The sequence below is a fragment of the Lathyrus oleraceus genome, chromosome 6, assembly GCF_024323335.1.
Source record: "Lathyrus oleraceus cultivar Zhongwan6 chromosome 6, CAAS_Psat_ZW6_1.0, whole genome shotgun sequence".
NCBI classification, from domain to species: Eukaryota; Viridiplantae; Streptophyta; class Magnoliopsida; order Fabales; family Fabaceae; genus Lathyrus; species Lathyrus oleraceus.
In genome coordinates this window covers 326601476-326673564 of record NC_066584.1, presented here as the reverse complement: position 1 = coordinate 326673564, position 72089 = coordinate 326601476, and the positions used below count along the sequence as shown (strand labels likewise).

General features: G+C 37.4%; 4 protein-coding genes and 1 long non-coding RNA gene across 6 annotated transcripts in view; 1 reads left to right on the top strand and 4 right to left on the bottom strand.

Annotated features, from left to right (window-relative positions):
• The window catches only part of LOC127097551 (translationally-controlled tumor protein homolog), a 23296-nt gene extending 2896 nt beyond the window's left edge, over nucleotides 1-20400 (bottom strand). The window contains exons 1-3 of one of the 2 annotated variants that reach the window (XM_051036043.1): nucleotides 20209-20392; nucleotides 19588-19948; nucleotides 19246-19500 (exon numbers count right to left, since the gene is read on the bottom strand). In XM_051036043.1, coding sequence (XP_050892000.1) covers nucleotides 19383-19500; nucleotides 19588-19948; nucleotides 20209-20236 — 507 coding nt within the window. In that variant the 5' untranslated portion in view covers nucleotides 20237-20392 and the 3' untranslated portion in view covers nucleotides 19246-19382. Of the gene's footprint in view, nucleotides 1-19245; nucleotides 19501-19587; nucleotides 19949-20208 lie in introns of those variants that run through there. The other variant, XM_051036044.1, reaches the window with a different exon arrangement.
• LOC127097552 (translationally-controlled tumor protein homolog) lies at nucleotides 10633-11587 on the bottom strand. Its single transcript, XM_051036045.1, has 3 exons — nucleotides 11482-11587; nucleotides 10947-11307; nucleotides 10633-10862 (listed from the first exon to the last, which is right to left on the bottom strand). Exons 1-3 carry the CDS (start codon nucleotides 11507-11509, stop codon nucleotides 10745-10747), a joined length of 507 nt encoding a protein of 168 aa, XP_050892002.1. The 5' UTR covers nucleotides 11510-11587; the 3' UTR covers nucleotides 10633-10744.
• A 3174-nt stretch (nucleotides 20401-23574) lies between the features above and the next one.
• LOC127096931 (uncharacterized) lies at nucleotides 23575-25359 on the top strand. The gene is made up of 2 exons (XR_007792871.1): nucleotides 23575-24662; nucleotides 24780-25359. It is a non-coding gene; the product is annotated as an uncharacterized LOC127096931 (long non-coding RNA).
• A 29015-nt stretch (nucleotides 25360-54374) lies between these two features.
• On the bottom strand, nucleotides 54375-54878 carry LOC127095476 (uncharacterized). The gene has a single exon (XM_051034158.1). It carries the CDS (start codon nucleotides 54876-54878, stop codon nucleotides 54375-54377), a length of 504 nt encoding a protein of 167 aa, XP_050890115.1.
• Nucleotides 54879-55193: 315 nt separating this feature from the next.
• Nucleotides 55194-57782, bottom strand: LOC127095475 (uncharacterized). The gene is made up of 3 exons (XM_051034157.1): nucleotides 57654-57782; nucleotides 56440-57602; nucleotides 55194-55749 (listed from the first exon to the last, which is right to left on the bottom strand). The coding sequence occupies exons 1-3, from the start codon at nucleotides 57780-57782 to the stop codon at nucleotides 55194-55196; spliced, it is 1848 nt and encodes a 615-aa protein (XP_050890114.1).
• Nucleotides 57783-72089: the final 14307 nt, after the last annotated feature.

Sequence of the window (72089 nt, the reverse complement as noted above, 5' to 3'; positions counted from 1 at the left end):
TAGTTCTTTTCAGATCTTCAGAGAATTTCACCGCTCAAGGAATCGGTAGGATCAAGGGGTTGATTCCTACACACAAAGGCTTGGAGAAGAGTTGGTGTTATTTGAAGATTCAAGAAACGTAATTCGAGTAAAGATTACGTGGAAGAGTTTGGAAAGTGTGTTGTATACAAGTCAAGATCCAAATAGGATATCTATTTTCTCATATATATTATGAATTGGTGAATGTATGAACTCTTAGAAATATTTGTCAAATAACAAGGAATTATGCAGGTTCCAATGGGAAACCATTGAAGAATGCACGTAGGAAAAGCGAGGACGAACATCAGAGCACTATAAATCTCAGTGTCATCTCTCTCTCTCTCTCTCTCTCTCTCTCTCTCTCTCTCTCACACACACACACACACACACACACACACACACACACACACACACACACACACACATACACACACACACACTTGCATTTAAATTCATAGTGATTGCATGCTTATGTTTTTCAATTCTATCGTAGTATATCATTTGTTCATTGATAGCAATTTGTTACATAAGCATTATGTTTTGTTATAATTGGATAACTGGTTAAGGTAGATTGTGATTAATAATCTAAAAACAAATTGAATTTAGAACTCCATCAATTGAATCATTGTGTAAATAATTCTCATGCATTACACAATTGAATCAACAGATACCAAGCATTTCATCATTATAATCTTTGATATTTGTGAAACAAAATCCGTGTTGACTTGATAAATATTTAAACTGTATAATTTTCATTTTCGCATCAAACCTTCCGCTTACAACTTTATTTTGAAAACACTCTGATTTGGAAAATGACAGTTGAACTTTTTAATTTGGGTCTATTCATCCCCCCCCCCCCCCCCCCCCCTTCTACTTCCATATTCACACCCAAAAAAGAATTGATTTAGAGTATTTGACATTCTTAAAATTGAGTTTGAGGTATTTGATAATGTTAAGGGTTAAGTTTGGAGTATTTGACATTCTTAGAGTTGAGTTTGAGATATTTGATATTCTTAGAGTTGAGTTTCGAGTATTTGACATTCTTATAGTTGAGTTTGAGATATTTGATATTCTTATAGTCGAGTTGAATAAAGGGGATTGTGTTCTGAGTCACTTGATATGTTAAGAGTTATGAGTAAGTTATTGAGTTACATTGATATGTTTGGAGTGTTGTGTGTGTCAAGATGGTTGAGTTTTTGAGTTATCTAATATGTTTAAAGTCGAGTTGATGAGTAGTTAAATTAAGGTTAGAGTACGCCTTGTGACTCGTAATCCTTGAATAAAAAATGGAAGAGTTAGTTGTGAACTATGTTAAGTTAAGAGTTGACTGTGTTGAATGCTTAGGGTTGTGTAGTGTTATTTTTACCTTATTGGTGAGTATTATTGAGTAATTATTTAATTATAAATATTTTCGAGTTGTAATTATAAATTCATGATGAATGATATGTAGTTCATAGAGGAGCTATTGTGGTGGCCTTATATTGATGATATTTATGTTGAGGTGTGTAGTTCAGAGAGGAACTATTGTGGTTCAGTTTCAAAACACGAAGCAAGAATGTTGGATAGAGGATTCTTGTTAAAACATATCATATACTACACAGAGGTATTTGCACTTGTGGCTAGACTTGAAATAGTCAAACTGGTAGTGGCCCTAGCAAGAAGAAATGATTGATCTCTTTATCACCTAGATGTAAAGTCTACCTTCTTAAATGATCCTCTAGAAGAAACAATGTATGCAACCCAATGTCTAGGTTTTGTTATAAAAGGAAATGAGTGTATGGTATACAAACTACAAAAGACTTTTATGGTTTGAAGCAAGCTTTAAGAGCTTGGAACAAACTGATTGACCGGTTTCTAATCCAATTGGGATTCAAGAAATGTATAATTGAGTATGGTGTATATATGCAAGAACCAAAGAAAGAAGGCATCATGATGATTTGTCAATATGTGGATGATCTGCTCATCACATGGAACCATTATGTGCGTTAGAGAAGCTAAAAGTTCAAATGAAAGAAGACTTAGAAATGACGTACCTAGGTTGGTTATCATATTTTCTTGGTATATGATTTGTGAAGAGAAAATGGGAATGAACATGCTTCCGCATAATTATGTGAGAAATTATTTGAAAGGTTTGAGCGACTGGTTGTAAAGCAATCACAAATTCTTTTGAGACAAACATTATGCTAGATGAGTGTGCAAGTGAATAAGAGGTAGATGACACATTGTACAAATAAATTATTGGTTCATTAAGACACTTATGTTATGACAGGTCATATATATGCTGTTCAGTAAGCATAATGAGCAGATTCATGAGTATTAAGAAATCACACACACCTAGTTGTTGTAAAGAGAATTTTCAAGTATCTAAAAGTAACTTTGATGCGAGATTTGAAATTTCCAAGTGTTTGAATAAAATGAGAACAAGTTTGTTTGGTCATAGTGATGTTGATTGGTATGGTGAAAAAATGGATAATAGGAGTATATATGGTTGTGTATTCTTATACAATGAGACAACAATATCTTAACGTACAAAGAAGCAACCAGTCACTACTGCAATGTCCTCTTGTGAGTATAAGTCTAAAAAAGTTTTATATAACAAAGTTCCAATAGTTAGACCCCTAATTGACCCCTTTTTTAGACCATATGTTAAATGAATGTTTTTCTTAATCCTTAATTTTTAAGCTCCTTATATTTTTTTACGAGGCTAAGTAAGGGGTTTAAAATCTAATTTATTTGGAATAAAATATTTAATTTTTTTTATTATGTATTTTTAAAAACAATAAAAAATAAATATTTTTGAAAATTAACTTAAAAATAAAAAATAGACTTTTTTTTGAACATTTTTTTTATTTCTTTTTTGGGAAAAAAACAATTTTTTCCAAAAAAAATTGATTTTTTATTTTAAATAAAAAAATTCACAAATAAAAAAAAACGATTTTTTTTTCAAAAATAAAAAAGTGTGTTGGTTTGCTCTTAAATATTATATTTAGGCCTCCAATAATATTTTACCATCAATCTAAAAACTTTTTTCATGACTGCCTTTAACTTAACAACTTGAATAGCAATTAACTAGTTTTAGAAGGAGAGATTGACATTATTGCCACTCCCCTGAAAATTTTTTCTCAAAATGCCATTCGCTGGAAAAAAATTTCCAGGATGCCACCTTTTTTGTCCTGTAGTGGGATTAAAATATTATTTGACAGGGTCCTCCATCCTAGATGGCGGACGCCCCCAGAGGTGCAGTTGGGGTCCTCCATCTGGGATGGAGTGTGCATTAAAATATTTTTGTTTTGTTTTTTAATTTCAGAAAATATATTAAATGATTATAATAACTTTTTAATATTAAAAATTAAATAAAATATTATATTTAATAAAAAATAAAAAATATTTAAAAAAAAATTAACTATTTTGATATATAATATTTTTCATAATTATTTAATATTAATTAGTTATATTTACTTTTACATATAATTTGTAATAAATATATAATACTAATTAAGAATCATTATTAATAATTATTAATTAATTAAAAATTCGAAATTATATTTTTTTTCTGTAATATTTGTTATAAATATTTAATATTACATAATATTTCGAAATTAATTTTAAAAAAGAGAAGTTTCAATTTTTTTAATTGTGACGTAATACTTTTAATAAAAAAGAAAATTAATGATAGTTACAATAAATTTATTAAGAATAAATTTTTTAATCAATGATTAGATATTAATTTTAGTAAACTTTACAAATGAAATAAAAATTATAATTTCATATAATATTAAGTAAAAACGATAATTACAATGAAAAGTAGATTTAAAAACAATTAATTGCGACGTTGATTGGGATCTTCATCGACGAAATGACTACCAATTCCACATCTTGCACGTACTCGAACACGGTGACCACGATCTAATGGTTGTGTTGAGGTAGGTATAGTAGGGGCATTAGTTGATGAGGGAATCTCAGTGGTTTGAAGAATGGGTGGTTGCTCACGAAAAATTTCGAATGCCTCAAAATTTTCAAAATCCATACTAGGAGAAAAGTTATTTAATATTTGTGTGAATGAGGCTGGGTTTGGGTTTGAAGTTTCTATGGTTGCGATGTAATAGTCGTTCACATCGGTGGTTGTTGATTGTTGATGTGTAGTAGAGTAATCAAAGTTAGGTGGTGGGATGGGTGTGTAGTTATGTGGGGGGCGTATGTATGGTTGTTGTTGGGTTTGAGAAGTGTAGTGTACTGAGTTTTGTGGTGTTTGGTATGGGTAGTTATTAGGTGTTTGTTGGGTTATTGTGTGGAAGTTTGGTTGTTGGTATGAAGTGTGTTGTGTTTGGGTTTGGTAGTTTGGTTGATGGTATTGGGTGTTTTGTGTTTGTTGTTGGTAGGGTTGTGTATATTGACCTTGTGGTTCATGTTGGGTGGAAGTTGAAGTTTGTGTATAATATTGGTTGGGAGAGATTCTTGTTCGGGGGTTTCTTAATGGTGGTCGTGGTGCAGTCGACATTTGTGATGTGTTACAATGTTGGCGGGGGTCAATTAGTAGTTGCTCAATTGACGCGTATTGTAATGGAAGATGTCGTAGCCAATTAATATATTCTTCGATTGGCTTCATTTCTCCCTGAAACGTTACCCCAGTCAAACACAGTCGGTGTCTGTTTTCCCAAAGTTGTTGTTCGTTTCTATTCAACGTTGTGTAACTATAATTCCATGACTCTTGCATAGTCATGGTATGTTCTTCTTGTAGGCATTTAGGTGGATTGGGTATGTCTTGATAATACCCAAATTGCAATTTGACCCTATCTGATTGATGCATTTCAACGATCCAAAAGCACAAGATTGGTGTTGTTGCGCTCCAAATCAAATGATCATCATTCTCCAAGGGGGGGTATCCAAGATACGGCCTCCATATAAACTATGATTGTATTAAAAGAAATACGTAAGTTTACCATTTATTGTTTGAGTGTCATGTAATAAAAAAACTAGTCAAACCAAAATTACGTTTGTTGACGACATGTGATCGAGCATGACACGATACCCATCAAGGTAGTGACGAGGATTTCTAGAGCAATTTTTTTCTTGTTGGTCGAAGCCCATCTAAAAAGTAGAGCAACATTAAATTGAAAGATTAACATCTTATATGACACAGAGAACAGAAATGTAAAGAAATGGATTTTCATGGAAATATTAAGACTTACATTGATGCATATGGATGACTTGGATCTGCAGAAGTAATTGGTGCTATAAACGGTAATCGTGTAAATCCCCATGTTTGTAGTAGAATAACACACCCCCCATACCATCAACATCAACGTCAACTGCTTTGCACATTTCCCTATATAGATACGCTAACACAGCTGATCCCCAACTATATTCACCACACTGACCCAAATCCTGAACAAATGGTATCCACATACTATGTACATCTTTTGCCGATTTATCAGGGAATAGAGTTAGGGAGATGCACAATATAATATAAATTCTTGTGTATATAATGAGTTCGTCATGGGAGGTAGTTTCAGATATTAGAGTTTCTTCTAGTATTTGCTTTAACCAAGAGATACGAACACGTCTACCTTTAATGTGATTTTCTGGAGGTTGACGGCCCAAAAACGTGGTCCATGCACTTGCACTAATCTCGGATGGTCCTACGACGGCTCTCCCATTGACGCGTAGACCCAAAAGCATACTTACGTCTTCTAAGGTTATAGTGCACTCACCGGTTGGGAAGTGAAAAGTATGTGTTTCGGGTCTCCATCGTTCAAGTAGAGCATATATGAAACTTGTATCAATAAATATATCCTTCAATTTTACGATGTTTGCAAAACCAGAGGTATCCAAAAAAGGTTGAATATAATGTGGGGCATCAATTAACTTATGATTTCGGGTTCTAAAAGCTCTTTCAGGTTCCACCTGATACATGTAGAGAAAAACAATAAACAAAATAACACATACATAATATATTTTTATTTGTTAAAAAAATAACAAAGCAAATGTAAAACAATTATCAGAATGATAAGTATCACTTACTAATGCTTGAATGTTATCACTAGTTCCCCTATGTTTATCACCCATCCAAAAAAAAGGAGTTTGAGACATATTGAGATTTGTGGTAAAATTGATAGAAGCAAGAGTTATGGTAAAATTGAGATGATGATAGAGAAGTGAGTTGTGGTAAAAATGAAATCATGAAGGAGTATTTATAGATAACTTTTCATGACGTGTTCTAGTTTTCACTTTTACATAATGATACAATTTCATTTGCAGTTCTACGAAGACTTACATACAACTCTAATGGCCCTAAGTTAATGAAATGGCGGACGCCATTTGAGACGGAGGGCACCTGCACGCGCGCCATTTGAGACGGAGGGCACATGCATGCGCACGCCTTTTGAAATGGCGGACCCCAATGCTGCTAATGGCTTGTCACTTCGTCTGAAAAGGAGGATGCTAGCATACTTTTTATATGTAGTTTAGGTCCTCCATCTCAAATGGAGGACGCATACAACGTCCAATTTCCAAACGGCTCTTGTATATAATTGAAGTTTTAATTTTGAGATTAAACCATACACACAATGGCTCAAAAAAATATCACAGTTCAAATCCATTATAATGGAAGTATTTTTCCAGATGTTAATGTCGGAGTCATATTTCAAAACACCAACACTCAGCAAATCAATATACACCCCAGATCCAATTACATGCGTCTAAAAGAAAGACTCGAAAACAAGCTCCAATAACAGATAACCGATATTTATTATCGATATCCATGTTTTAATGACGGTGTTAGCATCGTGACTTATACAACAACGAAAATAGAAGACGACAATGACGTCGGGTTAATGTTCCAGTGCCATTCAACGTATAATTTGTCAAATGTGATTGAGTTATACGTATGCTTAGTAGACAACGATGAGGGTGATCAATTAACGTATCCGACCCAAACTTCTCAATCTCATCAATATCAAATGAGTCAAGAGACTATAATGTCGTTGACACCAGTTCCAGAGACTATACTATCGTTGACACCAGTTCCAGATGAGGATGTCGGGGATGATAGTGACTATGAAGAAGCGAGGTACGTAGAAACGCAGAATCTTTTCAGTGGAGAAAGTGACGGCTCAGACAACGATATCCCTGTGGTGCATCAAGATCAAGTGCAAGATCTGTACAATCCACCACTACACATGAGAAATCCCACATACTCACTTGACGAAGATGCATCAATTTTTGAAACCACGGAGCCACTACAGATAGAGGGGGGGTTGCTTGGCATGGAGTTTAATAGCAAAGCGGAATGTGTATTCGCCATTCGCCAATTTCACATCAGAAACTGTCTTGATTATTCCGTTTATAAGTCTGATTCTAAACGACTCATAATCAAGTGTGTTAACGAAGAATGCACCTTCAAATGCAGAGCATATGTGGGGAAGGGGAGTGGTAACTGGGTGATCACTAAGGTTAGCGGTCCGCACACATGCATGTCTTCCACAATGTCTCAAGATCATAGAAAACTTGACTCTAATCTAATATGTAACAGTATCAAGTCTCTAATCAACAGTGATGCCTCACTGAAAGTGAAACACATCATCGCTCATATTCGGGAGACATTCAACTACACAATCTCTTACAAAAAGGCATGGATTTCAAAGAATAAGGCTATCGCTGCTATTTATGGAAATTGAGAGACTTCATACAACGACCTGCCGCAATGGTTGTTGGTCATGAAAACATTTCTACCAGGTACTATAATAGAACTCGAGACCCTTCCTATATTTTCAAATGAAGGGACTCAAATCAGTGGTGCTAGAGTTTTTCACCGCCTTTTTTGGGCTTTCCAACCATGCATCAAGGGTTTTGCATTCTGCAAACCGGTGGTTCAAGTAGATGGCACATGGTTATACGGAAAGTACAGGGGAACTTTGTTAATGGCTGTGGCACAAGACGGAAATAGGAACATATTTCCAATAGCTTTTGCATTGGTAGAGGGTGAAACCGAAGAAGCGTGGAGTTTTTTCTTGAGAAATCTTATAATGCATGTGACACCACAACCCAATCTATGTTTGATATCAGATCGACATCAGTCAATAAAGAGTGCCTATAATAACCCGGATAATGGCTGGCAACACCCTCCCTCCTCACACGTCTATTGCATCAGACACATAGCTCAAAATTTCATGAGGGAATTCAGAGACAAGGAACTTCGGAAAAAAATTATTAACATGGGTACCTTCCAAAAAATATCTTTGTTACCATATCTTAAATTAACTTCTACATACTAATTTAGTTTTCCTTTTCATTTTCAGGGTACGCATTAAATGAGGCAACATATGAATACTACAGGGGAGAGATACGTAAGGTTAACATAGAAGCGTTACAATGGATAGACAATATTCCAAGAGAAAAATGGACGAGATCATTTGATGGAGGGAAACGTTGGGGTCATATGACTACCAACCTCGCAGAATCGATGAACTCAGTTTTAAAATCCACACGCAACCTACCTATTACCGCTTTGGTAAAATCAACATATTATCGAATTGGCACACTATTTGGGAAAAGAGGACATGATTGGACTAAAATGTTGGGTTCTGGCAAACTGTTCACTGAAAACTGCATGAAGGGAATTGAGGAGGAAGTAATCAAATCAAATAGCCACACAGTCATGCAATTTGATCGTGAGAAATTCTGCTTCCTGGTCCAAGAGACTGTTCATCATAATGACGGCAGACCGACTACCCATTACAACGTCGACCTTCAGAATCTTACGTGTGAGTGTGGAAGATTCCAAACGTTTCATGTCCCTTGCTCACATGTTATTGCAGCGTGTTCAAGCATAAGACAAGACTATTCTGTGCATATAGCTGACATGTTCAAAGTTGTAAATGTATTTAAGGTCTACGAGGAAAGTTTCATCGGGATCCCGACCGAAACAAGTTGGCCACAATATGAAGGTGACACGCTATTCCACAACGATCGCATGCGGAGAAACAAGAAAGGTCGCCCAAATAGTTGTCGGATTAGAACTGAAATGGACAACGTTGAAAAAGAAAAAAGGAGGTGTGGTATTTGTCGAGAAATAGGACATATGCGTAGAAAATGTCCAACCAGGCCTGGCCCTTCTACTTAGTTATGTCTGAAGTTTTAGTATATTCAATCTTCATTATATTTCGTGTATTTCCTTTTTCCAAAAACAAGTTCTATTAGAAGCGTAACATTATATTTCGTGTATTTCGTTCATTATATTCAATATTCACTATTTATTATTTATTTTAATTTTAGAACAATTTATTTTTAAAACAATTAATTAATTAATTGTTATAAATATTAATTTTTAATTATTATTATATATTTATTACAAATATTAATAAATTTACTTTTAATAAATTTATTGTAAGTATCATTAAAAATATTCATTGTTCAATTAAAAAAATTTAAACTTCTCTTTTTTTAAATTAATTTCGAAATCTTATGTAATATTAAATATTTATAACAAATATTACAAAAAAATATATATAATTTTGAATTTTTAATTAATTAATTATTATTAATAATAATTCTTAATTAGTATTATATATTTATTACAAATTATATGTAAAAGTAAATATAACTAATTAATATTAAATAATTATGAAAAATATTATATATCAAAGTAGTTAATTTTTTTTTAAAATATATTTATTTTTTATTAAATATAATATTTTATTTAGTTTTAATATTAAAAATTTATTATAATCATTTTATATATTTTCCGAAATTAAAAAACAAAAAAAAAAATTTTAATGCACACTCCATCCCAGATGGAGGACCCCAACTGCACGTCTGGGGGCGTCCGCCACTAGGATGGAGGACCCTGTCAAACAATATTTTAATCCCACTACAGGACAAAAAAGGTGGCATCCTGAAGAAAAAAAAATTCAAGGAATGGCATTTTGAAAAAAAAAATTCATGACAGTGACATGTAAGGCAATCTCTCTTTTAGAAGTTGGAACCAAATATTTTGGTCTTTATTAAAGTGTTGTTTTCATTTATATTTGTAAATTGCAGGTGATAGCAGCAAATAACCGTTTAGATTTCTTGGCCCCACCCTCATGCGCTCTGGTCGATTAACCGTTTAAATTCTAAATCTATATGCTTCCTTCTTTTTAATTCAGATCCATTCAAGGAAACTGTGTGTGTAACCCTACTATAGTTTGAGTGATTAAGAATTGAGTGTAACATTTAGACATTTAATTATATTTTGACCATATTGCTTTCATCATAGTTTTACTTTAAACGTGTTTATCAAACCATAGTATATATTTGTTGCCATTATGATTGTCATTTTTTCTGGCTCACTTCTGCCACAGCGCAAAACCAATATTAAATTTGCTTTATATATTTATCTGTTTATGTGACAATATCCATTATGCATCTATCGTACCAAATATAAGTCAACCACGAGGACTTCAATGGAGGTATAATTCACGTTCAAACAAAGAAGAAAGCAAGCCTGAATTATTATGCCACTCTTTCACAATTGGTTTAAATCATCGTTAGATTGTATTATCAAAAGCTGTTTGAAGGAATTTATAATTCTTTCCCTTAATAAGTGGAAAAGCAATTAGAAATTATTAACTTTATTAAGTTGACAAATCAAACACAAACACATGACTACAACCATATACTAAACTCATTAAAACTCAATAGTCTATTGAAAACAGAAAACCCAAAATTATATTGTCATGTTCTTAATCTAACACTTGATTTCCTTCAATCCATAGGCAAAGTAGAGAAAAGTTGGATCAGTGGCCCCATCTTTGTAATAAGCAAACACCAAACTTCCATCATCATGCATGCTTTCACCAACAAAACTGCATTCATTACTGAATTAGTAACTATAATTTATGCACAAAGAACAACCAAAAAAAGATGAAAGATAATTGAAAAGTACATACAATTGAAGGTCTTTGAGTTTTGGTAGCAGAAACTTAGTTGCTCCTTCAATGTGTTTCTTGAAAATCTCCTGCTTCTCTGCCTCTAACTTAGGTGTAAGTAATTTGATATATCTTTTCATAAAAGTAACAAACTGCTTCTTATCAAAAGCAGGTTGTTCCTGTAATCTGAAAGTGTCGACAATATCGACGACTTTAACAGCTTGATCATCAACAGCTTCATCGTCGGCAGCACCCTCAGCAGAAGGGTTAGCACCAATATTTACATCCAGAGCTCCTTGAACAACCCACTTTCCTTCCACTTCCCACAATAAGCCATTCTCAATTTCCTTATAGGGGAAAGAGTCAGATAGAAGTTCATCACCTACAAATTCATCAACAATAACATGAACCTTAAAACTTGTCTATTTTTTGGGACAAGAACACACACTATAATAGGGGAACAAGTTTTTAACATTCATTGCAATATCAAAATCCAAGGTAAAAAAGTCATTGAAGTAAAGTAAAAAAATAATAATAAATCTCAAAGATGGTTTACCGGTAAGAAGATCCTGGTAGACAAGCATATTGTTCTTGTTTGGGAAGAGAGAAAAAAAACAATTTTACTAAGAAAGAAGAAAAATAGTGAATTAGCGAATGTGAGTAATTTCGAATGAAGAGAGGTGGTTCATATTTATAGAAAAAAGTTGAAAAGATATAGAATTATTGTTATTTAGATCCCTAAATATTTGTTATCTTATGCTAATTATGCTCACTTTCTTTTTTCTTTGTTTCATTAAGATTTGTTTTATATTTTATTTTTTGAATATGGATAGTTAGTTTTTCAAATCTAAAAAAATTCACATCATATCTTTTTGCACCGTGATTGCACTTGTCAAATAAGAGACTACATTTCTTATAATCGTTTAAAGTACGATATGATTTTTTTTTATGAAATGATTTTTTGTGATATAATTATATTTATAAAAAATATCAAAATATTAATTATTGTAGTAGTTTTCAGTAATAAATGATATATTGAAATATTGAAATATTAAAGTTCTATAATTTAATCATTTAAATATTTTTTTGTTTTATTTATTTCAAAAAATGTATCCATAATATTTTAGAAAATAATGCTCATTCATGTAAAGCGTTAACTATCATTATAATATGCTTTTACATTATTATTTAAATAATTAACTTTTTCATAGAGATTTGATTCTATGTTTGTTTAAAATTAAATAAAAATATTTCCATGTCAAATATTTATTTTCGTGTGTTATATTATAAGTCTTAAACTAACTAAAAAAATACTGTTTGATTTGGAAAATTAATTTGTTTGTATATTATTTAGTTTTTCTTTTTAAACTTATTTGTTAAAAAATATTTTATTTCTATATTATTTAATTTTTCTTTGTATATTATATATTAATTTTATTTGAAGAAAAATCACAGTGATATGTGGTAGGTTAGGAATATTTTAAGGATATAATTAATCTAAAATGATTCATAGCATGATATGGGCAATAAGCTCATAGAGTCCAAATTCACAAATTGTAGCGGTGTTATTGAAATAGATCAGGAAGGGTGTTATTGAAATAGATCAGGAAGGGCGGGGAGAAGGCACACGCTTCGCACATAGTTCTCTCTAAATCGTCATTTATTAATTTGAGTGTCTCTCTTTCGGATAGGACACCCACTTTCAGTATATGTCGCCTGGATCCTTAGCCTCTTCATCCATAATACAAGATCGTGCGTAAAACATGTAGTGGATCAACAAACTTGTCTAGGGGGTCATGGGATTTAACTACGCTCCCTAAGTGTCAAGGAATCAACTACCCACTCTCGGAGTGGTGGATATATCCTAGGAAGATTTGGGTCCAGACCCAAGGGATTATAAATATATCAGAATCGCAATAGACAATTGAGCAACACACAAATATTATACAAGAGTTTCTTGCCACATGTGAGTTATCTCTCAATTCTACAACAAACCCTAAACCCTCTAACACCCCTTAATCACTAAGAGTTGTCATGTATTTGTACTTTTAGCAAGTACAATTGACGTCCACTATAGAGTCTCGATAAAACTAACATGGGTCACCATCACAACATTCACCCAGATTATTGCTCTCGTGATCATCTTCTTTATCCATCATGGTGAACAAAAATACAATGACTTCGGCCACTAAGAAATCCGACGGCGAGGAAAGTGACGTTGCTATGGAAAATCTTCGTCGCCATAAACAAACCTTAGAGGATAACTTCCTTCATACCCAGCGACTCTAGTAGGAGACAAACATGGTGGATGAATTGGAAGTATTGGATCCCCAACCTCTATCAGACGAGATATGAGAGGCGCTCGTCCTAGAGAACTTCAAGTCACCATCATATGTTAAGTTTAATAGTTGCACTGAACTGTACGAACATGTAGCATCCACTAACACTCAGAGGGTCAACATTGGGGCATCTGACTCCTTAAAGTATAAGCTCCTATTGGAACCTTCAGAGACGTGGTTGTGAGGTGGTTTTTGAGTTCCCCCGACTTTCTGTCACTAACTATCAAGACCTAGTAAAGAAGTTGGTTCATTAATTGAGAGAAGTCATTGTTTAGAGCATAAGATGTGCTTAAAATTGTGCAATAAATTTATGAAGATATTGAAAATGGAGGAACAAACAAAGTTCAATAGAATCTCATGAATTGATGGTGATTGATAGAGGCGCTGAAAGAGAAACTCAACAAGAATTGTTGGCTCAAGTGATATAAGAGGATGGAATTGAAATGAATTTCAAGAATAAAATAAAATGGGGTTTCAAATGTCTAAATTGGCATAACGTTGCAAAGAAAATAAATGAAGAAAAGGCTAAATATTCTATAAAAGGAGGAGGTTATGGACAAAATCAGAACAAGAACAAATACTTTGAAAAAATTAAGATACAATGCTACAACTACGAGAAGCATATCCACTTTGAAAATGAATGTTGGTACAAGAAAGAAGGGGAAATACAATTTAGAAAGGAGATGAATATGCCATCATAGCACATGATGATTGTGAATGTGATGCACTGCTACTAATGGCCGCGTAACTTATGAAGGAAATCTATTGGGTGAGAAATGGTATCTTGACTCATGATGATCAAACCACATGATAGAACGTAAAGAACGATTGACAAACTTTGATTCAAGCAAGAATACTAGTTTCAAACTTGCTAATAGCAGTTACTTAGTAAGACATGGTACTAGTGATATAATGATCAAAAGGAAGGTTGGAAGGAATACCTTGACTAAAAGGTACTCTCTGTATCAGGAATGAAGTGCAACTTTGGTGGAGAATGGCTTCTCAGTTACTATGAGTGGCGATGCACTCCAATTGTTTGATATAAGGAAGAAGTTGATTCTGAAGTCTCAATTGTCCAACAAGAAAACCTTCAAGTGTATGATTCAAAATGGAAACCAAGTATGTCTATCAAGCATTAATGAATCAAAATGGTTGCGGCGTACAAGGTATGGACATCGGAACTTCATTAGCTTAAGTGAGATCAGTTCTAAGAACTCGGTGCATGGAATGCGGCGTACAAGGTGAAAAATTAAGGTACTAGAAGAAGCTTGGTATCCAAGAAATAAAACTGTGAAGCATATGGATTAATATTCTACAAGCATGTACCTGATTAAAGGAGGACTAAGCTGGAATACAAGATTGAAAATATGGTATTCATAGGATATCATCCAACAGGTGCCTACGAACTAAATAATCCTATTGACAAAAAACTACTCATCAGTAGAGATGTGGTCTTTAATGAGTCTGAAGCTTGGAAATGACAGACACTGGATGCAACAGAAGGTGGGATTAGTCACATTTATGTAAACTATGATTAAAATTAAGAATTTAATGATAAAATAAGTGGTGAATACATTGAAATTAGTGAAGCTGCATAAGTTGAATCACATTTTCATGAGATGCAACAAAGGAGAATACAAGCACCTAGAAGAGTTGAGGATTGTGAAGTACTGCTAACAGTGCAGTTTGTTATGAAGGAGACTTATACACTTTTCTCTTCTATTTGATGTATAGTCCATCACCCATTTAGAAGCATTGGAGAGCAAAGTATGTAAGGAAGCCATGAGGAAAGAGATGAGGTCAATTCAGAAGAATCACACATGGGAATTAGTTTCTCTACCTGAAAAGAAAAGAATTGGTTTGAGATGGTTGTATAAGACCAAGTTGAATCCTGATGGCTCAATTTTAAAACACAAAGCAAGATTGGTGGCTAGAGGACTCTTGCAGAAACATAGCATAAACTACTATGAGGTATTTTCTCTTGTGGGTAAACTTGAAACAATCAGACTGATAGTGGTCATAGCTAGCAACGAGGGTTGGTCTCTTTATCACCTAGATGTAAAGACTACCTTCTTGATTGGTCCTCTAGAAGAAACAATGTATGTAACTAAACCTCCAGGTCTTGTTATAAAAGGAAATGAGGATGTGATATACAAGTTACACAAGGATTTTATGGTTTGAAGCTAGCTTCAAGAGCTTTGAACAAAAAGGATTGACCAATTTCTAATCCAATTAGGATTCAATAAATGCATAGTTAAGTATGGTGTATATGTGTAAGAATCAAAAAATGCATCATGATGATTTTGTCTATGTGTGGATGACCTGTTTATCACATGCAGCCACTCATGTGCCTTAGAGAAGCTAAAAGTTCAAATAAAAGAAGAGTTTGAAATGTCATACCTAGGCAGATTATCATATTTTCTTGGCATGGAATTTGTGAAGAAAAAAAGGGAATGATCATGCCTCAGCAGAAGTGTGTGAAGGAATAGTTGGAAAGGTTTAAGATGACTCATTGTATAGCAGTCATAAATCCTTATGAGACAAATATTATGTTAGATGAGTGTGTAAGTGAATAAGAGGTAGATGAGACATTGTACAAACAAATTGTTGGTTCACTAAGATACTTATCAATAGCATACCAAATATATGCTATGCAGTAAGCATAGTGATCATATTCATGAGTATACTTAAGAAATCACACCTATTAGTTACAAAGAGAATTCTCAGGTATCTAAAAGGAACGTTAAAGTCAGGTTTGAAATTTCCAACTGTTGTGAATAAAATGAGAACAAATTTGATTGGTTATAGTGATGATAGTTGGTATATAGACAAATGGATATAAGAAGTGTAAGTTGAGTATGCGCCTAAGAGGGGGGTGAATTAGGTTGTTTGAAAACTTTTTCCGGTTTTATGAAAACTTGTTCTTTCTTTTCTGGTTTGGTTATGCAATGAACGGTAAAGTGTAGAAAGTAAAGAGCGTTGAGAGATATCTTGGTTCCCCTCACAGATCGAGAGTACTCCAGTCCCCTTTCAACATGAAAGAGATTTTACTATTGTTAGGACTTTTACAAGACTCTCTCTAGTCTTTCTATATAGACACTAACAATCACACCAAGAACAGTTCTCTTATATTTTTCACTAAGTTCAAAAAGAGAACAATCCTCCCTTTTAATGAACCTTTTGTTTTCAACAATCCTGGACAACAAGGAAAAAACAACAGTATGAGTTTTTACAAGTTTTTGACAAATGGAATAATCTATCAATCTATTGATTGATCTTCTCCTTTAAAGTAATCAATCTTTTTTATGACAAATAAGTGCTCTAATGATGATATGGATGAAACTATATGAATGTGTATGAAAATTTTGTGTAAAAAGTTTCACCAGAAAATTTAATCAAGAACACTTGAAAGAATTTGAAAAAATGAAGAAGAAGATTGTTTGAAAATGTTTATGAAAATGAGGTGTCTTCAAATTCTGTAGAAATGTGTTATATATAACCCTTAGACACCTCTCTAAATTGTTATGATACATGAAAGGATGTCATGCTTCAAGAACACATTTCAGAAAGAGTTTCCATGAAAGAATACAATGTTTTCTGTCATTGGTTCAGTGGTAATCGATTAGCCAATATGGTGTAATCGGTTACACCTGAGCCAACGTTTAAAAAATTAAAAAAAGGAACTCTGTAATTGATTACCCAAAAGATGTAATAAGTTACATGCTATAAAATTTGTCACACAGGACAACACGCATATATGGTAATTGATTACCTTAAGACTCGTAACCGATTACCACACAAATAGAATGTCATAATGCATTTGAAAGTGGAGTGTAAGGTTCAAAGGAAAAGTTTAAGAGGCCTAAACAACCAAGATATGTATGGATGAAAAACTAGAGTATTTGACTCATCATAGAGAGATTAAGAACTTAATACCTTAACACTTTGATCAAATCAATAGCAATCTTCAAGACTTTGAAATGCTTTTAAAAGTGAAGCTTGTGCTTGAGTCTTGAGTCATCAAAACACTTTGAGAAGTTTGTCTTCACAAGAAGCACATGTAGTTATGTATTCTTATACAATGAGACAAACATCTCTCGATGTACAAAGAAGCAACCAATCATTTGCATTGTCCTCTTGTGAGTATAAGTTTCAAAAAAGTCCTATATACAAAAATCCTAATAATTAGGCCCCTATTTTACCCTCTTTTTCTAAGCCCTTTATTAAATGAATATTTTCTTGACCCCTTATTTTTAAGCTCTATTCATATTTTTTAGGAGATAAGTAAGGGGTTTAAAGTCTAATTTATTTGGAACAAAATATTTCAGTTATTTTTTTAATTATGTATTTTAAATAATTAATAATTAATAAATTCTTTTGAAAATTAATTTCAAAAATAACTTTTTATGAAAAAAGAATGATTTAAAAAAAATCAAAAAATAACAAAGTAGACTTTTTTCTTTTTTATAAATTCTTTTTTGAAAAACACGGTTTTTTTTTTGGAAATAAAAAACATGATTCTTTTTCAAAAATAAAAAATCAATATTTTTTGAAAATTAAAAAAATAATTATTTTTAGAAATAATTATTTTCCAGATTTATGGGTCGTAGTGGGTTGCATCGCCTTTTCACTAATCCGTTGCGTCATGCAAGTTCAAATCAGTTCGAGTTTGCATCCACCGTGTTTGTATTTAACCTTCAATCTGTTTTTAAGTTGTGGATTTGTTTTCAAATTTATGAGTCGCAATGGTTTTTTTATTATGTGGTTATCTGGATTTGTGGGTATATTTTAGGTTTGTTGATAGCAGTGAGTTGCACCACCCTTTCTCTGATATGTTGCGTCTTGTAATTTCAAATCTTTTCAATTATGCATCTATCGTGCTAGAGATTTTGGGATGGTTTTATATCTGCCTCAATCCTCAATGATCAAACATGACTGATTGGCTAGAATTTTGGAGAGCTTCAATTTAGGGAACTTATTATTTTATTTGAGATTCATTTATTTTTAAAATTTTAGGTCCTCTAAATTTTGGGACTTAATACTAAGATTAAGTCTTAATCCAATAAATTGACAACTCTGAGGATCATTTAGCTTATTTTTTAGGTATAATCTAAGTCATGCATTGCTCTACAAAGGAGCAACTTGTTGATGGCTTTACAAAACCTTTGAGGATTAAAAGTTTGAATATTTGAGGAGCCAATTAAGACTGGTAAACATTTAGAATTATGGAGGGATGTTGCAAAAATTGAGTTTCCACATCCAACTGAAGAAGCAAAGTGCTGGAGGAAAATGAATGTTCAGCCCAATGTAAAGTTTAAAGAGCTGGCTTGATACACAAATGATTTCAATGGAGCACAACCGAAGGCTGTTTGCATTGACACTGGCATGTTAGCTCTGCGTCGCAATGCAACCGAGGTTTTTATTCTTCCAAACTTGTACTATAACTAATTCATATAAGATTGACATTTCTAACATTTAAATAACTAATTATGTTTCACCATATTAGAATTGAGTTTAACAATTAGCATTTAAACATTTAATTATGTCCCACCATATTGCTTTATCATAGCATGTTTACTCGCACATAAAATGATGAAATATGTTTACAATGCTGGTGTATAGTTATCAAACCTTGCCATTATTATTGTCATTTTTTCTGGTTCAATTCTGCCACATCTCAAAACCAATTCAGAATTTGCTTTATAAATTTATCTGTTTATGTGACAATATTCATTATGCATCTTTTGTACCAAATGTAAGTCAACCACGAGGACTTTAATGAAGGTATAATTCAAGTTCAAACAAAGAAGAAAGCAAGCCTAAATTATCATGCTTAAATAATGGCTTAATACCACTCTTTCACAATTGATTTAAATCATCATTAGATTGTATTACCAAAAGTTGTTTGAAGGAATGTTGAGTAAACATATCAAGCAAATTCTTAGTTATTTCCCTTAATAAGTGGAAAAGCCATTAGAAATTATTAACTTTATTAAGTTGGCAAATCAAACACAAACACATGACTAAAACCATATACTAAACTCATTAAAACTCAATAGTCTATTGAAAATAAAAAAACCCAAAATCATAATATAACTAAAATGGTGATGTTCTTAATCTAACACTTGATTTCCTTCAATCCATAGGCAAAGTAGAGAAAAGTTGGGTCAGTGGCGCCATCTTTGTAATAAGCAAAAACCAAACTTCCATCATCATGCATGCTTTCACCAACAAAACTGCACACATATTCATTCATATTAGTAACTACAATTTATGCACAAAGTAGTACCAAAAAAGATGAAAGACAATTCTAAAGGACATACAATTGGAGATCTTTGAGTTTTGGTAGCAGAAACTTAGTTGCTCCTTCAATGTGCTTCTTGAAGGTTTCTTGCTTCTCTGCCTCTAACTTAGGTGTGAGTAATTTGATGTATCTTTTCATAAAAGTAACAAACTGCTTCTTATCAAAAGCAGGCTGTTCTTGTAATCTGAAAGTGTCGACAATATCAACAACCTTAACAGCTTGATCATCAACAGCTTCATCGTCGGCAGCACCCTCAGCAGAAGGGTTAGCACCAATATTTACATCCACAGCTCCTTGAACAACCCACTTTCCTTCCACTTCCCACAATAACCCATTCTCAATTTCCTTATAGGGGAAAGAGTCAGATAGAAGTTCATCACCTACAAACATAAGTTAAAGCATTTAAATATTTTTAGGTCAATAACGTTTGAAGATATAATCATAAAATAAGTCTCGTCAAAAGCAGCATCGGTTAATTTGAATAAAAGACTAGACCTAACAGAAAACATCATATTATAGACCATTCACTAAATACACTAACTAAAACATTCATCACAATATCAAAATCAGTGAAAAACAAAGAAAAGGAAAAGGAAAGTAAAACAACAAAACGAAATCGGAAAGATGAAGAAAGGTTTACCGGTAAGAAGATCTTGGTAGACAAGCATGTTGTTCTTGTTTAGGAGGAGAAAAAAACAAACAATTATAGGAACAAGAAGAGAATAAGGATTGAAAAGAGTTAATTAGCTAATGTGAGTAGGTTTCAGATGAAGAGGTGTTGAGTATTTATAGAAGAGTTGAAGAGATATTAGCTAAAAGTTTGTTGCAGATATTTTGGAATATTTTATATCTTATGCTAAAAATCTGCTACATTTTAATATTTGTTTTATCTTTAATTTTTGAATATGGTTAGTTAGTTTTTTCAAATCTAAAGAAAATTCACATCATATCTTTTTGCATCCTGATTGCACTTGGGGGGGATTAATTTTCACTTACCATTTTTTTTGGGTAGAATTTACTTACTTTTAAATTACAATATGATTTTTTTGTTGAAAATATATCAACATATTAACTATTTGTTTTCAATAATAAATGATATATTGAAATATATTATAAATTATTAGATTGCAAAAAATATTATTTAACTTTATTTGATTTTATTTCACTAGTTTTATAATTATTACTTTACAATAATTTAATTAATTAAAAAAATTGCAGGTTAGATTATGTAATATCCAAACATGATAGAGTCTAGAATTATTATAAATATAGTATCAAGATATTAGTATCGTTACATCAGGTGTGACATGAATATAAGCAAGATACACCACATTATAGTGCAAATCAACTAAACATGCGACTAAAAGCAACATAGAACTTAAGACAACTGCATCTTGCTTGTCATCTTCTTTTGACCTTTTTCGAATACCTGTTTATCTAAAAAATAATTCAACAATGAGGAATGAGAATTTTTTTTTAAAATAACCATGTTTTTCAAAAAAAATACGAAAATAACCATATTTTCAAAAAAAAGTTGGTTGGCGCACCCCCAAAAAGATAGAGGAGGCACCAGATGCATTGGGCCTCATGAAGAGGCGCCAATGCTTGTAGCGCCTGCATGGCGCTCCTAAAGGAGGCGCACCACAGATCCTTCATGTTAATTTATTTCATCATTAATTTAATATACCGTGTATAATTACAGTAGATTAATAAATTACTAAACCTTAGTTGAATTTGTTTTTCACTTAGTTTTAAAATAATGTATAATTACAATAGATTAATTTTTTCATCTCTATATATTTGTCTTAATTATTTTCACTTAGAACTTTTATACCTATTTTAAAATTTTAAATTAATTAAATATATATTTAATTTTATTTTATCATTGTTTTAAAATATATAAGTTAAGAATATTATTTAATATTTGTATTTTAATTTCTTAAGAGTACAATCACAATTTTATATTATAACATTAAATATAAAATATAGATAATATCCAGTCGACATATTAAATATGAACGTAGATAGTTAAAATATTTATGTTTATTTAAAATTTATTATAATAAAATAAAATAAAAAATATATTTTTTTTTATAAAAATAATTGTTTAATAAAAAAGAGTATTGTATAAAAGAATATTTTAATTTTATAAAAATAAACATTAACTAAAATAATGATGAAACATAGTGTAAAATAAAATTAAATATTTTAACTATATATTTTAATTTAGGGTTTAGGGATTAGGGAAAGAGATTGTTTGGATCCAGCGAGTGAATGCGGATTTGATTTGACTTGCTATAGGTGTTGTTCTTCAATGTTAACATATCTGAAAACATGGAAATCACATGATTCATAAGTCAATTCCCACAGGCGGCACCACTGTTTCGTGGCAGGACCATAAATGGATGAGATTGATGAAGCTACGAGGGAACAAAGGTTCATTGGTGATTTTACGATGCGACACTGTGGATTGAAGGTTGCGATCATGATGTTTCTTGGATCAAGAATGTTGATTTTGAATCGACGTTGTTGGTCGATGTCGATCCTGAACAGGCGTTGCTAATCTCCGATACAACGGTTCAGGAGAGGGGGTTACCTGCATAGTTAACACTCCAACGCCCAAGTCAACTAGAGTTCAAGATAACCGTAATGAAAGTGGAGATTAGAGATTGTGTACTTAAAACCATTTATGAAGGTATTTATAAAATTAAAATAGAGGGAAACATAGTTAAAATATTTAATTTTATTTTACATTATGTTTCATCCATTATTTTATTTAATGTTTATTTTTATAAAATTAAAATATTCTTTTATACAATACTCTTTTTTATTAAACAAACCTTTTTATAAAATAAAAAATATATATTTTATTTAATTTTATTATAATAATTTTTAAATAAACATAAATATTTTAACTATCTACGTTCATATTTAATATGTCGACTGGATATTATCTATATTTTATATTTAATGTTATAATATAAAATTGCGATTGTACTCTTAAGAAATTAAAATGCAAATATTAAATAATATTCTTAACTTATATATTTTAAAACAATGATAAAATAAAATAAAATATATATTTAGTTAATTTAAAATTTTAAAATAGGTATAAAAGTTTTAAGTGAAAATAATTAAGACAAATATATAGAGATGAAAAAAATTAATCTATTGTAATTATATATTATTTTAAAACTAAGTGAAAAAAAAAATCAACTAAGGTTTAGTAATTTATTAATCTACTGTAATTATACATGGTATATTAAATTAATGATGAAACAAATTAACATAAAGGGTTTGTGGTGCAGTGGTAATGTGCTTGACTCCTAATCAAAAGTTTGTAGGCTGCAAAATTGAATTATCTTTTCACAAACAACATTGAGGCGCCAGATGCATGGGCGCCTCCTTTAGGAGGCCCAATGCATGTGCGCCAATGCATCTGGCTCCTCCTCTAATTTTTTGGGGGTGCGCCAACTCCCCCGGCGCATCCTCTTCCAAAGTTGGTTATTTTGGAATTTTTTTTGAAAATATGGTTATTTTCGTATTTTTTTTGAAAAACATGGTTATTTTTAAAAAAAAATCGAGGAATGAGATAAAATATATCTTAGTGAGATCCTTATTAAAAGCATAAGTGTAATCCCCAAATTTAATTAATTAATTTAATTGAACTATTGATGTATTTACTTGGTGATTAGGTGTTTTAATTGGGATTAGATATTTTAATTAAAATAAATCTAGTGATTATATATGTTGTTAGGGGTGTAATAGTATAGTAGGGTGTGCTGAGAATATAAGTGTTTGATAGAATATTAATTAATATTTTTAATTAATATTAGAAATAAAAATAGAATTTGGTTGCTTTATATTAGAAATTAATTAATAATCTATAACATAAGAAAAGATGATGTTTTGGAAAAGTCATATTTGTCTTTCACTCTAAATTTGTCACATTTTTAAAATGGGGTAGTTTTGGTCCTAAAATTATATTTTGCAACAAATGATGTCACATTGTTGAATTCCAACTAAATATTTATTGTATTATGATTTTGTTTTTTAGCTTTGAATCAATTGATGATGTCACTTGGTTCTCTTTGGTTCCAAACCAACCTATCCAATTCAATTTTTCCTCTTTTCTCTATTCCCATTGTCAGATCTAATTCAAAGTTCCTTTTCCTTTTCTCTTTTCTCTCACTTCTCACTTAGAACTTCCCTCTTATCTCACTTATCTCAATTCTAGAATAATATTTCTCTTCCTCTTCTTCTTTCTTTTCCTCTTCCTCTTCTTTCTTCTTTTTTTACTCTATTTCAGAATCAAAATATAAATCGAAACGAAAACAGGAAAAAAGGAGGGATACCAAATAGAATGGGGGGAAATCGGCGGCCACGGTGATGCGAACAAGGGAGCGGAGAACGAAAGGGTACTTCGGCGGTGGTGGCGGATTCGTGATGAACATGTGGTGGTTGGGATTCGCAGTTTTTCGGTGACAAATTTGGCGGTAGTCTTCTACCTATTGACTTTTAAAAATGAGTGGATAATAAACTTTTGCTACCTGTTGTTTTTCATATACCAGTGAAAAGTTTATACCTTTTCTGCATTTCCTTTCATATCAGTTTAAAAAATCTTACTTTTAGTTTCTGTTCAACTTTTCTTCATTTCGTATCTTTAGTATTCTATGCTAATTTTGGGGTTGTGTTGTTGATTATTCTATTAGTTTTCTTGATTTTCTGTGAAAGGTGAGATTTACATAGTAACTGTTGAAAGTGAACCTATTATAAGTTATACTGGAGGTATTGATGAGCTTGGACTTCTATTTAATGTCATCAATTGTTTATTTCAAGGACACCAAGGAACAGTTGATAACGAAAGGTGATGATTGTGCTCCTGGATTTATATGTGCAGATTTACTCATCTTCTACCAACGCTGTTACTTCAAACTTGTCTCTTCTCTTTTGAACATTATTGCTTCTTTTTGTTCCCAAAATGAAGATGACTTTGTTTTCTCTTTTTTTTTCCAGTTTAAATGGCACATTTAACTGCAGGTCAAATCATTTGCATCTTTGTTTCTTTTTATTTCAGATTGCAATGTGTCTTTGGTAAGTCAACCTTATTTGTTTTTGTTTTTGATTTGTTGGTTTTGTTTTTTGATTACACATAATAAATGTTGGTTTCCTTTTATCCTTTGCATCTTTGTTGGTTTTTGTTTTATGAAGGAAGGAACCTATGTAAAAACGTAAATCCATTTTCTGCAATGGCAAAATTGTTTCCGGCAGATTTCGAGTGTGGTGGTTCAGTTTATCGCCAGTGATGTGTTAGGGAAAGTAAAATTGGATTTGTTATGCACGGTGGTGGCCGATTTCTAAGTTGAAAAAGAGGTGGTGGCTTGAGCATTTTACGGTGATATGCGGTTTCGCGGTGGTAAAGCTTCAAACTTTTTGAACATCTTAGATTTATTTTGATGTATCTCATTCATATTATGGGCATAAAAGTCAACATTATCATAAGGTATGAATAAAATCTTAAACTTCTTCACGTTTTACTTTCCCAAGTCGTGCTTGAGTCGATGATAGGTGCGCACGGTGTTCCTAAACAGGTTGTAGTATGATAATTGAAGTTCAAGCTTGACGTTAATGTTGTTGGCCAGGGACATGCATTGCATTTGTTGTAGGAAAACTTATACAATTATTTTGAACATGTTATCCTTATAACTAGCGGAAGTCGGAAACAAGAGTTTGTAATTTTGTTTTGTAAAGATTTGAAGTTAAATAATAAATTTGTGAGTTTTTTTTTGAATTGTGTTACTTTTTTTTGTGAGTATGTTTTTGCATGCGTAGAAATTTGTTTTTTTTGTTTTTTTCTCAACAGCTAGTATCAGAGTTAAAGTTATGATCAAGAGAGAAATGAAGAGTCATAAAATATTCTAATCAAGCGAAAAGGGAAGGATAACAAAAAAAATTGATGAAAGGAAGAAGGAGACAAAAATATTGAAGAGGTAATTTTACAAATGTGACTAATCATTATAATTATAATGATCGTTTTGAAGATGAAGTTAAATACAAAGTGAAGATATGCGGCACTTTGGATGAATGGGAGATTTGTTGGGTCAAATAGTATATTTATCGTCCCACATTGGACAGTAGGAAGAAAATAGAAATTGAGTATTAATATAAATAGAGATAGTTAGTTTTAGTTTTCCAGACAAAAACAAAATGTAGTCTTTTGGGTGTATCGGGGTTTTGGATCGTTGTGTGTTCAGAGAGGATTTTCTAATTTTCCGTTCAAAAATAGTTTGTTGAATTTTTCCGTTCAAAAGTAGTTTGTTTAGAGGGTTTGAAATTTTCAATCCAAAAATTATAGTTGATAGAGGGTTTACAATTTTTCCGTTCAAAAATTCTAATTGAGAGATGCTTTATAATTTTTCTGTTCAAAAAAGGTAGTTTGTAGGATTTGCAATTATCTAATTACAATTGCAATTTAATGAGAAAATTTGTAATTTTATTTTGTAAAGATTTGAAGTTTAATAATGAATTTGTGAGTTTTATTTTGAATTTTTTGCCCTTTTACTTTTTGTGGGTAAGTTTTTTCGTGCGTAAAAATTTGTTTTTTTTTCTTTGTAACATTTTTTAGTTAAGGGACAAAAGCGAAACAATAAATTAAGTTAAGGAATCAAAATATGCATTACGTCTTAATTATATTCCACCATCTTGTTGGGTTAAATAGTATATTCATCCGAGTCTCATATCGGGTAATAGAAAGAAAAAACTAGACTCTTAATATAAATAACAATGTTGTAAAAACCGAATCGGACGGTTCAACCGGTTGGATCGAGTGTTTACCAGTAATTTCTAACAAACAACCGCTTGTCCTCCAATATTATAAATCTTGGTAACTTACAGGATCGACTAGATTAATCATAGGACATGTGTCTTAAGAACTATTGTTATGTAATTTGACTCATGATTAAGTTTGATTCTGGTTTATGAATGGTGAAAGGTGTTTCGACAATAATTCTAAACGAAATTTATGACTTTTTTAGATAGAGTAAATGGCAGTAATTTTTGTAAAAAGGGTTTTTTAAGATAACAACAGTAATCGGCGAAAGTGAAAATAAATAACTTGAAGTAAAAGGCTTTTAAGTTTGAAAAGTACTGGAAATGAATGTTTGGCGAAATGTAAATGTGAAGGGAAAAGTAATGATGAAATATTGAAAATAAAGGCAATTCGATGGAAGAAAAGACGGTAAATGATTGTAGTTTAAATAACTTGCATAAAAAGTATAATATGAAATACTATCATGGTGTTCTTCATACATACATTTCCAACAAAGACTCGTTTGTCTCGCTCTGGTACTTTGAGTATTTTAGTGAATTTTGTATATTAGTTTGAACACACTGAAATCTAAAACTAAGACTCCTATTTATAACAATTCGATCCTAACGGTCTCTACACAGATGACTGTCATGTTCGACATTTTCAAGCGTTGCGTGTCTCAGATGCTTCCACGCGTTGGCCTGACGAAACTGCTTCGTTTGAATTTCAAATCTTTCCCGCTTGAAGCTTCGAATCTGTCAAACACCTATGTCGAAGAGAACTTGTGGAGACCCAAAAATCTTCTAAGTCTCAAGCTTCGACAAGAAAGGTTTTTTCTCCCAAGAAAAGGATTTAATAAATAGCTTTAACACAACCATTTTTATTTGTTCTCCAAAACATAATGTAACACCTCAAAATTTGCCCTCCTTTCTTGGGACTAGCTTAACATATTGCATTTCATATTTTAGGGCATTAGGCATTTGCATATTGCATATCATGTGAAAATAAACAAGTCATCCTCCTAAGTCTTTCTCAGAAGATGGAGAGGTTAAGAGATTCAAGTCTGAGGGTCTCATAAATTGATCACTAGTCATCTGAGGGTTTGTGCTCCAATTAGGGTTTTGACCTCTGGTCAACCCTAATCAATTGTATTCTTTCAATCAGTGATTTTCAAGGAGATAAGGTATTTATTGATGATAAAGATCACATGATCATTCTATTAAGCTTATATGAGCCAAGGTTCATTTTGAAGCAAATTGGCCAAGTATTAGAGGCTTAAAGTCCACAGTGCATTTTCAAGTCATCTGAGGACCTAGAAAGTCAACAGAAAGTCAACTAAGGGCTAGGAGGTGGAGAGATGGCTTGAGACACTTCATTCATGTCCAAAAGAGGTTCATTTGTCATGTCAAATACATATCTTGAAGAATTTGAGGTCAGATCAAAAGTTTCCAAAAATGGAAAGTGACCTGTAATTGAAAGTTTCCAAAAATGGAAAGTTTTTGGTCCAAATTCAACTTGATCTTACATCATCAAAACAACTTCAAATGAATTTTTGTCCAATATAAAAGTTGAAGATCTTTCTCTCCCATTTCCAAAAAGTCCAAGATCATGAGCATCTGATGAATGGTTGGGGAGATATGATCAAATCATTGCCAAGTGTGCTTGAAACTTCAAAAGACCATAACTTTAGACTCATAACTCCAATTTGAGTGCCTCTTTTTGCAAAATGATTCTCATGACATGTATTTTCCAAATCATTCATGGCATTTCATGAAATTCCATCATATAACCATTTGCTCATTCATGTCAATTTTGGAGGGAAATTTGCAAATTCAAATTTTGTGCATTGCATGAGCTAAATACCATTGCCAACATGTGCATGAGATCATTTTGAGTGAATTTGATCCTCCATACAGCACTATTCACGTGCTCATTCACCATGCATAAGGTGTTTTGCTAATTTTTCCATATACCTCATTCTCACTAATCTCCAATTAACCAAAGCTTAATTAATTTTTCAGCATGATTAGGACATAGTATAAATGCTTAATCCTAACAGAATTTCTCATGACTCCACCCTTTCTAGATCCAAATTCTTCTTCCCTCCAAAATTTTCTCTCAATCAAAACTTGAAAATTCTTCACATAGCATTGTTATTTTCTTCCATATTCTTGTTCTCTGATTTTCATTTAGTGTAGATCAAGCATTTGATCATTGAATTCGAGCAGAAATCAAGCATACCAAGCTCATGAAGGTGAAGATGGAAACTGTTATTTGAGCAAGATCTAAGCCTCTCCAAGCTCCAATTTCTTCACAAAGCTCATAACAGTGATAGAGGAGTGGATTTGAATCGTGCCAGGCCTTGAAACTGCTGATTCCAGAAACTGTTCTTCAAGAGGTAGGTTTTTCGAACCTCTTAATTCTCCATTCTTTTGACATGTTTAGGTAGATCTCTGAACGCTGAGCATGCTGATATAAGTAGTTTTTGAAATGGTTGAGTATTGCATGAGTTATGCTTGATTGGAGTTTTGAATCCAATAATGTTTTGATTCGATTTGCACTTATCATGATGAATTGATGTGAAATATTGCTCGATCTGTAATGTACGTAGCAAGAGCTTTCGAATGATGTGAAATTTAGTGGATTCTGGCAAAAAAAATGTTGATGCATACTGTTCCTCCACCGTATTCATGAAGAAGACGGTGGTTTCCACCGTTCTCAGCCGCGCCTGTACAGGCTAGGGCTTGCTCTAGTTCGTGCATGTGAATAACACTGTAGAAGAGACTTTCACCCAGGCCACGCGCGTTCGATTCCTCCTTTTGCTTGTTATTTGTTTTAATTTGTTCTGACTAAGCACTTGCGTGTGCATCCGTTGGCAAATCCATTGGTCCTTGTTGCATTGACTGTATCCACGTAGGTTTGACTGGCTGACTGGGATGCCATGTCAATTAGTTAAACTGTGCGTTTTGGTTGCGCACGGTTCGAATCCGCCTGATGCCATTTCCATATTTTCCTCATTCATTTTCACTTTTTATGTTTTGCAATGTTTATTTCATTTTATGCATGATATTCAAACAATCATAAAAAATAGCTTGATGATCCAATTAATTCCAGATTTTTTTCTACATGATCATATGAATGTCTTCTATTTTTTGATGTGGATTTCTGGGATTGTGCCTGGTTGGAATTTTAATTGTGTTAGACTAATTGAACATGTATGCTTTTGTGACATGCCTCATTCAAATTGATGTGAAATGCTCAATAATGATCCAATTGCTATGAAATTTTGTGTGTTGATTCCCAACATGATACATGACTTGTGAGACTTAGTTGTGCATTTTTAGCATTTTCCTTTTCTGTTTTAGGCATGTGTTAATATGGTGTGACAATGTATGTCACACAATTTGATGTTGATCTTATTCATTTTCATTGCATTATCAAATGAGCTCCTTTGTTTCCAATTTTTGGCATGATGATTGTATTTGACATGTTGTGTGCACATAAAAATTTCCAAGATTGTTTGATTCATTTCTGTTTTAATATGCCATTTTGATTCTTGATGATCATTTGTGTGCTTTGAAATTGCCTTTGTCTCCTCTTGCTCATTACATGACCTTGCTTAATGCTTTTGGTTTGGTCCTTTTTAGGACATGTTCGTGATAGATTAAATATGCTATATGTTGAATATTGGTTGCTGTTTTGAGTTTTGGCCATACCTTTGACCCTAGCCTTGGTGCTAGTGGTTTGTACTCATCTTTTGAGTTGTGCATTTCAGGTTCAAGCTATTATCTCTAGTGGTTGATGCAATATCAATTCATGAGATGAAAACTACTTTGTGCACTAATCCTTTGTGTTGTAGGTTCATGGAATGTGGTGGAATCACTTGAATTCTTGGGTCATAAAGCTTGACTTGTGTGGCATATTGAGTTGTAAAACTGTTGACTGTTAGTTGTTTGTCTGAACATAATACTGATTGTTTAGCTTTTCTTACAGGTACTTTAGTCGCTTTAACTCATTGCTTGAGTTGCTTTGCTTGTGGTTGGCATACCACCTAGGTAACCTCTCTGACTTCATGTAGTCTGGAAGACCTGTCATGTTCTTTTGGCAGGCACCTGTCTGAAGTCCTTCTCAAGAGGCAATGTCTGTGTATGTTTATCTTTGTGCTTAAGACCTCCTTGTCGAGGCATACAGGTTAAGTCCTCCTAAGTGAAGAGGCATTGGCAGATAGAAGGGATGTGTAATCCATCCCCTGCTATTCAGTTGAGTCATTCATTTTGCTTGCACTACGTGCTGATGCATTTTGAATAAACACCCAAAATCTTGTATATAGAGTCAGTCATTGTGGAATAGAGTTCCTCATTCTGGATTCCCACACCTTCTTTGGTTCAAGCTCACCCAGGCCCGGGTTAAGAGCTGTGAGGTCTAACCCTCATCTCCCATTTCATCTGCTCACCCTGACGGTCAATGTCAGTGGTTAAGAGCCTCAGACACCTTTCCAGTTGGCTTGTTTGTCGAGGTTGATATGAACCCTTGACTAAAGCCCAGCCTTGTATGAGCCGCTTGTTTGCATATAGCGTGTGATGATTGCTTATGATGTTTATCTGCTTTTGCTTCTCATCTCCTTTCTGTAGGAGTCGTATGATCAACTTTCGAGGAAGTTGAACGTACGTAGAGATAGACTTGAGTTGACTCACTGCCTGTGTGAGTCAAACTCTTGTTAGAGACCTCACCCTAGGGTTATAATTTGCATGACAACTTCTAGGCTCGGGTCGTAGTCTCCCTTTTAGTTGTTATTTCCCTTGGTCTCTGGTTAGGAGAAAGTTTCTCCCCTGTTAAGGGGAACTACGTCGCCCTGATCCTCATACCAGATGAGGTACGTAGGCAGGAGATCGTGCGAGATCTCTCCGGGCAACCTTTTCTTTTTTGTGTGTGTTTGCTTGACGGCTATTAGGCTCGAGTTCCAGACTCCCTGTTAGCTTGTCAATTTGTTACCCTTTTGGTGTGTGTTTGTTTGGAGTCTGATGTAAGCCCAGCGATTGGCATTTGGTTTCCTGTTTCCTGTTTCTTTTGTGGAGTTGGATGTAAGACCAGCGATTGGCAGTCTGTTTCCATTTGCGAGTTTCTTTTGACGTCTCAGCGTCTTTGCGTGTGTTTTGTTTCGGCGTGCGTTAGCCGAACTACGGTAGCTCTGATTCTCATTCCAGATGAGATACGTAGGCATAGGATGCGATATCCTAGCGAGCCCGTTTCCCATTTTCCCCGAACTACGTCGACTCTGATGTTTGTTTCTGACAAACTACGTAGGCCCAGGATGCGACATCCTGCCGAGTCCGCTTCCGTCTTCTTCCATCTGTGTTTTATTCCAGTGTGTGTGCATTCTTTTTGAGCAATTATTTAGCAACCTTATTCTATTCTTTTGAGCGTGGATCCCGTCGAGTACGACGGACGTGAGGGGTGCTAATACCTTCCCCTTGCGTAACTGACTCTCGTACCTTGTAATCTCCGGTCGTAAGACCATTTCCTTTCTCTCCTTTGGGATAAATAACGCACGGTGGCGGCTCTGTGTCTTTTCCCGCCGGTTGTTTTTCGCGTTGCGACAGCTGGCGACTCTGCTGGGGACAACAGAAGTTGACCTCTTGTTGGTCCATCTTCCCTAAGCGAGTCAATCCTAGCGCTCTCTAGGGTAGTTTTGGTTGCTTTTATTGCTCTATTTATTGCATTTATGATTATTATGTTGTGATTGTATATATTTGCATATATGTTTGCATGCATCATATTATCATTATGCTGGATTCTGTACAGGTTGGTTCCGCTGATTTGGGGTGGGTGTTCTGAGTGGGGCTAAAACCCAGGCCCGAGTATACACCTAGGATTAGTGTGGTCTCATGTTGCCTCTCATGTTAGGTCAACATGTTTTTGGCGATGTGACATACCACAAGCCGGACGAGGTTCTTTTGAGGGAGCTCTTCCTTTGTGGGGTATCCACTTTGGTTGAGTCACCTCATCTGAGCTGGTGACTTCGGTGACCGTTCTTTCCCGGATCTTTGGTTTAGACGATCTTATGAGAGCTGCAACGGCACACCCGAAAGGGCAAACCCGTTGAGTATCTTGTCCGATTGTCGAGACCATTATCCGCCTTAGGATGACCTGATTAGAATTCACCTGTGAGGGGAGGGTTGATCTTACAGATGCATGTTCTGATGATGGACTTTGATGGTGACTAATGGTTCAGTTGTCGATCAGAGTTCTATTTATAAGTCGGATTTATGGATTTATTTCTGAGACGCCGGAGTTCTGTCCGTGGTATTTATCAGTGGGGATCCGTTTATTTCAGGATTCCCTGGGCTGGTACAGATGATTTTGCTGTTATCATATCAGTGGTTCTCCAGTGATGATGGTGATATATCTGTTCCGTTTATTTCAGAACCCTGAGTAGGATCTGTGGTTACTCAGTCTCTCAGATGGTTGTGATCAGTTCAGAGGCCGTAACTCAGTGCAGGGGATGTTCAGATGACTTGGAGGATGGCACAGTGCATTGCATTCATACATCAACATCATTCCCATTTTGCATTTATCTGCATCTAACTCATGTTTATCCATATGCAGGGGACATTCTTGATCAAGATCCTGGTTGAGAGACTTCTTTGCTTCAGACATGAGGACCAGCTTGAAAGATGACGTTGTCTACAGTTTCTTTGACCCAGAGATTGGTGTGCTGAGAGATATGATAGCATTGATTACACCTGACCGTGTGGGGATGTTCCGTGAGACTTATGGGAGTATTCTGAAGTTGGTTTTCAGGCTCACAGATACAGATAGGAGTGTCGTCCATACTCTTCTCCAGTTTTATGACCCGGGCTTGAGATGCTTTGTTTTCCCGGATTACTTGTTGGGGCCTTTGATGGAGGATTATGCCAGTATCCTGGGTATTCAGATTAGAGACCAGATTCCATTCTATGTCACTAAGGGGGAACCTGATGTTGTTGAGATTTCTCGTGCTCTTTATTTGAGCCCATAAGTGACTAAGGGGGGTTTGAAGGAGAAGGGAAAGTTGCCCGGTTTTCATCTGAGTTTCTTGGAGCCTAAAGCCAAGGAGCATGCTGCTTTGGGTAATTTGAGGGCCGTTTGTGCTTTGCTTGCTGTGAGCATCTATGGAATCATCATGTTTCCTAACCAGAAGAACTTTGTAGATATTAATGTTATCCGGTTGTTTATGCAGAGGAATCCCATTCCTACCCTGGTTGGAGATGTCCATTACTCGGTCCATAATCGGAACGAGAAGCGGCGTGGGGGATTGATCCGATATTGTGCTCAGTTGTTGTACAAATGGTTCATGGGGTATTTGCCTTCCAGAGGTGCCTTTGTCTTTCTTGATCCTACTGTCAAGTGGTCAATCAGGTTGATGGGTTTGCGAGCCAAAGATATAGCTTGGACTCACAATGGTATGGATGGACGAGATTTCATTTACAGTTGTGGGAGTCTGCCCAATGTGCCTCTTATAGGAGTTCAAGGTTGCATTAATTACAACTCGGTGCTTCTTAGGAGACAAATGGGGTTTGCTGTGGAGGGTCCTCCTCTCGGGCGAGAGATTCAGGAGTCTTTTTACTTCCCAATTGAGGGTAATCAGTCAAAGTTGAGGCAAGTGTCTGATGAGTGGCGTGACATTCAGAGGAAGGGTAAGGTTCCTTTTGGTAAGGTTAATAGCAGGTCTTTTCCTCCGTTTGATGATTGGCTTAGGAAGAGGATTGAGCTCACACATCTACCATTTCCTGGGGGTGATCCTTGGTGTCCCTTGATTGAGGGGCCATGTTCTTCTGTCAGCATGGAAGAGTTTCTTGAGATGAAGAGGGAGAGGGATCAGTTGCAGGCAGAGAAGACTGAGTTGGAGATGAGTGTTGCTAGAATCCAAATGGCTAATCAGGAAATCAAAGGGAAAATAGAAGACCAGGATAAGAGACACGCCTTTGAGATGAAGCGCTTTGAGATAGACACTGCCTATTACCGCAAGATCAGCCAAGCTTTGGAGTCATCTACAAAGGAGCATGACATCACCAAGGAGAAGTTGGCTAGAGCTTTGAGGGTCATTGAAGATGAGAAGAGGAGGCAAATCCTTGTGAAGACTCAGAGGGAAGCCAGAGCCAAAGTCCTTGCCACGGAATGGGAAGCGGAGAAAGCAAAGATTATTGCTGAGAGAGATTATTGTCTTGCTGAGAGAGATCATTATTTCCGATAGATGAAGATTCACCAGAAGGAGGTGGGGAGATTGCAGCAGGAGAACACTGAGCTCAGGTTTGCCGTGAAGTTTACCAAGATGGTTGATGATGCAGAGCCGTCTGTGGGACCTTCTTCAGTGTAGACTTTTGTTGTTATTGTGTTGGATTACCGTCAGGCCTGTTGACGGAATTCACTTGCTTGTATTTTATTTCTGATTCTGGAGAATTGTATTTGATTTGTATTAGCCTGATGTATGACTCTCGCACGTACTGTGCGCTTTTGATATACAGTGGTTATTTTCATTCAGTGATTGATCTTCAAGCTTTATTCGCTTTCGGTCTGCGCACTCACATAACACATACATGGTTGGGTGATATCTTTGCTAAATCATATTTCTTTGCTTTGTATGGTGAAACCAGATGATTGATATTAGAATGTTGCTGTCAGATTATTATCTGTCTCGATGAAGCCAGGATCGAAAGACAGAGCGTTCCTCATATGGATAGGCATTGCATTCATGCATGAATCATAATAACTTGTCTTCTATTTTGCAGGTGTCAGTTTCTAACGTGCTTGATTGTTTCAGGAATCATTGCTCGCGCACGTAGAATCATTCCCTTGCACGTAGCCTGTCCACACAGATACCCTATCAGGCGCAACAAATCCAAGCTGATGGATCTACCCAACGCAGATATTCTCGAGTTGAAGGAGAAAATGGGTGAGCTGATAAATGTTATGCAAGGGCTTGCCTTGGGGCAGAAAGCACTCGCTGATAAAGTGGAGAAGCTCGAGCGGGCTTCAGCTGCCAACAGTGGTAACAATCAGGAGGGTGTGTCCAACGGTGGTCTCGGTGGTTCAAGAGATGGAGGAGATCTCAGAAAGAAGACTATTGTTGGGGTGGTGATCAATAATGGTGGTGGTTTTGGTGCTGCTACAGGCGGTGGACCAGGTCCGATGGGCAACAATCTGAAGGATAATCTGTTTCCTCCTTTCTTTGGGGCCGAGGAGGATAGAGAAGAAGACCAGTTCTCCGTGTTGAATGAGCAATTCGGTCAATACGGTGTTCAACCACCAAACAAAGAGATTCAGGTATTGGCTGAGAAGATCAGAGCTCTGGAAAGCTATGCTACTCCGGGGGTTGTTAATATGTCGAACATGGAGCTAGTTTAGGGGATTGTGATCCCACAGAAGTTTAAAGCGTCTGCGTTTGATAAATATAATAGGAGTTCTTGCCCGGAAACTCATCTCCAGGCTTTCGTCCGAAAGATTTCTGCTTACACAATGGACCAGAAGCTTTGGATGTATTTCTTCCAGGACAATCTGTCTGGTGGGTCCTTGGAATGGTATACCAAGCTGAGGTCATCTGATGTCAAGAGCTGGCAGGATCTTGGAGATGCGTTCTTTAAACAGTATCAGTTTAATGCTGACATGACTCCTAGCCATACCCAGCTGCAGGGTATGTCTCAGAAGCCTAGTGAAGGGTTTAAAGAATACGCGCAGAGATGGAGGGAGTTGGCTGCCCGAGTCCAACCTCCGTTGGTAGATCGGGAGATGTCTGATTTGTTTATGGGTACCCTTCAGGGGACGTTTGCAGAAAGAATGGTGGGATGCCCGGTTACCAACTTTGCTGATATTGTGGTGGATGGGGAAAGAATTGAGAGCTGGTTGAAGCTAGGGAAGATACAGAGTAACGCTTCGTCGTCTGGATCGAAGAAGCCCTTTGGTAATGGCCAGAGAAAGAAGGAGGGTGATACAAGTGTTGTGTATACCCAGAGGGGACAAGGTAGGGATCGTTACTACCAGCACACTACTGCGGTAACCATTCCTGCTGATAATCAACTTGCACAACAACATCAACAACAACAACCGCCACAACAACGACAGCCATTTCAACAGAGACCGCAGAGGGCCGGGTATCAGGTGAGAGGACGAATGAATGATCGTCAATTTGATAGACCACCTGTGACCTACTCATTCTTGCTGAAGAAATTAAAATATTTGGGGTTGGTCCAGCTGAGGACGTTGGCTCCGTTGAGACCGGATCAGAGGCCTGCCAACTATGATGAAAATGCTAAATGTGAATTTCACTCTGGTGCCCCTGGACACAACGTGGAAAATTGTAAAGCTTTTAAGCATGTTGTCCAGGACCTGGTGGATTCTAAGGCAATCGATTTTGCTCCATCTCCAAATGTGAATGCTAATCCCATGCCCGCGCATGGTCAAATGGGGGTGAATGCAATTTCTGAGGATAAGGGTCAAATCTGGGTGACGGATATAGATCAGTTGAAGACTCCATTGGCTGAGGTCAAGAGACAATTGTTGAAGAATGGGGTCTTCCCGGGGTGTGATGATTGTTGTGTTGCGTGCACCGTTGCTCCTAATGGGTGTGTTTTCTTGAGGGAGGCTGTCTAGAGGATGATGGATGAGGGAGGCCTCAGGTTTGAAAAGGTTGGTTTGGAAAGGGAGGATGTCTCCACCATAACCATTTACTTTGATCCGATTGATTTGTCAGCACTGGCAGATGTGGCTCCGGTTACCATCACGGTACCTGGGCCAATTCCTTATGACAACGATGATGTTGTACCATGGGATTATGGTGGAGAGGTATACTGTAATGGGGAAAAGCAGGAGGATCAGACTGCAGGTGAAATCACCGTTTCAAAGGTGGATAATACTGGACCCAGTGGTTTCACTCGCAGTGGAAGGTTGTTTGCCCCTGATGCTTTGAGGAGTGGGGATGGAGAGAGGGAAAAGAAAGATAAGGTCGAGGCTTTAGCCAGGGCAAGAGGGAAGCAGGTGGTAAGCGAGGGTACTCCAGTGGCAACACCGGCGCCTGGTGGGTCGAAGAAAGAACTTGATGATGAAGTCGAAGAATTTCTGAGGATCATCAAGAAGTCAGAGTACAAGCTTGTTGACCATCTGCAGCAGACGCCGTCTAAGATTTCAATTCTGTCATTGTTGTTGAGCTCAGAGGGGCATAGAGAGGCTTTGTTGAAAATACTGAAGAGAGCCTATGTTCCTCAAGAGATAACGATTAATCAGCTAGAGACAGTGGTGTCAAACGTCAATGCCAGCCATGGGCTCGGTTTCACTGATCTTGATCTGACTGTAGACGGGCGTAATCACAATAGGGCATTACACATTGCTATGGAATGTAAAGGAGCAGTGCTCTCGCACGTTTTGGTGGATACCGGCTCCTCACTCAATGTGTTGCCTAAGAAGGCCCTGGCGAAGCTGGACTGTGAAGGGTTGATCTTGAGGCCCACTGACCTGGTTGTTAGAGCCTTTGATGGTTCTAAAAGGGCTGTGTTTGGGGAAGTGGAGCTCCCTGTGAAGATTGGACCCGAGGTGTTTAAGTCTGTGTTTCATGTCATGGATATTCAGTCGGCATACAGTTGCCTGTTGGGTCGACCATGGATACACGCTGCTGGGGCAGTAACTTCGACTTTGCACCAGAAACTGAAGTACATCTGGGACGGGCAGGTCGTCACCGTTTGTGGGGAGGAGGATATCTTCGTAAGCCACCTGTCATCGTTCAAGTACGTGGAAATGGACGGTGAAATATGGGAAACACCAAGTCAAGCATTTGAAACCGTTAAGGTGGAGAATGCCACTTTTGTTAAAGAAGAGAAGAAGCCGTCCATTTCTTCGTATAAGCAGGCCGCCGAGGTGGTGAAGAGTGGAGAAGCTCCAGGCTGGGGAAGGATGATAGATATCGCCGCCAAGAAAGACCGGTTTGGGTTGGTTATCAGCCGGGCCGAGGCTCGTCTGGGCAGAACAGGGGTCGTCGTCAGCCTTTCACGTTCACCAGTGCTGGAATGCTGGATCCAGATCGCATCTGTGCGGTGGGTGAAGAGGTCGACAGTGATTGCGAGCTAGATCAAGGGATAAAACCGTGCATACCAGGGATGGAGATCCAGAACTGGAAGGCCGAAAAGATCATCACTGTCACTCTACGTGAAGAGTAATATTTCCTGTTTTTCAATTTTGTCTGCATGAAAGCCATACGTTTTGCCCGAAACGTAATGGTTCATTGTAAGGGCCACCTCATATGTTTCATTTTGCAAAATTTTCATCATTAATAAAAGGATGTTTTTCATTAAAAGCGGTGTTCCATGTCTTTCATTTATTTTTGCAGTTTAATAAAAACAAAAATAAAAATGGCAATGTTTGTTTTCATTTTCTTCCTTTTCGTTTGCTTCGTTCCGGTTCTAAAGCAATGCATGAATCAAAATTCATGCAGATGCGATCTTTCTCTGGATCTCATTGATAACAATCCTGTTACACCCTCATATGACTTCGACAATCCGATCTATCATGCCGAAGAAAAAGGCGAAGATGATTGTGAACTGCCCGAGGAATTAGCCAGGTTGTTGAAGCAAGAGGAGAAGGTGATTCAACCCCACGAAGAGCAAGTTGAGGTTGTGAACCTCGGTACCGAGGAGGTTAGAAAAGAAGTGAAAGTTGGGGCCGCTTTGGAGGCGAATGTCAAGAGCAGAATGGTAGCACTATTAAAAGAGTATGTTGATATCTTCGCCTGGTCTTATCAAGATATGCCAGGGTTGGATACCGATATCGTTGTGCACAAGCTACCATTGAGAGCAGATTGTCCTCCAGTGAAGCAGAAGTTGCGCAGAACTCGACCCGAGATGGCCATGAAAATCAAAGAGGAAGTGCAGAAGCAGTTGGATGCTGGTTTCCTAGCTGTTACTAATTATCCGCCTTGGGTCGCAAATATTGTGCTGGTGTCGAAAAAGGATGGGAAGGTGAGAATGTGTGTGGACTACCGGGATTTGAATAGAGCTAGCCCGAAGGATGATTTTTCGTTACCTCACATCGATGTGTTGGTAGACAAGACAACTCAATTCTCGGTGTTTTCCTTCATGGATGGCTTTTCTGGCTATAATCAAATCAAAATGTCGCCAGATGATATGGAGAAAACAACGTTCATCACACCGTGGGGCACTTTCTGATATAAGGTGATGCCATTCGGTCTCAAGAACGCCGGTGCAACCTATCAGAGGGCTATGGTGACTTTGTTTCATGATATGATTCATCATGAAATCGAATGCTATGTTGATGACATGATAGCAAAGTCCCAGACAGAAGATGGGCATCTGGTAGATCTGGCCAAGCTGTTTGACCGGTTGAGACAGTTCAGACTGAGGTTGAATCCGAATAAGTGCACTTTCGGAGTGCGGTCCGGTAAGTTGCTGGGGTTTATTGTGAGTGAAAGAGGAATCGAGGTTGATCCTGCTAAAGTAAAAGCAATAAGAGAAATGCCTGAACCGAGAACAGAGAAGGAGGTTCGTGGTTTTTTAGGTAGATTGAACTACATTTCACGGTTCATATCACATCTAACTGCCACGTGTGAACCTATATTCAAGTTGTTGAGAAAAGATCAAACGGTCAGGTGGAATAATGATTGCCAAGCGGCATTTGAAAAGATAAAAGAATATTTGCAGGAGCCTCCGATTCTGATGCCTCCTGTGGAAGGACGACCGTTAATTCTGTACTTGACGGTCCTCGAGGGGTCTATGGGGTGTGTACTGGGGCAGCATGACGAGTCTGGTCGAAAAGAGCATGCGATTTACTACCTTAGCAAAAAGTTTACCGACTGTGAAACAAGATATTCACTGCTCGAGAAAACTTGTTGTGCTTTAGTATGGGCTGCTCGCCGACTGAGACAGTATATGCTGGTTCATACCACTTTATTGATTTCCAAGATGGATCTGATTAAGTATATTTTTGAGAAGCCATCATTGACCGGACGGGTTGCGAGGTGGCAAATGATTTTAACCGAATATGATATCCAGTATACCTCTCAGAAAGCAATCAAGGGGAGTGTATTGTCTGATTACCTCGCCCAGCAACCCATTGAGGATTATCAACCGATGAAGTTTGAGTTCCCTGATGAGGACATCATGTTTCTCAAATCGAAAGATTGTGAGGAACCAATCCCGGAGGAGGGGCCTGACCCTGAATCCAAATGGATTCTGATGTTTGATGGGGCCGTTAACATGAATGGTAGTGGAGTTGGTGCTGTTTTGGTTACGCCAAAAGGATCCCATATTCCTTTTGCTGCCCGGCTAACATTTGAATGCACCAACAACGTGGCTGAATACGAAGCTTGTATCCTGGGGATTGAAGAGGCGATTGATTTGCGGATCAAAAACCTTGTTATTTATGGAGATTCAGCTTTGGTTGTGAATCAAGTTAACAGAAAATGGTATACGCATCAATCTCATTTAATTCCATACCGGGATTATACGAGGAGATTGTTGACGCTTTTCACCAAGGTGGAATTGCATCATGTGCTGAGAGAAGAGAATCCGTTAGCAGATGCTTTGGCTACTCTGGCTGCCTTGATTAAGGTGCAGTGGTGGAATCAGTTCCCTAATGTTGAGGTGGGACGTCTAGATAGACCGGCTTATGTGTTTGCTGTTGATACAGCGCCTGATGATGAAAAGCCATGGTATTACGATATCAAGCGCTATCTGGAGACCCGAGAATATCCTGAGGGAGCATCCAAGAAGGACCAAAAGACTCTGAGGAGGTTGGCCATGGTGTTCTATCTGAACAAGGATGGGGTTTTGTATAAGCGGAATTTCGATTGGGTTTTGCTCAGATGTGTTGATGATAAAGAAGCAAGCCAGTTGATGAAAGAAGTACACGAGGGGTCGTTTGGTACCCATGCCAGCGGGAATGCAATGGTGAAGAAATTGTTGAGGGCTGGTTATTATTGGATGACGATGGAGGCCCAGTGTTTCAATTTTGTGCGGAAATGTCATAAATGCCAGATTTATGCTGATAAGGTGCACGTGCCTCCAAACCCGTTGAGTTTGATGTCGTCTCCATGGCCGTTCGCTATGTGGGGCATTGATATGATCGGAAAGATCGAGCCTACGGCTTCGAATGGGCACCGGTTCATATTAGTGGCTATCGATTATTTCACCAAGTGGGTGGAAGCAGCCTCTTATGCCAATGTGACAAAGCAGGTCATTGCCAGATTCCTCAAGAGAGACATCATTTGCAGATATGGGGTTCCCGAGAGAATCATTACTGATAATGGTTCTAATCTCAACAATAAGATGATGGCAGAACTGTGCCGGGAATTCAAGATTGAGCATCACAATTCTTCTCCTTATCGTCCGAAGATGAATGGGGCAGTTGAGGCAGCTAATAAGAATATTAAGAAGATTATGCAGAAGATGGTCGTGACCTATAAGGATTGGCACGAGATGTTTCCATTTGCATTGCATGGGTATCGAACCTCGGTGTGTACGTCTACTGGGGCAACGCCATTCTCGCTTGTGTATGGGATGGAAGCCGTGCTACCAGTTGAGGTTCAGATTCCATCGTTGAGAGTCCTGATGGACGTGAAATTGCAAGAGGCTGAATGGGTAAGGATTCGGTATGAGGAGCTGAGCCTGATTGAGGAGAAGAGGCTGGCGGCCAGCTGTCATGGACAGTTGTACCAGCAGCGGATGAAGCGTGCTTTTAACCGGAAGGTGCGACCTCGGGTATATCACGTAGGAGATATGGTGTTGAAAAGGATCCTTCCTCCTCAAAACGATCGTAGGGGAAAATGGACACCCAATTATGAAGGTCCATTCGTGGTCAAGAAGGTTTTCTCTAGCGGAGCCTTGTTGTTGACGACCATGGATGGTGAGGATTTTCCATCCCCTGTGAATGCAGACGCAGTTAAAAAATACTTCGAAATAAAGAGACCCGCTGGACGAAAAGAATAAAATAGTCCAGGCAAAAATGGGCATCTCGGCGAACCAAAAAAAATGAAAAAGGTTCGGGCAAAAATTAGGGATAAAAAAGAAAAAAAACTGTACACCTGGCAAGTCGAAAACCTGAAAAGGCGACTTGGGAAAAAAGGGGTATCCCGAGGGACTGAAAACCCGAAAGGGCGGTCCAGGCAAAAGAGGGATTGAAACGAACAACTGCGTCCAGCATGATCGTTTGTGTTTTGAATACGACAAGTGGATAATCCCCGGTAGGGATCAATCGGAAGCGTCTTGTTCAGAAGGCAGAAAGGGCGGAGAGTCTTGAGGACGTATGGGGTATAACCGAGTTGGAACTCGATGAGATCGCGGGTTCACATTGCCATTAGGATAGATTTTTCCTTTTGTGCGTAATTACCTCTTTCCAGGAATTGCTTCCTGTGTATTGCTCGGTTTCGAGCCACCTTTTTCAATCAATAAAACGCATATTCAGTCAAATAATTTTGTTTTTGTTTTCATTACGCTTTGATTGCAAAAAAACATCCGTTTATTTTGATAAAGAATATTTGCATTTTTAGACATACGGGTCCCTTCCAATGCATGTGTATAAGATTGAAAGCCTGAAATCTTATTCGGAAGGTTGAGTGACCTGGATGTTGAAACTTTGGCACGCCTGGGGCACGTTTTTATCTAACGATCTCTTTTGCAGATGCTGTTAGATATTTTCACTCACTTGCAGGATGTGATGTGAAGCTTTCCGACAAAAGATCCCCTGTGGAGTCCAATCAGGGACAAGGGACTGAAGAATGGTGAAAAGACAGCGAGAGACGTGCGACGATCCTGGAAGATTAATCAAGAAGACTCTTCAAAGTCTGAGGACTGGAAAGTTTGTATGAATCCAGGGAGTTCGATCTCTGTGGAGTACGGAGAAGGCGGGAATACAAGGTGATGAATCAGAAAAGTCCAGACGAGCCTGGAAGTTCTCAAAAGTGGAAAGTTGACACTGGATTTAGATGTTGAATACCAGGGTTCGACGAGTCGACGGGTGTTCTGTGCCAGACTTTCCTTATTTCCCCAAGCAGTGTCGGGATTGTTATATCCCCAGCAAGTCTGAAAGATTATTGTTTTCCACGCAGAGTGCGTTGGTGGTTTCTTCCCCAGCGAGGTTCCCAAGCGGATCGGGTTCAGTGGAGGTCATCCCTGGCGAGGGTTGTCTTTTTTCCAGCAGCAGTGCTATTCCCCAGCAGGGTGGAGATTGGAGTGTTGTCGAGTTCCTCAGCAGAGTGCCTCGAGCTCCCCAGAAGAGTCTCTTGAGGGGGATACTTTTTATGCATTCATCATTTAGATAAGCATAGCATATTGCATAGCTAATTGCGTAGCATTTCCATGATTGTGGAGCATTACACTGTAAAGAATCATGCATCAGCATTGCAAGCTTAAACTAGTCTCAAGCCGTGGTTACTGTTTGAGGATTGGTTTCGCCAGATGGTGAAGATGTTACTCTAAGGAGTTCGGCATCGTGATTCTGAATCAACAGTATTCCCCAGTAGTGCGATATTGGAGGAAAAGTTTCTGTCGGGCGGAGATGGAAATAAAAAAATCAAGAGAAGTTTTGGGGTCCAAAAAGAAAAGCGAAAAAAGAGAAAGAGAATAATCCCTAGCTGAGCGCAAATTGTTCGTTCACCGTGGATTAAGTAGGGATGGCATGCTCATGGCTTATTATCCCTAGCATGAATTGTTGACCCGCGTGCCGTCTCATTCATCACTTTACCTTATTGCTGTCGATGCCGTAGGGCATGAAGTTTTCGATTTTCAGATCGAAGAAGTTTCCGACAATCAGGTTGAAGTACTTGTGGCACTCAGGCCAGTTTCCGATGTTCAGATCGAAGAAGTTTCCGACGATCAGGTTGAAGTACTTGTGGCACTCAGGCCAGTTTCCGATGTTCAGATCGAAGAAGTTTCCGACGATCAGGTTGAAGTACTTGTGGCACTCATGCCAGTTTCTAATGTTAAGATCGAAGAAGTTTCTGACGATCAGGTTGAAGTACTTGTGGCATTCAGGCTAGTTTTCCGGTATTCAGACCGAAGTGGCATTCAGGCCAGTTTTCCGGTATTCATACCGATGTGGCACTCAGGCCAGTTTTCCGGTATTCAGACCGATGTGGCACTCGGGCCAGTTTGCCGGTATTCAGACCGAAGTGGTATTCAGACCGAAGTGGTATTCAGTCCGAAGTGGTTTTCAGACCGAAATGGCATTCAGGCCAGTTTTTCGGGCATTCAGGCCAATCTCTCGGTGTTCAGACCGATATCAATACTCTCATATTCCGATGTCCAGTATTCAAACTGACGAGCGATGTTCAGGCCATGGTGGTTCCTGTGTTATCACTTATTTTGGTATCCAGGTCAATCTTCTCGGTATTCAGGCCGACTCTCACCGTACTAGACGGGTTTTTATTTCATGATCACCTCGTTGCCGATTCTGACGGGCATTGTTAATTATTTTCCCAATGGAGTGCAAATTGTTTGTCTGTTCTTGGTATTCAATCACTCTTCACCTTGATCATCTGAAAGCCGAGGCTGTTCATATCGACAGGTTCACAGTGGATTGAATAGGGGCAGCTGTAACACCTCAAAATTTGCCCTCCTTTCTTGGGACTAGCTTAACATATTGCATTTCATATTTTAGGGCATTAGGCATTTGCATATTGCATACCATGTGAAAATAAACAAGTCATCCTCCTAAGTCTTTCTCAGAAGATGGAGAGGTTAAGAGATTCAAGTCTGAGGGTCTCATAAATTGATCACTAGCCATCTGAGGGTTTGTGCTCCAATTAGGATTTTGACCTCTGGTCAACCCTAATCAATTGTATTCTTTCAATTAGTGATTTTCAAGGAGATAAGGTATTTGTTGATGATAAAGATCACATGATCATTCTATTAAGCTTATATGAGCCAAGGTTCATTTTGAAGCAAATTGGCCAAGTATTAGAGGCTCAAAGTCCACAGTGCATTTTTAAGTCATCTGAGGACCTAGAAAGTCAACAAAAAGTCAATTGAGGGCTAGGAGGTGGAGAGATGGCTTGAGACACTTCATTCATGTCCAAAAGAGGTTCATTTGTCATGTCAAATACATATCTTGAAGAATTTGAGGTCAGATCAAAAGTTTCCAAAAATGGAAAGTGACCTGTAATTGAAAGTTTCCAAAAATGGAAAGTTTTTTGTCCAAATTCAACTTGATCTTACATCATCAAAAAAACTTCAAATGAATTTTTGTCCAACATAAAATTTGAAGATCTTTCTCTCCCATTTCCAAAAAGTCCAAGATCATGAGCATCTGATGAATGGTTGGGGAGATATGATCAAATCATTGCCAAGTGTGCTTGAAACTTCAAAAGACCATAACTTTAGACTCATAACTCCAATTTGAGTGCCTCTTTTTACAAAATGATTCTCATGACATGTATTTTCCAAATCATTCATGGCATTTCATGAAATTCCATCATATAACCATTTGCTCATTCATGTCAATTTTGGAGGGAAATTTGCAAATTCAAATTTTGTGCATTGCATGAGCTAAATACCATTGCCAACATGTGCATGAGATCATTTTGAGTGAATTTGATCCTCCATACAACACTGTTCATGTGCTCATTCACCATGCATAAGGTGTTTTGCTAATTTTTCCATATACCTCATTCTCACTAATCTCCAATTAACCAAAGCTTAATTAATTTTTCAGCATGATTAGGACATAGTATAAATGCTTAATCCTAACAGAATTGCTCATGACTCCACCATTTCTAGATCCAAATTCTTCTTCCCTCCAAAATTTTCTCTCAATAAAAACTTGAAAATTCTTCACATAGCATTGCTATTTTCTTCCATATTCTTGTTCTCTGATCTTCATTTAGTGTAGATCAAGCATTGGATCATTGAATTCGAGCATAAATCAAGCATACCAAGCTCATGAAGGTGAAGATGGAAATTGTTATTTGAGCAAGATCTAAGCCTCTCCAAGCTCCAATTTCTTCACAAAGCTTCATAACAGTGATAGAGGAGTGGATTTGAATCGTGCCAGGCCTTGAAACTACTGATTCCAGAAACTGTTCTTCAAGAGGTAGGTTTTTAGAACCTCTTAATTCTCCATTCTTTTGACATGTTTAGGTAGATCTCTGAACGCTGAGCATGCTGATATAAGTAGTTTTTGAAATGGTTGAGTATTGCATGAGTTATGCTTGATTGAAGTTTTGAATCCAATAATGTTTTGATTCGATTTGCACTTATCATGATGAATTGATGTGAAATATTGCTCGATCTGTAATGTACGTAGCAAGAGCTTTCGAATGATGTGAAATTTAGTGGATTCTGGAAAAAAATTGTTGATGCATATTGTTCCTCCACCGTCTTCATGAAGAAGACGGTGGTTTCCACCGTTCTCAGCCGCGCCTGTACAGGCTAGGGCTTGCTCTGGTTCGTGCATGTGAATAGCACTGTAGAAGAGACTTTCACCCAGGCCACGTGCGTTCGATTCCTCCTTTTGCTTGTTATTTGTTTTAATTTGTTCTGACTAAGCGCTTGCGTGTGCATCCGTTGGCAAATCCATTGGTCCTTGTTGCATTGACTGTATCCACGTAGGTTTGACTGGCTGACTGGGATGCCATGTCAATTAGTTAAACTGTGCGTTTTGGTTGCGCACGGTTCGAATCCGCCTGATGCCATTTCCATATTTTCCTCATTCATTTTCATTTTTTATGTTTTGCAATGTTTATTTCATTTTATGCATGATATTCAAAAAATCGTAAAAAATAGCTTGATGATCCAATTAATTCCAGATTTTTTTCTACATGATCATATGAATGTCTTCTATTTTTTGATGTGGATTTCTGGGATTGTGCCTGGTTGGAATTTTAATTGTGTTAGACTAATTGAACATGTATGCTTTTGTGACATACCTCATTCAAATTGATGTGAAATGCTCAATAATGATCCAATTGCCATGAAATTTTGTGTGCTGATTCCCAACATGATACATGACTTGTGAGACTTGGTTGTGCATTTTTAGCATTTTCCTTTTCTGTTTTAGGCATGTGTTAATATGCTGTGACAATGTATGTCACACAATTTGATGTTGATCTTATTCATTTTCATTGCCTTATCAAATGAGCTCCTCTGTTTCCAATTTTTGGCATGATGATTGTATTTGACATGTTGTATACACATAAAAATTTCCATGATTGTTTGATTCATTTCTATTTTAATATGGAATTTTGATTCTTGATGATCATTTGTGTGATTTGAAATTGCCTTTGTCTCCTCTTGCTCATTACATGACCTTGCTTAATGCTTTTGGTTTGGTCCTTTTTAGGACATGTTCATGATAGATTAAATATGCTATATGTTGAATATTGGTTGTTGTTTTGACTTTTGGCCATACCTTTGACCCTAGCCTTGGTGCTAGTGGTTTGTACTCATCTTTTGAGTTGTGCATTTCAGGTTCAAGCTATTATCTCTAGTGGTTGATGCAATATCAATTCATGAGATGAAAACTACTTTGTGCACTAATCCTTTGTGTTGTAGGTTTATGGAATGTGGTGGAATCACTTGAATTCTTGGGTCATAAAGCTTGACTTGTGTGGCATATTGAGTTGTAACACTGTTGAATGTTGGTTGTTTGTCTGAACATAGTACTGATTGTTTAGCTTTTCTTACAGGTACTTTAGCCGCTTTAACTCATTGCTTAAGTTGCTTTGCTTGTGGTTGGCATACCACCTAGGTAACCTCTCTGACTTCATGTAGTCTGGAAGACCTGTCATGTTCTTTTGGCAGGCACCTGTCTGAAGTCCTCCTCAAGAGGCAATGTCTATGTATGTTTATCTTTGTGCTTAAGACCTCCTTGCCGAGGCATACAGGTTAAGTCCTCCTAAGTGAAGAGGCATTGGCAGATAGAAGGGATGTGCAATCTATCCCCTGCTATTCAGTTGAGTCATTCATTTTGCTTGCATTACGTGCTGATGCATTTTGAATAAACACCCAAAATCTTGTATATATAGTCAGTCATTGTGGAATAGAGTTCCTCATTCTGGACTCCCACACCTTCTTTGGTTCAAGCTCACCCAGGCTCGGGTTAAGAGCTGTGAGGTCTAACCCTCATCTCCCATTTCATCTGCTCACCCTGACGGTCGATGTCAGTGGTTAAGAGCCTCAGACACCTTTCCAGTTGGCTTGTTTGTCGAGGTTGATATGACCCCTTGACTAAAGCCCAACCTTGTATGAGCCGCTTGTTTGCATATAGCGTGTGATGATTGCTTCTGATGTTTATCTGCTTTTGCTTCTCATCTCCTTTATGTAGGAGTCGTATGATCAACTTTCGAGGAAGTTGAACGTACGTAGAGATAGACTTGAGTTGACTCACTGCCTGTGTGAGTCAAACTCTTGTTAGAGACCTCACCCTAGGGTTATAATTTGCATGACAACTTCTAGGCTCGGGTCGTAGTCTCCCCTTTAGTTGTTATTTCCCTTGGTCTCTGGTTAGGAGAAAGTTTCTCCCCTGTTAAGGGGAACTATGTCGCCCTGATCCTCATACCAGATGAGGTACGTAGGCAGGAGATCGTGCGAGATCTCTCTGGGCAACCTTTTCTTTTTTGTGTGTGTTTGCTTGACGGCTATTAGGCTCGAGTTCCAGACTCCCTGTTAGCTTGTCAATTTGTTACCCTTTTGGTGTGTGTTTGTTTGGAGTCTGATGTAAGCCCAGCGATTGGCATTTGGTTTCCTGTTTCCTGTTTCTTTTGTGGAGTTGGATGTAAGACCAGCGATTGGCAGTCTGTTTCCATTTGCGAGTTTCTTTTGACGTCTCAGCGTCTTTGCGTGTGTTTTGTTTCGGCGTGCGTTAGCCGAACTACGGTAGCTCTGATTCTCATTCCAGATGAGATACGTAGGCATAGGATGCGATATCCTAGCGAGACCGTTTCCCATTTTCCCCGAACTACGTCGACTCTGATGTTTGTTTCTGACAAACTACGTAGGCCCAGGATGCGACATCCTGCCGAGTCCGCTTCCGTCTTCTTCCATCTGTGTTTTATTCCAGTGTGTGTGCATTCTTTTTGAGCAATTATTTAGCAACCTTATTCTATTCTTTTGAGCGTGGATCCCGTCGAGTACGACGGACGTGAGGGGTGTTAATACCTTCCCCTTGCGTAACCGACTCCCGTACCTTGTAATCTCTGGTCGTAAGACCATTTCCTTTCCAGGTTTACTTCGAGCGTTTCCTTTCCCTCCTTTGGGATAAATAACGCACGGTGGCGGCTCTGTGTCTTTTCCCGCCGGTTGTTTTTCGCGTTGCGACACATAACACTTTCAAAGAACTTTACCTAATTGTCAAAATCTCCAGCTAACAAATTTCCCCCAATAAATGTCTATTTCGAATCAATGCAGGAATGGGCATTTTTTGTAATCACCAGATTTCGACCAAAGACCTTTCATAGACCTAAAAGTTCATATCTGTCAGTTAATTATGATTTACTTTTTCAAAACGTCTCATCAAGACGTGTGCGCAGTTATTATCATCATGAATTCCAACTTCCAAGAATAATGAATAGTAATCCCTATACCCTTTTCACAGAAAAGCCACCACGTGACCCACTACCTTGGCAAGGTGTAACCAATTAGCTTCGTAGGTTAATATTATAAAAGCTTATTGTCACTTCATTCTTCCCTTTTTACAAAAATCTTCATCTTTAACCTGAGTTCATTTCTAAATTTCTCTGAAAGCGTTTCTTCTTCCTTAAAAACCCTAATCCTTCAAAACCTCCAAAAAAACAATAACAATGTCTTCTGATAAATAGAAAAAGCAATCAAAGAACATTAAAGGCGTTGGATCCTCAAAAAGTTTTGCTTCTCAAAACATTCCAACTAGAAAAATCATAACTGTTGGGGATCGGGAGTACATTACTTCTCCCAAACTCATCAAAGAACAAAAAACAATATTCGCTTCCCAGGTAATGATTCCTTGTTTACTTTCTGGAAATACTTTAGGGTTTTTAGGCCCATTAGTTACTGAAGGTCATTTAGAGAAATGTGTATAGTTTTTTCCCTGTTATCACACTACAAAACCCATAGCCAACAAAATCGTTTCCTCCAGAAATGCTGAAGATTCAGTCCAAAGAGAGGCTTTTCAACTGGATTTTATTACTGATAGTTTCAGACCCTTTCGTTCTTGTCCAACTCTAGACAAATCCTATTTAGCTTGGTTGACGAAAGTTTAGAAAAAGAAAGCTTCATTTTGGAAAGAATTGGGTATTTTCGATCTGATTCAGATGTCAAAGCTGAGGTTTAGCTACTGCCGACCTTTATTATTATCTAGCCTATATTTTTGGGATAGTGCATATAACACCTTTCATCTCCCTTGTGGAATGATGACTCCTACGCTCTTTGACATAACTTCCATTTCTGGACTTCCTCCGACAGGAGAAACCTTCGACCCCTATCAAGACTGCAAAAACTTAATTGACTTTAACGTCAAGAATGCTTCGTTCAGTACTTATATTAATTTGTATCATGCTGATGGGGAAGAAGTTTCCGACATAGAACATATAACATTCTTAGGTCTATGGTTATCCAAGTTCTTCTGCTGCTCTAAATCTCTGCAAGTTGCAAAGAGGTTTCTAACACTTGCTAACCAATTGCATATTGGTCGAAGAGTGTGTTTAAGTGAACTCTTATTGGCTAGTTTGTATGAAAGTCTAGGATCTGCTAGTGCCAAGTTAAATGAGTATAAAGCTGGTACCAACTTATTACTATCTGGACCTTATTGGCTTCTTCAATCGTGGCTCAATGCCATTTTCAAATCCTTTTTGCCAACACATGGAAATGTTGATGAAAATGCCCCAGAGATAGTAAATCGAAGCATTGAAGGCACCAGACTCCTCCAGCTGACTCTAGTTGATGATGTTGACAATCTACAAACTTCCCTCACCAAATACACCTTGATGTTCTCGAAGCGTCACCATTTCTCTCCTTCGATGGCTCCTTTTGCCAGTCGAACCCATGGTCCTTCCTGGTTCACTGCTTCGCCCGAAGATGCTGTGAAGGACGCCAGCACAGAGATCGAAGATATATGGCGTGCCTTTCTCTTCACAAGGCTGCTTGTTTCAAGGATCTTGCCAGTAAAGAGCCATGTTTATCTGTTGGCTTATCAACCTAATTTTGTCTCTCGAGAATTTGGGTTGTGTCAACTTATTCCTGTCTCTTTATTCAATTGAAAGCGCGAGATCTTATGTGCAGAGACTGACTGGAGCGCTCGAGACATTGCAACCCACAAAGAATTCCATGCAAACTTTGCTGAATTCCAATTAATAGCATACCAACCGTCATTCTACTCCACCAATGGGTTCGCCACTTGGTGGACAGATTTCTATTCAAAGAATATGTTTACTACTGCTGAAATCAAGGAACGTCTAACGAAGGCCTTTTCATCTTTGCAGGAAAATGTCTACAAGGGTAAGCTTACTCATTCTGAAGAAATCCAAGCATTCCAAAAGTACTTTGAAATTGTCTATAACCCAATGGAACTTGTTCAAACCGTCTGTTACGCAGCGCCAATTTTAAAAGAGAAATTTGAAAAACATATTGCCAAAAAGAAATTTCCTAAAGCTGTAAAACCTGAATTTAAATATGATTTGGCCTTTGAGTGCGAACCACCCAAATTTCCAAATTTACCCAGTGCAGACTTTGCTCTGTCATTTTTCCCCCTTACCCAAATTGGTTCACATATGGGAACATTTTTAATGAACTGAAAAATGACCAACAAAAACCTGCCAAAAGAGTAGTTGCAACCAAACATACCTTAGACAGTTTCAAAGATTTTCTTCACGTTGATTTGGACGCAGTGAGAATTACCTCTCCGACATGTGAAGGTGTGAAATGTTTGGATTTCTTGGTTTTACAACTCCCTTTCATCTGTTTCAAATCTTTTAAACATTTGCATGTTTCGACTAACTCACATTCTTCTTTAGCTGTCAAAAGGAAGGTGGCGAAGAAAGAGAAGCCTGTGGCGAAAGCTAGTTCGAATACTGCTTCTAAGCCAACTACCTCTTTAAGCCAGGGAGCTCCCTCTGCCAAGGATGTTGCTCCAGAAAAAATGAAGAAGAGTTCAAAGGTATTACATCAAATAACTTCTTTGTCTCTTTCGTATTTTTCTAACTGTTTATAATTTTCCTTTTTCAAGGTAGTGGCAAGCCTCCTTTGACGCCCAAGAAAAGAAAAGTCCCCACTGCAAATGTAATTCTTGTCGAAAACGATGAAGAAGAAACTCCTCCAACTCCACTTAAAAAAAACAGAAAAAGAATAAGGCAACAGTTGCCCCTTACCAAACACACAAACAACAAGTTGTCGAAATCAACATTCTCCCTCCTCCTTCAAAGGAAACTCAATCCCAGCCCTCTGGTGGCACAGCACTAGAGCATATTGGGAGCAATGCTTCTGACCCTGAGGCTCAACAGGTAAACTTCTATCTTGAGTGTTTTATCTTTCGATAAACTCCTATTTTATTCTAACACTTTGTTTTCAGGAAAAACCTACCACTCCCTTCATTTCTACTACCAATCAGAGTGATCCATCGAGCGGCATGAATCCATCTCCTCCTCCGACAATCAGAAGTGTTGTCCAAAACAAAGGATCTTCAACTAAAGCCCAAAATCTCGAAGCAGATAATGCCCAGAACGAACAAGAAACCTCTTCCCCTGGTGAAGATGGTAAAAGATATTTAAAGCATGCTGAAGAGAACGACTCAACAAAGAAAGAAGATTCTGAGGATACTATCAGTAATTCTCCTGCAAGAGTTGCGTTCCCTTCAGATTATGCTGACGAGGATGATCAGGATTCTAATGAGATTGAGGGGTACTTTCAGGAAGATGAAGACATGAGTGAGGGAGAAGCTGATCCTGAAGGAAATCAGACTGGAACTGGTGATGCTAATGTCGAAACGGTCCCAAATCCAACTAATGTTCGACCATCCATCATCCAGACTTCGCCTATATCACTTACTAAGAAGGAGAAAAATGCTTTAAAATAAAATGATCCCCTCAAGTATGTAAGGTTAATGATGGCTCAAAGAGAATCTTCTTCAGAGCAAAGCATTTCTAGAGCTTCGACCCATTCTGGTGCTAGTGAAAACGAAGCATCACATGACAAACTCCTTCAGCAGGTAAAGAAGGCGGTTTTTGATGTAGATCTCTTTGAAGAGTTAAATAAGGATGTGGGAGCAAGCTTTGGCATAAAGAAGCTGATAAGCAAGATCAACATCACTGTTTGCCCCACTGATATAGGTGAAGCCCTTATCGACATCCAGAACCTCACTGACCAAGTCTGTGATGAATACCGTAGGGAGGTGGATGCCAAAGCAAAGCTTCAATCAACTGAAAAAGCTCAAGCCACTGAGTTTGATAATGCCCTTCGAACTTCAAAAGCCTCTGAGGAGTTAACCGCTTCCAGAAAATCAGCCCAAGCAGAATTCGACACTCATACTGCTTCGATACGACTCTGGGAATCTCACATTGCAGAATTACAGAAGAAGATTTCTGATGCTAAGGAGAAGTAGGCTGCTATCCAAGGCTTGGATAGTACTGAAGCTGATAATCTGGAGAAGCAGAGCGTAGATCACGTCGAAAAGGCTACTGCTATGAATGAAGATATTGCACGCCTCAGAGGGGTTCAAGTTGTTGTTCAGTACAAGATTGGCTTGGCAAAGATAAAGTATGATCGGATGAGGGCCACTATTCCTTTTTGATTTCCAATTGTATTTTTTTCTATTCGACTCTTGTTCATTTGTAATTTGATTAAGACGAAAGCCATTTTGGCAAAATTTGGAGTTTAAATATCTTCACCATTTTGGCTATGATAGTTCTTTGCTTACTACGTTGTTATGATTTTAACCTCATACACAAATGGTTTATACTTCTTTAAGTATTTACCATTTACTTTTAGGATTCTTCGATCCTCTGTTAGTTCTTCTATTTCGTATGCATTATTTGAAAATGCTTTTAAAATTCGAAAAGGTCATTCCCAATGTGGAGACCATTTTCCTAATATTTTATTCTTTCGATCCATATGTAATATAACTTTCCAAACTAACTCATTCATAGTGAAAGTTTTACCTTTGACCCTCTTATTGTATGCCCTTGCTACCCTCTCCTTCTGTCTTCTTAATACTTCTAACGCATGCAACCTTTCTTCGTCCAAATCAACCAGTTCATTCACCATCATTTCCCAGTATAGGTCGGATGGAATTTCTCCTTGTCTTTGGATTCTCATTGATTGCAAGTAGATTTCGACAGGTAATACTACATCATGTCCAAATGTTAGTTGGAAAAGTGTAGTGTTAGTAGCTTCTTTAGGGGAGGTTCGACAAGCCCAAAGTGCTTGATCTAAATTTTTGTGCCAATTTTTTGGCTTCTTTCCTACATGTTTTTTGATTAAACCAATTATTGCTTCATTGGCTGCTTCGACTTGCCCATTGGCTTGAGCATAATAAGGTCTGGATGTTAATAATTTGAAACCCATTTCCTTTGCAAACTCTTGCATCTTTCGACCAGTAAAAATTGATCCTTGATCTGTTGTTATACTTTCTGAGATTCTAAATCTATATAATATTTGCCTTTGAATGAATTCAATGACAGTTTCTTGATCCACATTTACTAAAGGTACTGCTTCGACCCATTTAGTGAAATAGTCAATTCCTACAAGTATGTACCTTTGACCTTTGGATGAATTAGGTCGAATTTCCCCAATTAGATCTAATGCCCAACCTATGAAAGGCCAAGGCTTGATAATTGCATGAAGCTCACTTGCAGGAGCATGTTGAATTCCTGCATGTATTTAACATTCTTGGCAACCCTTACCAAACTCTAAACAATCTTTTAACATGGTGGGCCAATACATTCCATATCTGAAAAGCAACCATTTCATCTTATGGCCTGCCTGGTGTGCTCCACATGCTCCACTATGTACACTAGATAATGCCAAGTATGCCTCGTTTTCTCCTAAACATTTCAACAGGATCCCTTCAGGGGTTTTCTTGAATAATTCATTCCCCACCAAAACATAAGATAAAGCCCTGTACTTGGTTTTTCTTTCTGTATCTATCGAAGGGTCCTTGAGATAATTAATAATTGGATTCCTCCAATCTGTATCCATTAAGGTATCAATGGTCAGTACTTCAAACTCTTCTTTGTTAGCATATCCTAACTGAGTGCTTTCCAAATCTGTCGGAGACAATCTGGCCGCCATTGCTTTTCCTCTTACTTCGACAAGTTCCTCTAGCTTCTCTTTTGAAATTCTATAGCCTGAAGCTACTTGTGCTAAGTCATTAGGTTCTTGGTTTTTTATTCTAGGGACATGTTTTATGTCTATATATTCAAAAAATGTGAGCAACCTATTTGCAATGACGAAGTACATAATCAAATTTTCTTTTATACATTTGTACTCATTCATTAGTTGCTTGATTACTAATTCTGAGTCTCCTTTAATTTCGACCCTAGTTGCCCCCAATTCCAACAAAGCCTCAAGTCCTGCAATAAGGGCTTCATATTCTGCTTCATTGTTAGAACAAAGGGGACCTTCAATTCTATATTTGAGTTTTGTTGGAATTCCATCAGGAGAAATTATCATGATCCCAACTCCACTTCCATCTTTATGAGTGGAACCGTCGAAGAATAATCTCCAAGGTTTCAACTCAACTTGAAATTGAGGACTTTCGACCACTGCATGGTCTACAATAAAGTCTGATATTATTTGTCCCTTCATTGCTCTTAAAGGCATAAAGGCTAAAGAGTATTCAGTGACCGCTAATGCCCATTTTCCAATTCGACTGTGCATTATTGGCTTTGATAACATATACTTAATGACATCAAAGTGTGAAGAGACGTATAAATCAATAGGTTTTATATAATACTTGAGTTTACTACAAGAGAAATGCAAATAAAGGCACAACTTTTCTATTGAAGTGTATCTAGTTTCTGCATCATTTAAAACCCTACTAAGATAATAAATGGCTCTTTCGATGCCATCTTCATTCTCTTGTGCCAACACGCTACCTATAGTAGTGTCGGAAGCTGATATATACAGTCTCATAGGCTTCTTTCCACATGGTGGTGCCAAGATAGGAGGATTAGTCAAATAATGCTTAATTTTGTCGAATGCCTTTTGATGTTCATCATTCCATTCGAACTTCCCTTGTTTCAGGCGTAGGAGGGGAGAGAAGGCTTGAGTTCGACCACTTAAGTTTGAGATGAATCTTCTCAGGAAGTTTATCTTTCCTAATAATGATTGCAATTCTTTCTTAGTTGATGATGCTTTGGTCTCCATAATAGCCTTCGTCTTATTCTGATTGATTTCTATCCCCTTTTTATGGACCACAAAGCCCAGAAAATCTCCAGCCTGCACAAAGAATGCACATTTAAGAGGATTCATCTTTAAGCCATGTTTTCTCATTCTTTCGAATGATTGGCTGAGATGGGTTAGATGATCTTCGTCTGATATAGATTTTATCACAATATCATCTATGTACACTTGCATAAATGTCTCTATACAATCATGGAATATAGAATTCATTGCTCGCTGGTATGTTGCCCCAACATTTTTTAACCCAAAGGGCATAACTATCCACTCATAAGTGTCTATTGCCCCTGGACATCGGAAGGTTGTTTTGAAAACATCCACTTCTGCAATGAAAATCTGGTTATAGCCAGAATATCCATCAAGCATGCTAAGATATTCATAGCCTGCAGTTGAGTCAACCAGCATCTCTGCCACAGGCATTGGATACTCATCTTTAGGAGTTACTGCATTTAGATCACGAAAATCTATACATACTCTTAAAGAGCCATTTTTCTTGATAACAGGAACTATGTTTGCAATCCATTCGATATACCTTGTAATCCTAATGAAATTACATCGAAGAAGTCTTTCGACCTCTTTTTTGATCTTTGAAAGAATCTCTGGGGCAAATCTCCTTGGACTCTGCTTGATGGGCTTCTTGCCATCCTTGATAGGCAACTTCAATTCGACCAGGTCCCTCTTCAAACCAGGCATCTCGTCGTAGTCCCAAGAAAAGCAATCTTTGTTTTCTCTTAGCAATTCAATTACTCGTACTTTCAACTTGGGGTCCAGTTTAGTGCTGATGTAGGTGATTCTTTTTGTACTCTCATTTCCAAGATCAATTTCTTCAAGAGGATCTTGCACTAACATCTTTGCACTCGACGTCACTGGATCTTTTTCGAATCCCACCTCTTCATCATAGATGGAATCTAACCTTTATTCTGTTAGTTCCACATGTACCTGTTCGTCAGGGGTTTTTGGTTTAAAGTACTCCCCAGGTCCTGTATTATAGATTTCACCATATGTGGCTTCGTCAGCCATGTTAGTTATCTTGGCTTCGAGAGCCGCTTTTCTTTTGTTCTCAGCCATGTAAGCCAAAATCTTTTCGAAAAAGAAGACTCATGCATAATACAGGTCTTCATCCCAGCCTGTTGGCCGTATTTCAGATGATTCCCCTTCTTCTGGGTCCCCCATAATTTCCCTATCTCACTAAAAGCCATTGGGGTGTAGAGTCAAGAAATACAAAGCATTTTTATTTAGGGCGTAGCCTTCTTCAGCTGGGTGGCATGGTCCTATATGAGCCAAATTCTTGTCGAAGTTCTTCTTGTCTACATGGTTTACTTCTTCCATGAAGTAACTTTGGTCAGCTTCAACATTTTCTACTACACCATCTTCTCTCCAGATGGATATCCTCTGATGCATGGTCGAAGGAACTGCCCCTATTCCATGTATTCATTCCCTTCCTAGCAGCAAGTTGTAATTCGCCTTCGCAGGTATCACCATGAACATTGTTGGTCTTGTGATTGATCCAACAGTCAGATCTACTTGTATGACACCCAGAGTTTGTCCTATCTTACCCTCATAGTTTGACAATACAATATTGTGAGGTTTGACATCAGTGTCGAACATACCTATCTTTTTCAACATGAATTGAGGCATCAGATTGACTGCTGCTCCTCCGTCCACCAGAACTTTATTCACCCCCACATGTCAAACTTTAGCTCTAATGTATAGGGGCTTGAGGTGGTTCTGCATCCCTTAGTGAGGCCTTTCAAAAAGAGCGTTCTGCTATTCGACAGCGTCGTTGTTGAGAATATAGTAACACACAGGTTTATGCTTCGCCATCTCCACAACATCCGCTTCCTCATTATCTTCAATCTCCGTCTCCTGATTGTATTTGTATGGCAGAACTGAGACCACATTGCAATTCATATTAACAGATGACACTCCGTCGGACTCAAAGTCGTCAGTGAGAATTTCTTTCTCTCTCACTTGTTCCTCCTGAACTTTCTGATTTTTGTTTTCATCTGGAAACAACTTCCTTCCTACAGGTGGTTTGGTCGAATTTGTGACATTTGGGGGAACCTTGACGCTGTTGGATTCTCCAATCTCCCTTGAAGTCATCTCTCTTTCGGCCTTCCTCAACCTCTGATGTCTTCTCCACTGGGATCTTGACATGTGATTCTTTCCTTTGTAGTTCTCCAGTCTGATAGCCTCTCTCTTAGATGCCTGGAACTGTTTTCTATAAGCCCAAGAGGTTCTTCCTCCATCCTTAAAACTTCTCCACTTTCCTTTCTTTGACCCCGCCTGAGTCCATTTATCCTCAGGGACTTTTGCTGGAAGTTTAAACATAACTCTTTTCGCCCTTGGGTGAGGGCTGTATGGCCTCCTAGGAACTCCCCTCTTGTCGAAGATGTACATATTCGGGTTACCTCCATGTCCGTCCCAACCTTGGTTAGATGGGATTCTTTCGAATGCTTCAGCTAATTCTCTGTTGTACACTGCCCCACATCTGGGACACATCAAGCATTATGTTTCGTACTTGTAGTAACGCACAATAAAACCAAAAAGGCTTTCTCTAGGCTTGGGATACACCTTCTGTAGTTGGCTTTCCTTCCTCCTGTTTCTCTCAGTCTTTGTTCGTTGCCATCTTTCATAATCCTCAACCACCCTTCGACATAACCTGATGCTACACCTTAGGCACAACAACTGTAGCGGGGTATTCGTTACCATTAGAGATATTTACTAAATCCAAGGTAAATCATACAAGTCGAGTCGCCACCGCACTTCTATTTATCCAAAGGAATGGTTAGAAAGCGAACAAAAACCTAATAGTTTTAACAAAAACTAGTAAAAGAGAACAGAGATCTGGGTAGGGGGGTTGGTTATGCAATGGGAAGGTGTTAGGCACCCAAAACATCCTAGGTACTCCTAGGGAGCCCTTTTCATATTTGTTGCAAGGTTGTTTGTTTTGTGGAAAATTTTGTTTGTGCAAACATGATTGAAGAGATGAGAGGAGAATGTACAAGTTTATTTACATTTTGTGTTTGGATGGATAAACCCATTGCCTACGTACCATCTTATAAAAAGATTAGGATCAAAACCTCGTAGTTCGGAGTAAAAATTTCAAAACAAATTGGTGGATTGATTGGTCCAAAAGCCTTAAAGTCTTTTGTTATCAAAGGGAGAAAACTCAACCAAACCACAAATCCACCATGTGAGGATAGCTTCAACATGTTAGTGAGGGGTTAACCCTATAATAAGCATGGAAGACTCATTGTCCATCACTAAGGATATAGGTGAGCATTACATCTACCACAAGGATAACTCAAACCTAATAGCTAAAGGTTATGAAAAGCTTGATTAAGGAGGTGGCCATTGGAACCACAAAAGACATTTGAATGGGTTATATTTACCAATTAGAAGTATATACAAAATAGTCAAAGTGGACTTAAAGATTCAATTCAAAATAGGTGTTATGAAAAGAAAGTTTGAAAATCAAAAGCATAAGGCTTAGGTTTCTAATGTTGAAAACAATGGTTAAATGTTTGCACAAAAGGTTTTGGCTTGGGTTAGAGTGGGGAGAAGAAGAAGAATGGCTAAGTCCTAAGTAAAATAAAAAGGTGAGGGATGAAGAAACAAAACCACAATGGAGTTCCTCTCTTGAGATCATATTGATGATCCAAGTAGCTCCCATTCTTTGGAATAAGCAATCACACAAAGCATAAGCGATCAAACAAGTCTCTTAAGAGATCTTCAATGTATCTTGTATCTTTCACTTTGGATGAACATGGCAATGGCCCTCCAATTAATCTCAAATGGGAACTCCTAGCACAAAAAGCACACACATCAAAAGTTCCATGAAGTAAATCAAGAATGGACAAGAGTGAGTTTAGAGATTTGGTCCTTCTAACCCATCTTCATCATTAAGATCCTTTTACTCCCATTTTTGCATAAGGAAGGTCCTAGAATCTAAGTCCAATTCTCCATTTCTTTGCATAGGGAAAGTCCTAGAAACTAAGTCCATTTCTTTGCATTTGGTTCACAATAATCAAAACAAAACACAAGCATAATAATATATACACAATTATGTGCTCAAGTGAGCAAAAGGCAAATGGCATTAACATAAACATGTGCTCAAGTGAGCAAAGGAAAAAAGCAAATGAATAATATGTGCAAGAATAGTAAATTGCATAAAAGTAAAGAGCAAAAAGTAAATGTTAATTGTCAATAGTTAGTGTTAGTAGTTAGTGTGCCATAAGGCAAATTTAGCGCTATGTTAAGCAATCGTAATTGGACTTATGTAGAAGTCACAACTATCTGAGGCCGGTCAATAATAATGTAGGCAACAGCACAAATTAGAAGTCTTGATTAGTGAACCAAGTTCCAACAACTTGCCATGCCAAAAAGGAAAAGAAAAATGATCTTGTATTGGTTTAAGCCTATTGCATGATTTAGAAAACAACCTATCCTTAATGCAAAGTCATTCATTTGATCAATTGATCAAGATGAATTAGATTTGAATCAAGGAAGATTAAGTCTCCCTAATCAATGTTAACTTATCAACCTTCAACTCATTGATCAAAAAGAAAATAAGAAGGAGAAGAAGAGGGAGATGGATAAGAGAAATAGAAATGGCAAAATTAAAGTGCATTAGATGAAATACATGTACCAATCCACATATGTTGACCAATGGCATTGAAAGTCAAAGTCAAACAATCAAAAACAGAAGTGAGATGAAGATTGGAAGTCAAGAAATGAACAAAATATTTTTGGCATTTTTTAATTATTAAAATAAACTTGAATTAAAAATAAAAGAAAGGTCAAACTTCAAAATTACCTCAAATCAACCTTGAAAGGTCCAAGTAATTTATCCTAAGTTTAACAAGGTCAAACAAAGTTTGACAAAAAATTTCAGCATTTTTAAAAGTCAGAACTATTTTTAATCAATTAAAAGTGAATAAAAATAACCTAATTGAACTAAAATCTCAAATAAATCTCAAATCATTTTAAAAATTGATGAGAATATTTTTCATAGATTCATCATCATTCAAATAGGTTAGGAAAATATTTTTGTATTTTTTGAATATCAAAAACTATTTAAAATGAATTAAGAATAACCAGAAAAGAGAAAATTCACAAAAAATATCAAACGACAAAATAAAAAATATTAAAAATCAGAAATAGAAACTAGAAATTACTTGGAGACTAATGCAATTGGTCCCATAATTTTTGGATAAAAAATGAAAGAGATATTGATTTTTGAAATAAAATGGAATTAAAGAAAATAAAATGGAAATTAATAAAATCAGAAAAAGCCTGGCACGTTGGATGAGATTCATTAAATGATGTGGCACATCAGATGGCTCACAGGCGCGCGCGTACCAAACACACTAGTCAACTGAAGCGCAGGGTGCATTAAAAAAAGTCATAACAACTGAAGGTCCAGATTAGATCTGGAAAAGAGATCACACGGTCCAGATTTGATCTGGAGTTGGGACGACCACCGGAGCCACCGTCTTCTCCGGTGAGACCTCCAGTTCCGGTGAGAATTGCAGACATGGCAAACTCAACCAAATGGAGCGATCTATACATCAATCGAAAGAGGAAGTAATGTACATCACTCTTATACCATGCACTTCCACTCTAGATCCCTATAAATGGAGAAATCGGAGCTGGAAGTATGATGGTGTTCATCATGAACTTCATGTTTTTGCAAAATTGAAAGCACAAATCAGATTCCTATATTGAGAGGACTTCAGCCAGACCAAGGAACATAAGAAATAAGCAAGGATCAAAGAGTTTCGAAGAGAAAAGGTTCTGTTATCCACCTTTGAAATGCAGGTCTTGTAAGCACGATTATTCACAACCAAAGCTTGCAATGAGATCTAGTGATGAAGAGGAAGCAAGACTGAGGAATTATAGGTCTGAAAATCAACCAAGGAAGTTGAAATTCAAATCTGAATTTTCTAGAGAAAAGTGAAAATTCCTTTAGTGAAGGTTATGGAGAGAATTCTGCAGCATTTCAGGTTGAATCAGGGTGAAGAATGAGAGCTTACATGCCATGTATTTATAGCCAAAGCCATGCTGAAAGTGTGATTTCAAATTTGCATGAATGGAAAGGGCCTCCATGCATGGGCATGTACAGGCGCATGGAGGGCCCAATTCCACTTGATTTGGCAAGCTGAGATTACAAATGAATGAAATGGACGTGCAACATAGATGTAATCAGCTCATGCATGGCAATTGAATCAAGTTTCCCAAAAATGCACTAAACGTTCTCCTCTTCGAAAATGATATTTGCCAAATCCAAATATGGTCATGTGAGTAATGGTTGGAAAGGTCTTGATGTAAGGAACAATTGTTATGTTGGGCAAAAATCCATTTGAAGTGTGGAAATTTATGAAATTTGAGTTTAAAGTGTAAGGTGCATGACATGTCAAAGCAAGGTTTCCAAATTTGGCCAATTTTCAAGCTGTTCTGTTTTGATGATGCAAGCCTCAAATGGAAAAACCTCCAACATCAAAGTTGTATATGTTTTCAAGACAATCAAAATGGACTTAAATTTGGAATCATTTGGATTTTTTATGAAAGAGTTATGGGTACTTGAAGTTGGACTTTTTTGCCTTTTAATGCATTTGGTCCAAAAGGACCTATAATGTCTTGCATTATCACATGTATTTCCTTTGAGATTTTGAAATTTTTCTCAACATAACATTTTAAGTAGACATCTTAAACTTTTCAATGCATTTAATCCCACCTCAAAATCATAAAAAATGAATGAGTTATGTCCTTGGGAAGTTAACCCAAAATTAGGGTTTCAGTCAAAATGACCTATAATGTATTGGAATGACAGATGGCCTTCCAAGCTTCAAATCAATTTTTGATGAACATGAAAGTTATTCATATTGTCCTTAATAACATTTTTCTTTTGGAATCATCTCCATTTGACCAACACATAAAATGTTAAGTCTCAGTGCATTTCAAAATAGTCAGATGTATTGACTGATCAACTTCTCAAGTCCATGACTCATATCTTGATGAATTGATGATTGAGGACACTCAAATAAGTTCAAATATGCATGAAATGATAAGTTAAAGAAGTTCCATTGATTGTATTTGATCATGGGTTGAGGTTGCTTCATGAGCAAGGCATTGTGGTGCACAGATGAATTAGGGTTTCCCTGAGGAATAAACCTCAAACCCTTTCACTTGCTTTGATCAAAATGATGAATTGAGATGCTAGGGAGGCATATTTGATGGATGAGAGCTTTGGGAACCATTTCCATGCTTGCTATCATCTTCTCCTGACCATATCATTCCACAAAGGATCTCCTTGAAGCTCTTGACCTAGTGATTGCTTAAGTTACAAACAAAAGATGTTAGTGACATATTTTTGTGCTTTTGGTTAGTAAACAAAATGAGAAAAGCAAGGATATGCAATTCAAGCATGCTTGGTGATCTCAGACCACTCACAAGAAGTCCCACCCAAAGGCAAAGGGAACCAAGATGCTAATGATCCTTGAGGCAATGCCAAATGCAATGTTATGATGCCCTGAGGGATCTTAGGGACAAAATTAGGGTCTTACAGATGCCCCTATTTAAGGTCATTCTAGCCGGAGAAGTGAAGGTTAAAATCTTCGTCTCGACGGGGTAGAATGGGCTTAAATAATATCAAAGAGACGAATTTTGGTCCCTAAGAGATCTCATGATGCAGATGTATGCATGTAGAATAGTAAACTCTGTGGGGATATGCGACCACAAAAGAAAAAGAAATCCGGGGAAACTGAAAATCCAAAGGAGTAATACACTCACTAAGGAGACAGAGACTCTGGGGGAGTAAAGGGTGAAAACGCGTGAGCAGGTCACGACTCAAAGCTTGGGGAACAGAATTCCAAAGGGAATAAATCCAATGGAAGGATTCGGGTTGACTCGAAAGTGCATGTGTTGGGGAATATGCCAACACAACAAAATTATCCATGACGGATACTTCGGATAAAAAATCCGGACTCGGATGGGGAGAATCCACTAAGGGACTTCGCTGGGGAAGCAACGGGACGAGGTAATACCGGTTACTGGGTAATAAGCTCAAAGAGACGTGTGATCTGAACACTGGTATAAGGGTGAGAGAACGACATACTCGGGAAGAATGGATATCTAAGACCAGTAAAAGGGTGAGAGATATCAATCAACCGAATCATCTAAGGAAGACCTACAAAGGTATATCTCAACTCAGGAAAATCTGACTCCACAGGGGACAACAAGTCATAATAGGGAGCAGAAGGTAGGAACACCAGGGATACCGGTTACTGGGTGTCGCAACCTAAAAAAGGAACGCGAAAAAAAACCGGCGAAAAAAGCAATGACAGAAGAGTCGCCACCGTATGTTATTTATCCCGAAGGAGGGAAAGGAAACGCTCGAAGTAAACTTGGAAAAAGGAAAGGAAAAGACAAGGTCTCGCAACCAGATCTTGGGTTCGGGAGTCGATTATGCGAAGGGAAGGTATTAGCACCCCTACGCATCCGTAGTACTCTACGGGATCCACTCTTATTGTTCTTGTCTAAAGGGTGTGGGTTTATCTAATGTACTATTTACTAAAAGAGGGGTCAAAAGAAAATGACTCGCACGGATGTCGCATCCACTGCATACGTATCTCATCTGAATATGGGAATCAGAGTCTTCGTAGCTCGGCTACCTATGGGTTAAAGAGGAGTGTGCTCGCTAAGACATCGCGTCTTATGCCTACGTATCTCATCTGGAATGAGAATCAGAGCAAGCCGTAGTTCGGCTAACCTATTTGTTTGTTTTGTGTTTTTTAGGTGAACGTCGTTACTACGCAATCTACCAGATGCCCGACCTTTGGAGACTTACTCGCCTGTAGTAGAAGGAGTTAACGTGTTCTTAGGAGAAGAAAAATCAATGAGTTTGTTTGTGTTTTAGGAATTCTCATGCAAAAAGGAAGTCCTAGACGAAGGAACCATGCTACCTTAATTGACATGCAAACGAGAGACTATACGAAGCCTAGCAGTCCTATGGGTGAGACGATCACACCATACAAAACAAACATGCATAAAGTAAACAGCCAACAAGGGGGCTCAAACATACATGGGTAGGGCTTTAGTCAAGAGGGGTCATATCAACCTCGACAAACAAGCCATGGAAAGGTAATCAAATGGGCTCTTAACCACTGACATTAAACGTCAGGGTGAGCAGATCAAAAGGGTAATGAGGATAAGACCTCATAGCTCTTAACCCTGGATAGGGTGAGCTCATGACAAAAAGTGGGGATTCAGGAAGATGGAACCCTCTCTACTAACTGACCGGACAAAAGATCTTGGGCTTTTGTTCTGAAGCATCGAAACGTAGTGCGAGCATAAAGAACGACACACTGAATACCGGGGGATTGACTAATAATCCCTTTTATCAGTCAATTGCCTCTTCATGGAGGTCTTTAGCACTGGTGCCTCTTCTCGGAGGTCTTTGGGCACAAAAGTAAACACACAAAAACATTTCCTCCTATCGAGGTCTTCCAGCTAAGAAAGTGGTAAAATACGGGAAAGATAAAGGGATCAAGAGATCTACCACACGGATAGAAATCCGAAGTAATAACAGCTAAAGAAGCAAGAAACCCGGTGATCTCTCAAGCTAGCACCACCAAAGAAAGCAAGTCAGCAAGGTAATCGGAATAAATCTCCAAATGGTATCCCACAAATAAAGTGGAATACCAAGCAAGCTATCTCTTCAAGAGTCATGTGAGTCCTCACAAAAACTCAACAAACAAGTTAGAATAACAAGATGGGGTGCAATCAAGAGTTGCACCAAACAGACGGATCATAGCAACCACATGAATCATGCTGCTTAAAGTTCACAAAAAGATCATAAAAAGCAATCAAGGATAGGAGGCCTAAACCTCTTGTCAAACAAATGCATCCAAAGGGTATCAAAACTCAAAGTTAGGGGACAAGGATCCACACATCAAGACATGACATACATATTAAAACATGTACCCGAATGCAATATAACAAACACAGAACAGATTAGGGGGCGAACAGAAAAAACAACTGCTGTCACGATCGCAACTGTCTCGCTTAGCGAAGCTTCGCTGCAGGCTCGCCTAGCGATGGGCTAGCGAATGCCTGCGGGTTCTGGATTCTCCATTGATAACAGTACGATTTCAGAAACCCCAAACCCTATGGTATCCATCTTAGCAACGAAGTGATTAAACATTCAAGGCATTATTCTACACATTCATACACGTCTAAACCCATGCGCAAAACCTAACTATACCCACTCTCCCGGATTCAAACATAATACCTCATGCTTCAGGAATTTCTGATTGAAAGCGTAAAGTAATGAGAATAAGGCAAACCTGATTAGAGAGATCGAATGAAATTGAATTGCACGATTGGATTTGCAGAACAATCTTAGGGTTTATATGAGATGGAATTGGTAGAGGTAATCCTGTGCAAAAGAGTTTTTTCTTCAGTGTCTATGGAGGCTGCTCTGAATTCTGTTTACTCTTCTAGGGTTTTTCCACTGAATTTATAACCTGAGTTTCGTGGCTTTGTGGGCTCAAATGAGAGAGGTCCAAGTCCAAGATTTTTCTGTTATATTTTTAAAACGCATGGGCTTCGCCTAGCGAAGAATCTGCTCGCCTAGCGAGCATGACAGTTCAGACTCTGGTGGCTCGCTAGGTGAACCATTCTGCTCGCCTAGCGAGAATGACAGTTCAAGTCATCTTTCCAAATTTGTAACCTGTGCGCTGGACCTTTGTTCCTTCAAGAGTAATATGTCGAATGATGAATAAGCCTCATTTGAACATGTTGGAAGTAACTCAAGTCATTCCCTGGCCATTCTACCTTCAGTTGACCAACAGTTGACTTTCGATTTCATAGTTGAATTTTGAACTGTACTGAGCCTGTTAAGCTTGATCTTATGAAGAAAACCTCTGAAAATGAAACCAATTGACTTGGATGATATCCAAGCTTCTTGGAAGATAAACTCTTGGAGCTAATTCTGATTGACATGATGAAATGCAATATGAAATGTTAAATGACCTAAAATGAATACATGAATGAGGAGGGCAAATTTGAGGTGCTACAGTTGCCCCTATTCAATCAACTGTGAACCTGAACGGATGAAAGCAGCGGCTATCAGACCTCCAAGGTAAACAGGGATTGAATACCAAAAGAACCGGAGAATTTGCACTCTGTAGGTGACGAAGCGAGGAAAGCGAGGCCATTTACCGATGGCGGCTTCAAAACAAATTTGATATCTACCGATATCGAAGAAAGCGAGGCCATTTACCAATGGCGGCTTCAAAACAAATTTGATATTTACCGATATCGAAGAAAGCGAGGCCATTTACCGCTGGTGGCTTCACTGGGGAGGAAAAAGATGTTTACAAGTGAAACAAGACCAGACATTTACCGATGACTGGGAAGGAACTCGATGTTTACCGACATCGAACAATGATTTTTAAAAGTGAAACAAGACCAGACATTTACCGATGACTGGGAAGGAACTCGATGTTTACCGACATCGAACAATGATGTTTACCGACATCGAACAATGATGTTTAAAAGTGAAACAAGACCAGACATTTACCGATGACTAGGAAGGAACTCGATGTTTACCGACATCTAACAATGATGTTTACCGACACCAAAGAAAGAATACACTTATGAAACGAAACCATTTACCGATGGCGAAAATGAAATACTCGATATTTACGGATAGCGAACCTGCTGGGGAATCTTAAACGACAAAACCATTTACTGATGGTTAACAAGCGGCTGATGTTTACCGACATCGAACCATGATGTTTACCGACACCAAAGAAAGGAAAGGACACACATGGGTGTTGACATAATGATTTTTTGTAGACACCATGCGAGACATGCCATTTACTGATGACCAACAATTGGAATTTGATGTTTACCGACATCGAAAGATAATGTTTGCCGACATCAAAGAAAAGCACAGACATTTACGGGGATCAACACGACACTTACCGGTATCGCAAGGATGATATTTACATATGTCAAAATAAGGCAGACACTTGTCGGGGACTAAATCGGAAGGGAATCAAGCTTTCCTTTCACGGATTGGTGAGAAAATAAATCTCACTGGGATTATCGATTCTGAATGTTGCCAAGAGCAACTGCTGCAAATGTGTTATACTGATGTGAAAAAATGATCTGTCTCTGCTGGAGATATGATCCAATCTGGTCTAATGCATGTATGCATATGCTTGAGTTTTCTATGGCGTAATGTTCCACACTGAATGGAAATGCTACGCGATTTGAGAATGCGAATGCAAATGATGATTACTATATGCAAGATGCAAAGGGAGGAAAACTCCTGCTGGGAAAGCAAATGATCACTTTACTGAGCATACAATTTCTGATTCGATCTTCCAACTCTGTGGGAACATACAACAATTCTGCTGAGGATACTTACTGATCTGACATTCTCAGAACGGTAGAGAAACCAACTCAACTGGGGAGTCACTTGTTGGGAAAACACCAACCTCTCGACCATGCTGGGAAAACAAATTCTGAACTTGACTTAGACAACCCATCTTCTTACACGACTGGACAATGTTGAAACAACAGGGTCTTCCTTCGAACAAACTTTGGCTCATCTTCTTTAGCCATCAATCAAAGATAGTAACCTGCAAAACGGCAGGACATACATGCCCCAGGGGATCGTATGGACAAAATATACTCAAGTGTACTCAACCTTCAAAATGATTTTCAGGTGTTTTATCTTTCCGCACGTCATTTGATCGCTCGACTGTGTGAGTCGAGAATGGGATACAAACTGCAAGTGCACAGTTCTATCGCGTAGTTTTAAAAGATATCGATCCCACAGGGACTTATGAATCGATATACCGTTATCTAAGGTTACTTCGTAAAGCTAAGGTGAATAATAGTTGATTGTTTGGGGAAAAACTAAGAGCTAAACTAATATCTAGATTAAATATCAATAAAACGGATATCGGTATGTAGTTCGTCAAAACTAGGGAATCAAGTCTTTGTCGGTTTCCAGGTTTTTAAAATAAATCGTTTCAGTTAACTTTATTGGTTAAAGGTTTTATCTCAAACTCTCGCTCTGTTGAATAAACCATGATTTTATACTAATGTTGCTGTCACTTATAATTAAGTCAAAAATCATATTTTGAAAACAATAAAGTTGCAGAAACTCTTTTTAAGAAAATACTGACCGTTTTAAACACCCTTATCTCAAACTCTCGCTCTGTTGACTTAGGTTATACAATTAAATCTAAATGCTTAACTCTCGTCCTCACATTCAATCTTTAAAAATACTTTTTGGAAAAAAGTCAGAATTTAATTAATTCTAAAACTTGCTCTCGCCCTGAGATAGACTTAATGACTAACTTACACTGTCCAGTTAAAACCTCAAACTCTCGCTCTGTTGGTTTCAACTTCTTTATGTCTTTTACTTTTGTAAAAAATCTTGTTATTAAACCTGTAAGTTAAGACCATAAAAAGATTGATTCTAATTTTAAGTTTGAATAGACCGACTTAGTCTTGATCCCTTTTTCTGCTTACTTTACATACCGATACCTAGGCGAATTAGCCAGACATGCTAACTAAATAATAATTATTATCATGCATACACAGATTCATTTCAGGCAGGCAATGTAAATAAACAATAGAATAAAACATTAAATATTAAATAACAATTAGAGAACCTGAATGCGTAATACAATGGTCTTGAACACTCCACCACAAGCCGGTAGGATTTGTTCTTCGATTCTTCAATTAAACAGTAAATTAAATCAAGGAAATAAAAAAAACTCGAATATAACGTAAGGTTAAATCCGGTATAAAGTTGCACAATAATTTCCGGTATAGAAACTATTATGCGAAAAATATCTAAAAGCTAAAAACGGGAAAGGTAAATTTGCAAGGGAAGAAGAAAATAAAACTTGCAAAAGAAATAAATAAAATAAACAATATTAATTCTGCTGGAAAAAGAAAAATAAGCAAAAGCTTGAACAAAAAATCGGCAGAGCTTCGGTGTGTGTAAACGGCAAAGAGAGGAGAGCAAACGAGAGGGATTAGGGTAGCTATTTATAGTAGTGCTACTAACTGCCTTTTCTTCTTTTCCACGAGTCTTCAGCGTGCTAAATTCACGGCTTGGGAATAGGACACGAAGTCCTCAACGTTACTTCCATTCTTCTGAGAGCGTAACTTGCGCCAAAAAGCTAGTGGACTGGTGTGACGCTCGTCACACCATGTGTGACGTCCGTCACAAGGCTACTTCGCGTGACGCTCGTCACGCGTCCTGTGACGTCCGTCACAGGCACAACATTGGTGACTTGTGCGCTTTGGGCTGGGCTTTGGCCTTTGGTTCCTTTTCTCTCCTTTTTGTTCCTTTTTACACCTCCTTTTCTTCTTTTCTTCACTTTTGCTTCAAAATGGGTACCTGATATAAATAGAAGAGGAATACTGCATAATATCTGATAAAATGAGATAAACTAGCGTAAATGATAATATAATTTAATTGAATTAAGTCTTAAAAAGCGATATAATTTCGCGTTATCAAACTCCCCCATACTTAATTCTTTGCTTGTCCTCAAGCAAAATTCAGTATAGAACTTGTTAAAAGTTTTAGTCAGATGAAATTTTAAAGCACACATCAATTCGTACTAGGTTGCCAATGGATTTTTGTTTAGGAGGACTTGAGTTTAAATCTTGACATCAACAACTACCGTTACAACTTAGATAACCCTACCTTATGCCAATCAGTTCAAGTACCCTATGATAGCTATCCTGGTTCCTTTAGTCTTATTTTACCCGTTTTCATTCTAGCGAAATCACATTAAGCCCTTTATCTTTTCGCGCACATAGTGGAGTAACCGGTTAGTGATTATGATCCGCTTTTAGCTAGAAGTTCTGGTACATAAGTCGGATACCTTCATTATTCAGTCCATTGCAAATTGCGGGGGATCGAACCGTAGTCCGCCCTACCGAGTTCAGTACCAGATTCCTACTGAACCAACTCGTAATGGATCTTTCGTATTGTGCTTTTGCATGATCTGCAACCTTTAGATTAAATGATCTGGTAAGGATCACCTAATTTAATTAGTGCATTTCTTGATATATTCGTATATTTCATGTTACTTTGGGGATCATTCACTTATATTCATCGGCTCTCCACGTAGTTTGCTATTAAGATGGTGCTGACTTCTGTATAAACTACTTGGGGTTACCATAGAACTAAAAGTTCAAGGAGTTCTGTATAATAGGTACTTATCCTGATCTAACATATTGCGGTTCTCAGAGCGTTGTTATGGTAATGATTTTGTTTTGATTTCACTCAAATTTTATAAAGTAAGCAACCTTTATACTTATTGGGTGTGT

What these genes read in the sequence shown, in the direction of transcription:
- LOC127097552 (XM_051036045.1), bottom strand. Translation starts at nt 11,509, where the DNA reads ATGCTTGTCTACCAGGATCTTCTTACCG. An exon ending in CTACCAGGATCTTCTTACCG is followed by an intron (nt 11,308 to 11,481) that starts GTAAACCATCTT and finishes ATGAATTTGTAG; the next exon opens with GTGATGAACTTCTATCTGAC. An exon ending in AAACTCAAAGACCTTCAATT is followed by an intron (nt 10,863 to 10,946) that starts GTATGTACTTTT and finishes TAATGAATGCAG; the next exon opens with TTTTGTTGGTGAAAGCATGC.
- LOC127095476 (XM_051034158.1), bottom strand. Translation starts at nt 54,878, where the DNA reads ATGGGTTTCAAATTATTAACATCCAGACCTTATTATGCTCAAGCCAAT.
- LOC127095475 (XM_051034157.1), bottom strand. Translation starts at nt 57,782, where the DNA reads ATGGCTGAGAACAAAAGAAAAGCGGCTCTCGAAGCCAAGATAACTAAC. An exon ending in CAAAAACCCCTGACGAACAG is followed by an intron (nt 57,603 to 57,653) that starts GTACATGTGGAA and finishes TATGATGAAGAG; the next exon opens with GTGGGATTCGAAAAAGATCC. An exon ending in GGAAAGAAGCCTATGAGACT is followed by an intron (nt 55,750 to 56,439) that starts GTATATATCAGC and finishes CATTGCAAATAG; the next exon opens with GTTGCTCACATTTTTTGAAT.